This window comes from Podarcis vaucheri (assembly GCF_965113315.1).
Source record: "Podarcis vaucheri genome assembly, chromosome: 10".
Taxonomy (NCBI): Eukaryota; Metazoa; Chordata; class Lepidosauria; order Squamata; family Lacertidae; genus Podarcis; species Podarcis vaucheri.
This window is the reverse complement of record NC_138748.1, coordinates 59103078-59175166: the sequence shown is the minus strand read 5'-3', so window position 1 is coordinate 59175166 and position 72089 is coordinate 59103078. Positions and strand designations below refer to the sequence as shown.

General features: G+C 44.9%; 1 protein-coding gene across 1 annotated transcript; it reads left to right on the top strand.

The window, feature by feature from the left end:
• Nucleotides 1-18526: 18526 nt before the first annotated feature.
• Nucleotides 18527-70794, top strand: SLC15A5 (solute carrier family 15 member 5). Its single transcript, XM_082239014.1, has 10 exons — nt 18527-18553; nt 21362-21810; nt 23590-23812; nt 36955-37124; nt 41221-41441; nt 42569-42755; nt 48777-48965; nt 51748-51879; nt 68034-68142; nt 70153-70794. Exons 2-10 carry the CDS (start codon nt 21438-21440, stop codon nt 70298-70300), a joined length of 1752 nt encoding a protein of 583 aa, XP_082095140.1. The 5' UTR covers nt 18527-18553; nt 21362-21437; the 3' UTR covers nt 70301-70794.
• The last annotated feature ends 1295 nt before the right edge of the window (nt 70795-72089 follow it).

Sequence of the window (72089 nt, the reverse complement as noted above, 5' to 3'; positions counted from 1 at the left end):
GGGACCAGCCTTGGTGGAGATGGCCTGAGCATTACTCAGGATTAACAGCTGCTCTACCTGGGATGCATTTGGCCCAAGGTCAATATAAACATTTCAGGGGCGGTGGTGGGGATGATGGATTGCTAATTACTTCGAATTAGACCTTCTTCCATGCTTGCTGCCTTGCCGGGTCAATGTTCTACTTATTACTATATTTAGGTGGGAGGGGGAGGGGAGGAGGCAGCCGATTAATTCTTCCATAGCTTACTTGTGTTTTTAACAAGTGTGTTGACTGACAGTTCCAAGTGTTGCATCTTTTACAACAAACATGACAAGCAGTTCACGGGGAGTGGGCGTGGGCGGGATGGAAACCCTGTTGAACTGTCCGCCCCTGAAAAGTGATGCAATTCTATCTTCGTTGGGACCAAATGGCTATTTGGATGGTTCAACTGGGGCTGAGATAATGGGGGGGGGGGTAACAGGATGAACAGTCAAATAAGTCAGGATTGAATGGGAAATGAATTGGAAAGAATGTCACATCATAACTGTACAAAAATGGCGGCTTTTTTTTTTACTAGTTTTCATTCGCTGTATCCAGTGCCTGATTTACGTATAAGCAAACAAACTATAGCTTAGGGCCCCACTCTCTTGGGCCCCCCCAAAAATATCACTATTTCTATACTTCTTCTTAATTGTCTTTCAGTTCAACAATTACGTTGATAAAATACATATATGCAAATGACTTTAGATACCTATTAGGTCCATAAATTACCGTATTTTTCGCCCTATAGGACGCACTTTTTCCCCTCCAAAAATGAAGGGGAAATGTGTGTGCGTCCTATGGGGCGAATGCAGGCTTCAGGAAGCTCTCCGCAAGCCTTGGGAACTCCGCGGGAGTTCCCGGCGGGCTCCCAAGGCTTGCGGATAGCAGCCTGCATCCTGAAGCCTGGGGCGCACTGCACAGTGCACCCTGGGCTTCAGGCAAATATCAGGCAGCCCCACAAGCTCGGGGGATAGCTGGGAGGCGCAGCGCCGCCATTCCGCTGTTCCCCGACCTGGTTTGGAGGCTGGCGCTGGGGAGAAACCATCGTTATAAAACAGGACAGAAGCACTAGCCTTACAGTGGTACCTCGGGTTAAGAACTTAATTCATTCTGGAGGTCCGTTCTTAACCTGAAACTGTTCTTAACCTGAAGCACCACTTTAGCTAATGGGGCCTCCTGCTGCCGCCGCACTGCCAGAACCCGATTTTTGTTCTTATCCTGAAGCAAAGTTCTTAACCTGAAGCACTATTTCTGGGTTAGCGGAGTGTGTAACCTGAAGCATATGTAACCGGAAGCGTATGTAACCCGAGGTACCACTGTACGCCATTCCATGTGCTGTGTTTATTTCAAAAAATTATATGCCACCCTTCAGCACAACTTCCAGGTCAAAATAAAAATGATCGCTGTGTTGCCAATCTCTCCTTTGTCCTTCTCATGCCTCTTCTTGTTCTGGGAGACCATGGATGAGGGGAGCTTTTTGCAGCAGTTGGACTCATCTCTGCCTCTCGGCCTCCCTCTTCTCACTCTCTTGCTTCAGCTTCTGATTCTGGACCTCTCTGTCACGAATTCTTCGCGGCGCTTTAGCAGAAATGCTCAGAGTTCCAGGCTCTTCAGTGCAGTATATTTATTGTGAGCAAATATCTACAGGCTATAATACATGAGCAGTTCATACAGTACCTGGCTGCACCTTAAGGCAAATAGGAAGATCTCTAACTCTCTCTCCCTCTCTGACCACACTCTTCTACACCACCTACTTACTGCTGGACAGGTTTCTCTTTTAAACCAATGACAGCCAGTCAACTGACAGCACATTACTGCTGAATCATTCTGACCCAGCACTTCCACAGAAAGCATCGCAGGCTGATTGCATCAGCCAGTTGCATCACCTAGCAAACTCAAGCCTGCAGACTTACTATCTCACTCAGCATTCTGTGAGTTCCAACACTCTCTCTGCCAGAGACTCTTCCAGCTCATTAAGCCCTGTTACCTCTTCAGCTTCCGACACCTCCTCTTCCCAGTCTTCTCCCTCTTCTCCCTCTGACCACTCACCATTGCCCCACTACCAATCCCCTGGCTCTGAACTTTCTTCCCATGATGGTTTCCCAACTGGTTCCTCTCACCGTTCCTCTGCATCGAACCAGTGCATGACCGTAGGACTTGATAATACATCCTGGTTTGGAATTATTATCTGCTATGTGGCGCTGTGGGTTAAACCACAGAGTCTAGGACTTACTGATCAGAAGGTCGGAGGTTCGAATCCCCGCCACAGGGTGAGCTCCCGTTGCTCGGTCCCTGCTCCTGCCAACTTAGCAGTTCGAAAGCATGTCAAAGTGCAAGTAAATAAATAGGTACCACTCCGGCGGGAAGGTAAACGGCGTTTCCATGCGCTGGTCTGGTTCGCCAGAAGCAGCTTAGTCATGCTGGCCACATGACCCAGAAGTTGTCTGCCGACAAACAACAGCTCCCTCAGCTAGTAAAGCGAGATGAGCGCCACAACCCCAGAGTTGTCTGCAACTGAACCTAATGGTCAGGGGTCCCTTTACCTTTACCTTTTATCTTCATGCTGGTTTTAAGGGTATCTGAAGAAGTGTGCATGCACACGAAAGCTCATACCAAGAACTAACTTAGTTGGTCTTTAAGGTGCTACTGGAAGGATTTTTTTTATTCTGGTTTTAAGTGTTGGGGTTTTTGTGGAGTAGTGCATGCCTACTCACTAGTAAGTTGCACTGTGTACAACAGCAGCTTTCTCCCATGGAAGCATTAATAGGATTGCAGCCTTATTCAATTTTATGGATCACTTGGTTAGACTCTTGAGATCTTTCTAACTACTGTTAATAAATTATGGTATTTTATTGAAAACTGGATTGTAGTTCTGTTTTATTTTTTTTAATCTCGCCCTTCTTGGGGGCGAGGGCTTTTTGCCTGGAAATCTTTAAAATAAAAAAACTTTCTTCAATCCAGCCTAGTCCAAAGTCCTCTCCTTGTGAAATTCTATAGATTTTGCCTAACGTTATGTAAAGAAGCTGGTTTTTTTCCCAGGGATGAAGTTGTGCAACGTTTGCAGCGATCTGAGAACAAGAGACATTAAATGGATGTCAGATCATTATCAGGAAGATTGCTATCATTACCTATCTCTGGGTTGTCAGCAGAGTGCCTGATGAGCCCCTCTTATTCCTCTGTGTTTAGGAGTAGCAGGGAGACTCGACAGCAGGTGGAAGCATCATGCAACACAATCCTACTCAGAAGTAATTATGCTTTCTCCGAGGTAGGGATGGGTGGATCTGTCAATTTCAGTTCTCTTGGTTAACATAAGAGCAGCTTGCTGAATCAGACCAAAGGCCAATCTAGTCCAGCATCCTATGGCTAGCCAGTTGCATGTGGAGGCAGTCAATAGCAATCATGGCTAGTACCCATTGATCCATTGACACACGTGGCGTTGTGGTCTAAACCACTGAGCCTCTTGGGCTTGCCAATTGGAAGGTCGGCGGTTCAAATCCCCGCGATAGAGTGACCTACCGTTGCTCTGCCCCAACCTCTGCCAACCTAGCAGCTCAAAAGCACACCAGTGCAAGTAGATAAATAGGTACCACTGCAGCGGGAAGGTAAACTGCGCTTCCGTGCGCTCTGGTTTCTGTCACGGTGTTCCGTTGCTCCAGAAGCAATTTAGTCATGCTGGCCACATGACCTGGAAAGCCGTCTGTGGACAAATGCCGGCTCCCTCAACCTGAAAGCGAGATGAGCGCCACAAGCCCATAGTCGCCTTTGACTGGACTTAACCGTCCAGGCATCCTTTACCTTTACCTTTACCCATTGATAGCACTCTCCTGGATGAATTTGTCTAATTCTCTTTTAAAGCCATCTAACTTGGTGGCCATCACTGCTTCCTGTGGCAGTGAGTTCCACAGTTTTAACTATGTACTGTGTGAATAAGTACTTTTAAAAAATCTGTCCTGAATCTTCCAACCTGAAGCTTCATTGGAAGTCCACAAATTCTGGTGTTATGAAAGATGAGGAAGAAACCCTCTCTCCATCCACTTTCTCCATGCCACACATAATTTTATAAAAGGCTATCATTTTACCTCTTACTCTCCTTTTCTCTAAACTAAAAAGCCCCCAATGCTTCAACTGTTCTTCATAGGGAAGTCACACCATCCCATCAATCATTTGGGTGGCCTTTTTCTGAATCTTTACCAACTCAATAATATCCTTTTTGAGGTGAGGGGAGGTTTCTCACTTTTCCAATCTTAAATTCATTATTCCACAGCTCTGCAGGAATTTGTGGGGTATAAAGTAAAGGTAAAGGGACAGCTGACCATTAGCATTAGGTCCAGTCGTGGCCGACTCTGGGGTTGTGGCGCTCATTTCGCTTTATTGGCTGATGGAGCCAGCGTACAGCTTCCGGCTCATGTGGCCAGCATGACTAAGTCGCTTCTGGCGAACCAGAGCAGCGTACGGAAACGCTGTTTACCTTCCCGCTGGAGCAGTACCTATTTATCTACTTGCACTTTGATGTGCTTTTGAACTGCTAGGTTGGCTGGAGCGGGGACTGAGCAACTGGAGCTCACCCTGTTGTGGGGATTCGAACCACTGACCTTCCGATCGGCAAGTCCTAGGCTCTGTGGTTTAACCCACAGCGCCACCCGCGTCCCACATTACGGGGTGTGTGGGTGTGGGTGTATATACTGTCATGTAAATTCATCAGCATTTTAGTGCAAATTTCTTCCTAATAACAACTTTTTGTATGCACTTCTAGCATACTTTTGCAAGCTGTTTTTCTCCAGTTTCTCCAGAGCTTCTCCAGTTCACAAGTGTGCTTACAAACTCAGAGAAGTCAGCGATCCCTGGGATAGACTTTGCTGAGCTAGTTGGGCCAATGGTATAACCTCATTTATAGCAGCCTCTCGGGCTTCTGAGGGTCACCATGAAGTTAAAGAGATGAGCAAGGGAACCTGGGCTGAGGCAGATGCCACCAAACTCTCTCAAACAACAGCAACAGCAGCAAAAGTTTACAGGGAGGTTGAAAAGAACAGCAAGGGGCTGTCAGCTCTTCTGCTGACATGACAGATGAAAAGAAATTCAAGATACCATCCTGGGGAGAAAATTAGAAACTTTGGAATGGAAATGGCAAATGATTTTTATTGAAATGTACATCCTGCTGTCAAATGGAAAGATCAAGCCTTAGGTACTGATGCTTAAAAATAATGGTTTTTAAGTAAAAGCGTGCGCGCGCACGACCACTAACCTTTAAAATAGAGAGGTGGCCGTGTGGTGCATTCATTGTCTGTATTTAAAAAGAGAAGAAGAAAAAATTGGGCTGTAATCCTACACAGGTTTACCAGTAAGCAAGCCCTCTTGAACTCAATAGGACTTATTTCCAAATGGAGACCCATCTGTTGTGAACAGCAGAGAGATGCAAGGAGATTCTCTGTCAAATAAAACTGATTGGGGGGGGGGGCATGCCATTATTTGTTCCTGACTCTTTTTCTGCTCCTTTCCCTGTGGCAACCATTTTGTGTTATGCCACAGCCCTTGCAGCAGCCATTTTGTTACGGGTTCCCGCAGCACTTTCTCAAAATTTGAATGCACCCACTGGCCCCAAAAGGCTGATAATGCCTTCTTAAGTAGCATCCAAAGACCTGGGAAAGTCTGCTGAGATAGTTGACCCTCCCCTTCTCCCTTCTCCTTTCTTTCTTTCTTTCTTTCTCTCTCTCTCTCTCTCTCTCTCTCTCTCTCTCTTCATAAAGGGCAACGAGTTACTATTTGCTGAGTTGTTCTGACGCTTAGCGTCTCTGCTTGTCATTTATAGAGGTGTATGAGGGGATGTTTTGTTTCTCAATTAATTTTCATTATTAATGAGGGCTTGCACAACCCATTTGGAGGACATAGGTGGATGATCTGGTGTGAAAGGAACATAAAGTTGCAGCGTGTTCCCTACTTAAAATGAATCCTTCAGTGGTGCTCCCCTGCATCACCAAAAAGTAACACCAACATTCCTAAACCTTGCTTTTCAACATAAACAGATAAGTGCTATTTTAACACTGGAAACTGCAATTCAGGGACATAGGAAGCTGTCAAGAGCATTTGTCCATGTAGCTCAGTATTGCCTACACTTGTGAGCGGTGAATCTGGAGGCTGAATTAGGCCCACCGTGCCTCCCCATTCGGCCTGCAAGGTCATTTTGGCCAAGCCACACTCATCACCCCTATTCCTGATGTCGCGGTTGTCATTAGTTTTGAGGCAGGTAAAAAATCTTGCTCAGCAGAAAGGAAGTTTGCAGGCACTGCTGATCAGCAGACCTAAAAACAACAACAACAAAAGAAAGCTTCTGCAAAGAGCTGCGCAAAATGGCTTTTTGAAAGGAGCTTCTCAAGAGGGTCTGGCACAGAACTTTGCAAATCACTGTGAGTGGGGTGGAACTTGCAGGATTTCTTTGAGTAACCTGGGCCACACAAAGCAATTACTAACACATGTCCTGGCTCAACCTCCTGATGCACTTACCCTTCCTTGCATAAGCCAGATTTTATTGTTACGTTTCCAGTGCAAGGTTATAGTTTGGAATCTACTAGGAAAACATTTTTCAACATAGCTGCTGGCCCTAGAGCAACATGTGGAAACTGCTAGCAGTATCCATGTAATATTTTTGTTTTTGTTCATTTGTTTATTTATATGGAGATATTCACACTTAAATCACACAATAGCCAATTAGAATACCTCCACCCCACATCACAACAACCCTGCGAGTTACATTAAGCTGAGAGATAACGTGTGAATAAAGGTCAGCAAGGGAGCTTCTTGGCTAACTGGAGATTTGAACCTGGCTCCCTTTAGCCCTGTTTTTTTTTAATTTTATTGTTAAAATAGTTCATCATTAATACACATATATTACAGATATACAAGCATGCAAACATGCATTTCATACAATCCTTAAAAGTGTTCAAACATACTTACACTCAATCCCACAAATAATTCCTTTTCCCATCACCATCCACCACCCCTCACCCCACCTTTGTGTTAGACTTCCAATCTACTCAATTGCAATTTCTTTCCACTTCTATTACTTTCTTTCACACACCTTTAGCCTAATTTCATACTTCTTTTTCTATTACACATTGTTATCCATCTTTTTTCAGTATTTCAGTGTTTGAAACGGAACTTGTTTATTCTAATAGGAGTTCTGATTTTTCGATATGGTTTTGCAAGTATCTTTTAAACACCTTCCAGTCCCTATCTATCTTCTCTTTTGAGATCCTTCCAATTTCTCCCATTGTTTTGGATACATTGCAGTACTCCAATAATTTGGCAAGCCACTCTATTTTTGTCAGTACAATACCACTTTTCCAATTTTTTGCAATCAATAGCCTTGCGGCTACTGTTGCGTATAAATATAAGGTCTTGTCTTCTTCCTTTAGGCTTCCTGGTACTATTCCCAATAGAAAACCTTCTGGTGTTTTCCTAAATGAATATCTGAACATTTTTTTCATTTTGTTATAAATTATTTCCCAAAATTGTTTGATGTTTAAACAATTCCACCAAATATGTATCATAGTCCCTTTTCCAGTGTTGCATCACCAGCAGACATCGCTACAATTTTTATTCATTTTTGACTTTAGCCCTGTTTTGATACTAAATGCAGCACCACACTAAACCCTGAGAGAAACTTGAAGGACAGGAAGGGATAAGGCAGGACAGGGCAGGAGTGGGAAATGTTTTTTTTTTTTTCCTGTTGAACTCTGCATTCCTTTTGACACAGGCCAACAGTGGGTGGGGCAAATTCCCCTTGGTACAGAGGCTCACACCAAATTCCTAATCAGACCAAATTCCAAGTCAGGATTTGTTTAGTAACGCATTACAGTCGTACCTTGGAAGTCAAACAGAATTCATTCTGGAAGTCCAAAATGTTTGGAAACCAAAGCTCAGCTTCTGATTGGCTGCAGGAGCTTCCTGCAGCCAATCAGAAACTGTGGAAGCCACACCGGACGTTTGGCTTCCAAAAATCGTTTGAGAACTGGAACACTCACTTCTGGAGAACTGGAACACTTTTGATCATTCAGGAGCCAATTTGTCTGGGAGACAAGGCATTTGAGATCCAAGGTATGACTGTACAGGACAGACTTCAAAGGGTGTGCAAGAGCATTTCCATTAGGACACACATAATAATAATAATAATAATAATAATAATAATAATAATAATAATAAATTTTATTTATATCCCGCCCTCCCCAGCCGAAGCCGGGCTCAGGGCGGCTAACAACAATCAAAATAGTCCAACATTCTAAAACATTCATTATAAAATTAATTAAATCAAATTAAAATCAAATTAATGGCAACCATCAAGCAAAATTTTGTGCAGATTGCCAGAGGAGGGGGTCAGGCTGCGCCCTGACAAAAGGCCTGGTGGAACAGCTCTGTCTTGCAGGCCCTGCAGAAGGATGTCAGGTCCTGCAGGGCCCTAGTCTCTTGTGACAGAGCGTTCTACCAGATTGGAGCCACGGCCGAGAAAGCCCTGGCTCTAGTTGAGGCCAACCTAACCTCTCTGTGGCCTGGGATCTTTGGGGTGTTTTTATTTGCAGACCGTAAATTTCTCTGTGGGACATACCAGGAGAGACAACATATGCATAATCTTAGCTGGGAAGGTTCAAGTGGGTCATCACAAAAGTGTCCTGTGCCCTGAAATCAGACTCCTCCCAGGAACTCCCCCTGTCACTCCTATCAGTAAGGAGCTTCTTCCAGAGGAGGAGCCTGAAAGTAAGTTGGATTTTGAGCTGGGACCCCCATCACCAAGGACACAGAGTGCCAGAACGAACAAACCTCACAGGACCAGCCTGCTCAGAGCGTGCCCATTTGCTTGCCAAGACCAGAGAGGCCTATAGTTTGCCACACTAAGGCTTGTGACCACCCTTCTCATCCGTTCATGCCTAGCCATGCAATTCATCTGCTGTGCCTTTGTCTTGCAGTGCCTATGTCTCATTCATTAAAGAATTTGGCAGAAACAGACACCTGAGTTTGAGTTTTGCTTCAGTCAGCAAGGTCATGGGCTTCCTAAGGTGGCAGACCTATGCGTGGGTTGAGAGGAAGTCCTATTCAAAGCAATAGGGCTTACTTCTGAGTAAACAAGCATTTCCCCAGCTGCAAAATGTTGTGGGAGACTTGGTAAATATAGATCTATCTATTTCAATCCATCGCAGAGCTGCCAAGCGCAGAACTAATTATAAACCATTTCGTACTAAAAGCAATAAATTGCTCTTGTGTTTTATCCAAGCTTAAATTACCTATTGCTGAGAGAGGGAGATCAAACATGTACATCTCCGACAAAAACAAACAATTTATTTTTTTATTTTGGAAATCATATGCATCAAAATTAAAAAAAGGAAGCTTTGGGAAACATGGCTTGATTTTCAGAAACTGACAGGTATTCTAGTTACATTAAGCCACCGAGATTTAGCTGGGTTCAAAAGGGGAGGAGGCCAGTTCATTGAGAATAAGGGGAGCATCTAGCCATGATGGCTAGATGCTACCTCCAGGTTTCAGAAGACAGATGCCTCTTAAGTACCATATTTTTTGCACCATAACACTCACTTTTTTCCTCCTAAAAAGTAAGGAGAAATGTCTGTGCATGTTATGGAGGGAATGCCTACGGGTGGCATGCCTACGGATTTTCCTCCTCTAAAACTATGTTCGTGTTATGGTCGAGTGCGTGTTATAGAGCAAAAAATACGGTACATGTTAATGAGAAGCAACCCTGGGAGAGGTCTCCTCCCCCTCTTGTTCTGGTCATGGTTTCCCAGAGAGAAATTCAAAGGACTAGACAGACCTTTGATCCAACAAAGCTCTTCTGTCAGGGACTGGCTGGATGATGAGGAAGAGTGGTGGGAGCCACCTGCCCAAGAGCTCAGAAGATGATGACTTAGATCCTGGATCCTGGTTGTGGGACACTGAAAAACAGTCTGCAGAAGTGATGAGCTGGGAGGTACTAGAACATAGCTGTTAACGTTTCCCTTTTTTTTAAGGGAAATTCCCTTATTCCGAATAGGATCCCTCACAAAAAAAGGGAGAAGTTGACAGCTATGTACTAGAAGTAGGGGATGTGAGCGATCAAAGGTCAGGAGAAGGAGGGCCTTCTAGGACAGAGTTAGAGGCTGAGAGTTACAGTGTGAGTGCAGACCGCCACAGTCCTGCGGACTATCCTCCCCCTCTGACGCTCCGTTCGAGGAGAGTCCTGCACGTTGCTGAGCAAAGAGCCAGACAGTCCCCGAGGAGGAGCGCACCCTCTGCTTGGGAGGCATCCAGAGTGAGAGGCTAGAGTGTGGTTACCAGATTTTTTTCAATGAATCCGGGGACACTGTTGTTTTTTAAGCTGAGTAGCAACAGGGAGTCAGTAGTGGGGATGGTGAGGGGAAAGACCCTGGGCCCAAGCACACATGCATATTGTATAAAAGTGCAAAGCCCTTCTTTTGCACCCTGTGAAACATAAATGTGCAGAATTTTTTAAAAAACTGGGCAATGGCGCGCCACCCGCCCATGACTCCCGAGCCTTCCCCAATCTCCTTCCCCCTTCCCCCTTTGTTTGGCAGATCAGGGGAGGCTTGGGAGTCATGGGTGGGTGGCCGTTGCTCAGGAGGGGCCAGCCTGGTAGTGCAGTTGGCGTCAGCTGGTTTCAGGAGCTGCTCGCTGCTGTGGCGCAGGAAAAATGGTGGGTGCCATGGCAGCGAGCAGCTCCTGAAGCCAGCCAGAGCCAACTGCGCTAACAGGCTGGCTCTGGGCTGCTGCTGCCACGTTTCCCGGGGACAGATTTGCTAATCTGGGGACTGTCCCTGGGAACCGGGGACGTCTGGTTACCCTAGGCTAGAGGGGAAGGGTACAGCTAGTGGTCAGTTTCAGCAACTTCTCAGTTGGATTTATACGAACCAGAGGACTCTGCAGTGATGGCATCTCTCTCGCCCTGACCTAGCCACTGTGATCCATGCGACGGTCACCTCCAGACTGGATTATTGTAACTCGCTCTACGTGGGGCTGCCCTTGAGACTGACCCAGAAACTCCAGCGGGTGCAGAATGCCGCAGCGAGACTCCTTACGGGGTCTTCGCTGCGAGATCATATCCATCCGGTGCTGTACCAGCTGCACTGGCTCCCGGTGGAGTACAGGATCAGGTTTAAGGTGCTGGTTTTAACCTTTAAAGCCCTATACGGCCTAGGACCCTCGTACCTACGGGACCGCCTCTCCTGGTATGTCCCACAGAGAAATTTACGGTCTGCAAATAAAAACACCCTAAAGATCCCAGGCCTCAGAGAGGTTAGGCTGGCCTCAACTAGAGCCAGGGCCTTCTCGGCCGCGGCTCCAATCTGGTGGAACGCTCTGTCACAAGAGACTAGAGCCCTGCAGGACCTGGCATCCTTCCGCAGGGCCTGCAAGACAGAGCTGTTCCACCAGGCCTTTTGTCAGGGCGCAGCCTGACCCCCTCCTCTGGCAATCTGCACAAAAATTTGCTTGATGGTTGCCATTAATTTGATTTTAATTTGATTTAATTAATGTTATAATGAATGTTTTAGAATGTTGAACTATTTTTATTGTTGTTAGCCGCCCTGAGCCCGGCTTCGGCTGGGGAGGGCGGGATATAAATAAAATTTATTATTATTATTATTATTATTTTCTGTTAATAAAGAACTCATTGCATTCTGTGCTGCCTGTATGTGTGCCTGCCCTGTGGTTGACCTGGCTCACTGACAGCTCCTTGACATCTTCTTATGCTTCCAAATGGTGTGTTGTGTGCGGGGAAGTGTGACCCTTTGCAAGTTTACAGTCATACCTCATGTTACGTTTGCTTCAGGTTGAGCGTTTTCAGGTTGTGTGCCGCGGTAACCCAGAAGTACCAGAAAGGGTTACTTCCGGGTTTCGCCGCTCACGCATGCACAGACATGCAAAATGATGTTACCCGCAAGTGCAGAAGCAGCGAATCACAACCTGTGCACACACAGACACGCGGACACGGCTTGTGTTCTGCTCATGTTGCGAACAGGCCTCCAGAACAGATTCCGTTTGCAACCAGAGGTACCACTGTATACAGAAATGAATCCCACTAACTTTCATGAGATTGATTCCCTAGTACTCGTTCTTAGGCTTACAGTCCAAGTCTGCACCAAATCAACTCACAACTGAGCTACACATCCAAGTGAGGACTTGAACCAAGTCATCCATGGCCTTGTTTGACACTCTAACCACTACACCACACTGCCTCTCATAAGAACTGGACCAGCCCAGCATCTTGTGGCCAATCAGATGCCTATCAGAAGCCCACAAGCAAGAGAGGAGCACAACAGTCCTTGACCAATTACGATTCCAATTACGATTCTCTAGAATTGGTGCCTACTTGACGTAAACCTAATTAAAGTAACATAGCTGGCAATGGAAGGAGATTTTCCTTCCCAGTTCTATACATGAGACCAACCTGTGAATGGACACTATCCATCATTATCAGATGACAAGTGGAACCAGATGCACATATCGTATTATTTTACTTGTAGGCACTACTTGATCACATAATTACATATCCCTCCCCCTTTTTGGGCAGATGCGGGGGGGGGGGGGATCTTGAGTGCTTTCTCCAATCTATAGTTTGTCATGGGATTTTTAAAAAGCCATCTTTCTATATGATAGAACTAGGTCTAATTTACCCATTAGAGAAAACAACATCGTAAAGAATATCTGCCAACTCCACGATATAAAACTTCACCATGCATCATGAAAAATAATTGCAATGCAATTACCTCTGAATTATAAAACCGTCAAATAGGTGCAATAAGACAAGAGCCTGTGAACATATGAAAAACTGCCTAGCACAGATATAATTATATATGTTTGGGTTGAGGCTGAATGAGAAAGGGAGCAAAGACGTAAAATAATAAAGCAGGTGCCATTTGAGAGGAAAGCACAATGGTGCCAAAAATCATGGAACGGTGGAATGGACTTCAACCTTTGCTGAATATGGATATATGCCAAAACATAAGTGCCTGTGTTTATAGCCCCAGAAAGTGCTTTCAGCCAGCTTAGAGTAGTGCACCAGATGCGCTCATTTGTGGTGAGGTCAGATGTAGCCATGGTTTTGCATGCTTCAGTTACGTTTTTGGACTACTGCACCGCACTCTGTGTGGGGCTGCCCTTGAACACTACTCAGAAACTTCCGTTGGCTCAGAATGATGCTGCCAAAAACTTGACCGAAGCCAGCTGTTTGGGATCATGTGACCCTTTATTGTATTGGCGGTTGGTACAATGGAAAGCGGTGGCCAAGATATCTAGAGCATGTTTCCCACAGCTTGGGTCTCCAGTTGTTTTGGACTACAACTCCCATCAGCCCTAACTTGCAGGACCAGTGGTCAGGGATGATGGGAATTGTAGTCCACAAAGAGCTGGAAACCCAAGTTTGGGAAACCCTGTTCTAGAGCCTTTAATGGCTTAAGGTCAAATTGCCTGAGTGACTTTTTCCGCCTTTGTGTATCTGTTTGTCCTTTAAGACAGAACTGCCTGTTCATATTTTGAGGAGTGTTTAGTGGCAAGAGATGAGAGACCTTTTCTTATGGCAGTGTCCTGTACGTGGAACTCCCTGCCTCATAAGCAGCTGTGGAAACCTGTGGTCTTCTAGATGTTGCTGGACTTAAAAAAACCCATCACCTGCCCCCCATCAGCAATGTCATGGTTGATGAGAGGTGTGGTGTGACAACATCTGGGGGGCTGAAGATTCTCCATGCCTGATTTAATTCCTCTTCCTCTTTACTTCTATCCCACTGCCATTGGAAGGCTGTTCTTTTGCAGTTGGCCTTAAACTTTGTCACTGTTTGAGTTACTGTCACTGCAGTTTCCACCTCACAGAGCTGTGATTCCCAGCACCCTTAACAAACTACAGTTCCCAATGTTCCTTGTGGGAGGCCATAACTATGTACTGTGAAGCTGACCTAAGGTAAACATGGGAGGGGAATCTACACCCCACCCATGAAATTTTCAGTGAAATTACAATGCTGTCAGGTATGCCTGCCATTTGCTTGGCCTGAGGTATAGTTGAATATTTGAAGAGAAAAGTAGACAGGACGTCCAGTGCATCTTTGCATTTAACATGCATGTTTTTAAAAATGCAAATTGCATCAGCTGTTGGGGAGGGAGGAATAATCAGTAAGGTTATCAGAGCAGGCATGTGGGGGAAGTGCTTAACCCCTTCTTCCCCTGCTGCAAACCTCAGGAAAATCACTCCTCCTGAGGCGGTATTTTGCGTCCTGAGAATCCTTCAGTGACTGTGGATTTATGACCTGTGACCAAATATCATTTCTGACTAAATTACATCATTAAAAAAGCTTAATTATTATGTGTTGTCCCTACAGCCATAAATAAGACGAACCTCCTATAGCTATAAAAAGAGAACCTCCAAGTTTTTATTTCTTTGTGTCTTATATTAACATTTTATCTCTCCCTGCAACCTGCTCAGAGTGCACTCTTATGTTAGGAAGTCCTTCTCATTTCAATAGAACTTATATCCATTTCTGCTAAGTCTGCCTGGGACCATCGTCTTTGTTCTTTCTGCCATAGCAGTCCAGCTACGTAGATGGCTGGACCAAAAAGACCAGGGTCACATCCACAACCGACATTTAAATTATATGGCTTCTGCAAAAAAAGAAAAGAAATATATATATATTGGGAACTGTAGTTTTTGAGGGTGCTGGGAATCGTAGCTCTGTGAAGGCATGAACTATAATTCCCAGGGTTCTTTGGGAGAAATCGTGCACTTCAAATGCATGGTGTGAATTTCCCATATCCAAATAAGTGGCGCAATAGGTCAGTGCAACCTTCTGTTAGCCAGAAGGTTGGTGGTTCGAGCTCACCCAGGGACGGCTGTAGGCAGGGTTCCTGCATTGACCTCAGGGTCCCTTCCAACTCTGCAGTTCTAGGATTCTAGGTAAAGACAGAGCATTTGCTGAAAAGCCTTGCTCATTATTTTTATGAACTAGGACCTTGATTTCGCCTAATAGACAAACTTTCCAGGTCCAGTGGTACCTCGGGTTACATACGCTTCAGGTTACACACTCCGCTAACCCAGAAATAGTGCTTCAGGTTAAGAACTTTGCTTCAGGATAAGAACAGAAATCATGCTCCGGCGGCGCGGCGGCAGCAGGAGGCCCCATTAGCTAAAGTGGTGCTTCAGGTTAAGAACAGTTTCAGGTTAAGTACGGACCTCCGGAATGAATTAAGTACTTAACCCGAGGTACCACTGTACTCCAAAAACCTTCCAGTTTTCCCATATCTCACTTCTGCCAGGTTTTGTGAATTCTTACCAAAATACACAGCAAGTCAATACACAACCAAAATGTGAGCAAGCACTTGAGTTCCAGCCAACCTGATGAAGAGTTCTGAACGATCTGAAAGCTTGCCCACTATTTTCCTACCATAGATTAGGTTAGATTAGCTCCTATGGACCCAATACAGCCACTTTCAATTAGTGTGCGTGCCTTTAACAGCTACCTGACATGGAGAAATCTTCCACCAGCTGCATGCACAGGAGCCTTATCACAACAAAATACTTGGCATCTCTGTGTCTGCAACTGATTGACAGACGGGATATCCTACCTCTATGATTTTGATTGCTAGACAAGCTTTGCTGCGGAAAGTCTGCAGATGGGGAAACGCAAGATGCTTGCATAGTGGTATACTACAGACACTTACTTGAGAGTAAGCCCCACCAGACTCAGTTTGTAAACATGTTTCGAGCCAGTCTGAAAAAGGTATTTCTCCTGCTTGGGTCTGCCTGCTCTTTCTGCCACAACAGCTTGTGCACAGACCAGGGTCTGGAGCCTGAGTTTTCTGCCTCCAGAGCTGCATTGTGTGAAGATAAGCAGGGCAAATTGGTCTCTGAGGCAATGCAGCCCACTGACTAGGAAGTAAGTATCTTTCTTCAAACTTAGTAGCATTTGTTTCTCAGTAACTGTGAGCAAAGATCTGCCTACAAGCATTGTGTGCATAGCTGTCAGCTTTTCCCTTTTCTTGTGAGGAATTCTATTCAGGATAAGGGAATTTCCCTTTAAAAAGGGGGAAAGTTGACAGCTATGATTGTGTGTGTGTGTTGGAAGGGGGTTTTGTTCCCTGTTAGCAATGGGGACAAAGTCTGGACTGGGAAACTCCCTGGTGCCTCATGCCCGGTGTGAGGCAAACCCAGACAGTTCCAAAGCAGAGCCTGGGCTCCTATCTGGATTTGACCACCATCACCACTGCTAGCCAGCCTTCCAACCTCCTTCTCCCAAGTTCATCAGACAGCCAGGGCTCCTCCTATCCCTCTGGTTTTTTGGTGATTCTCCCATTTGAGAAGGCTCAGGAAAGGCTAGAGGGCCAAAAAAAATCAGTGGAAGCCAATGGGAGTTTGCCCATCACCACATCTACAGACCCTCCAAGTGTCCCTATTTTCCATGGACAGTCCTGGATTTACAGAAGCCATCCTGATTTCTGATTTGATACTGGAATATCCCACTTTTCCTTGGGACGTACCTATTTTCATTGGAGAAATGTTGGAGGGTATGGAGTTATGCAATCCCTGAGCAAAGTAACTATACAGTCATACCTCGGGTTGAAGTAGTTTCAAGATGAATATTTTCGGGTTGTGCTCCACTGCGACCTGGAAGTAACGGAGCGCGTTACTTCCGGGTTTTGTCGCTCGTGCATGCACATGCGCAGACACTCAAAATGATATCATGCGCATGCGCGGCAGCGCCGAATCGCGACCTACGGATGTGGGTTGCGTTCACTTCTGGATGTGAACAGGGCTCCGGAATGGATTCTGTTTGCATCCAGAGGTACCACTGTACAACTTTTAGAATACACCTGAAGGCAGCCCTGTCTAGGGAAGTTGTTTCACGTTGTTTTATGTTTTTATATATGTTGGAAGCCGCCCAGAATGGCTGGGACAACCCAGTCAGATGGGTAGGGTTTATTATTATTGTGAGTGGTTGTTGTTGTTGTTGTTGTGGTTGTTGGAATAGGATGTCCCTATTTTAATCGGAGAAATGTTGGAGGGTATGTGTCTGGTGTTAATCGGGCATCATTAGATCCAGTCTTTTTCTGTAAGAGTTTCTAGACCTTATGGCGCCAAATAATAACTCAAGACACACACAGGCTGTCCTCTAAATGAAATCTCAGTAACCAAATTGAACAGGGCTCCTAGAAATCAAAGAGGAAGGATTTAGCACATATCTCTTGTTTATGGCAATTACCGCCCATCCCTCTGTACCTAATTTCCCCCCTCCCTGTTTGATTCAAACAGACTTCCAAGAACATTGCGAAATAGCTTAAAACTTTCTTCTTGCAAATATACACAGAGTTGTCCACCGATGTTTTCTTTTCAGATTTGGAACTAAATTGTGGAGGGGAGGGGAACCCCAAAGCAGTTTACAAAGAGGACGGAACAACGAAATTATTAAGAGAAAAGTTAAAACCGATGATTTGAAATGTTTAAATTTGATAGGCTGCTTCCGAGCAAATGTGGATGTATTATAGCCCTTGGCTGCAATCCCATGCACGCTAGTTGCGAGTCTGGATGGAGGTGAATTTTGTTTCTATTTGAATTTAAAGTCAAACCCACCTAATTCACACTTTGCGAAACAATATGTGAACCCTAACCTCTCAAAATTCGTATGTTGTCAAATTTTGCAATCGAGTACCATGTACATATAAATGTGCATATACTCGAGTAAATGTCGTATAGAAATGAATGTACAGTGGTACCTCAGGTTACATATGCTTCAGGTTACATACGCTTCAGGTTACAAACTCCGCTAACCCAGAAATATTACCTCGGGTTAAGAACTTTGCTTCAGGATGAGAACAGAAATCATGCAGCAGCAGTGGGAGGCCCCTTTAGCTAAAGTGGTGCTTCAGGTTAAGAACAGTTTCAGGTTAAGAACAGACCTCCAGAACAAATTAAGTTCTTAACCCGAGGTACCACTGTATTACTAAAAAAATAGCAGAGATATATTAGGGGAAATGCGTATGTTGGACAAAGTGGCATACAAAAATGAGCATATTACATGAAATTTCAGTCAGGTGCTAATGAATTAATTTGCAAACTAATGTGGGAATGTGAGAGTGGAAAAGAGAGAAACTGAGAGAAACCAAAATGGACATATTCAGTGCACCTTCCCTACTTGGGAGCAAGTCTCATTCAGTTCCATGAGATTTGCTTTGGAGTAAGCCTGCTATGTGGTATCAGGGGCTATAAATGTGGAATGCAAATCCTGAGGGTGGTTTGACCCGGCTTGCTGACTCTCTCGGGTCTCATGCTGCAAGTTTGGTAAGAGTGCTCTGACCTTTGCATGTTTACTGGAAGGAAGTCCCACTGGGGTTCACTCCCAAGTCAGTCTTAAATCTTCCCCTAGTGAGGCTTAAATCAATGCAGGATTAGGCCTTTGGGGGGGGGGGGAAAGTGTCTTGGAACTGAAGGCTCCGACTGTCAGAAGCTGAAACTGGCAGCAAGAAGGGAAGCCAGACCACAACTGCTGCTTGTATCAGGTACTGGAAAACTTCTAGAGGCAGGATTAGACCCCTGTTTGTTCTACCAAAGATCTCTCCCTGACCCAATTTTCCAGAAAAACACTCAGGGATTCTTATTGTCTTCTTTCTTTTATTAATTAGTCCTGGCCTGACATGGTTGTTCATTAGGACTGGTGGTTCTTCAGGGAGAATTGTATCTATTTTAAAATGCGTAGAAGTATATGTCTGAGATTAAAAGTTGATTAAAGGTGCCTAAATTGTGGGGGAAGAAGGGGACCCCCTTAGATTTTGTGACAAGTCCCTTTAGCTCCGTGTGTGTGTGTGTGTATGGGGAATTTATGATTTGACTGAAATGGAAGGGAACTGGAGAGTGGGCCTTTTAGATTTCCTTGTCAGCCTCCTACTTCCCCACCCCTACAAAAAAGCAATTTAATTTTGTTATTTGGTTGTCAAGGTTTTTAGACTGCTTCCTCAGCCAAAGCCTCTAAGCAGTTTGCAAAACAAACAAAAACAAACCACCAATAGGCAGTATTTATTTAAAACACATGTAAATCAAACATTGAAGATAAATTGATGTGAAACGTATCGAAAATATAAACAAAAGCGGTGGTTTTAAAACAAGTATGTGCAATAAAATTGCATGTTTGAAATACATGTTTTTAAAAAACTATATGCTTGCCCAGTGGTGAGTGATGGGGCTGTGTCTTGAATGTCTGTGAATGGTTTTTTCACTCTGCAAAGATGCTGCGCATTCACTTCTTGCCTCCGCAAATCCCTTGCCTCCCATGTTGCTTTCCTTGTACCTTCCCAGCAGTTCGCTGACTCTTGGAGACCAAGCAGCCTAACATCACATTCACACCATGCATTTAAAGCACTCTTATGCCACTTTAACAGCCATGGAGAACCACGGGAACTGTAGATTGTTAGAGGTGCTGGGAATTGTAGCTCTATAAGATGAACACTCCTTACACCTGAAGGAGCATCTCCACCCCCATCATTCAGCCCAGACACTGAGGTCCAGTTCTGAGGGCTTTCTGGCAGTTCCCTCCCTGCGAGATGTGAAGCTACAGAGAACCAGGCAGAGGGCCTTCTCGGTAGTGGCACCTGCCCCGTGGAACGCCCTGCCATCAGATGCCAAGGAGCTAAGCAACTATCTGACTTTTAGAAGACATCTGAAGGCAGCCCTGTTTAGGGAAGTTTTTAATGTTTGATGTTTTATTGTGTTTTTAATATTCTGTTGGGAGCCGTTCAGAGTAGCTGGGGAGGCCCAGCCAGATGGGCAGGGTATAAGTAATAAATTATTACTATTATTATTATTATTATAGCACTTGTAACAAACTACAGTTCGTAGGATTCTCCATGGCTATTAAACTGGTATTGTAGTGCTTCATATGTGTGCTGTGTATGTGACTATGGTATCTTTATGATATATTAGGGCTGCCATATTACAAAAAGGAAAAACCAAGATACCACGAAAGTCGTTGAGCCCCCAAAAAACTGTGATTTTTTTTTCAGTTTACAGTCGTACCTCGGGTTAAGAACTTAATTTGTTCTGGAGGTCCATTATTAACCTGAAACTGTTCTTAACCTGAGGTACCACTTTAGCTAATGGGGCCTCCTGCGGCCGCCATGTGATTTCTGTTCTCATTCTGAAGCAAAGTTCTTAACCCGAGGTACCATTTCTGGGTTAGTGGAGTCTGTAACCTGAAGCTTCTGTAACCCGAGGTACCACTGTACTTGCCAAAGATCCAGGACAAACCGCTGTCTTCCAGAAATTCCCCCCAGACATCACTTCCACCTTTGAAATCCCACACATATGTCAGCCCTATGATATATACTTTTATTTGCACATCTGCACAACACTGATGGATGGGTGGACAGCATTCACAGTCCAGGAGGAGCCAGCTTTTGCAACAAGTGCAGCAGCAGCCTTTCTCAACATGGGATTCAGGCAGCATTGCCTGAACCTCGGGTTCAGAACAGGAGTCAGTTTGGTTCAGAGCCTCTGTGTAACAGCCTGCCCCAGTCAGCTCACGATGACTGCTGCCCTTCTGCATGGAATTCACTTCTTAATTTTAGTTTTAATTTTTGTCTGCTTGCCACTGACCATTGCTTCCCTCCAAAAAAAAGGCACTTTCTCCCTTCTGAATAGCAGCAAACAGTTGCGACCAGAACACAGTCAAAACAGATAAATTTTGCACTGAGATTTTCCTTACGATACCCACCCCCACCCTGTTTTCATTAGTCCATTGCAATTATTTGGCAGGAGGGATGCTGACGGAGATACGACTTACTGCACTTAAATGTAGTGGCGTATACTTCCCCCCCCTCCTAATTAACTTTCTTATCTCAATTTAACTCGAATAATAACAAGAAATGTTATAACGATAAGCTATTGCTCATTTGCTTATGTGCATCCTTCCTGTCTTTATCGCTTTGCTCCCAGTTTCATCCGCAGTTGCTTAATTAAAAGCGTTGGAATATTAGCCCTGCATTATTTTTTCCTTGATCCCAATACTTGAATTTTGCTGAGGTGCTTTAGCCTTCCTCGGTATTTAAACCTTTATCTGCAGCGGGCAGATAAAGTTTGCTGCACTTTCTATTGGATTCACATAATTTTAATAGGCAATTGTTGCTTTGCGGTCGCGGGGGGGGGAGGTCATGTTTGCCACATAACGAGCTAATTAAACCGATTGGTTTCTGAAAAACCTGTGTGCTCAAGTAAGTTAGTTAGACGGCTTGGATCTGTAAAAGATGAGGATCTGAGAATTGTTGTGGCGAGATGTGGAATTTAACGCAACGGTCTCACTTGTGTGCCGGTTACAGAAGCGGGTGACTGAAGTGCGCTCACACAAAAAGGATTGCCTTGCCCCGAGCTACTATCCTCCAGCAACAGCAAGTGATGCCTCTTGTAGATATGAAACTCATGCCAGATGGGCAACTGCTAAGCACTGTACCCACGAAGGAGGGTGGAAAACCCACAGCCAGCCAAGACAGCGATGGCATCTCCAGCTCTAAGCCAAGGAAGGAAATCCAAGGAACAATCTGGCTACTGCTCGTGGAGCTGTGCGAAAAGTTCACTTTCTTTGGCATCGTCTGCAACATGATCCTTTTCTGCACTATCAAGCTTGGCTATCCCAACCACCAGGCAGCCACGATCAATCTCTGCTTTGTAGGCGCCTGCATGGTGGCTCCGCTTCTGATGGGCTGGCTTGCCCAGTGCCTGGTGGGACGGAGCAAACTGGCGTATATCTGTGCGTTTCTGCATTTCGTAGGTAGGTATCTGGTAGCGCCACTTCCCAGGGGTGGGGATGAAATCAGACACAGTTAGCATTCCAAGGCGAACCTACCCAATTCGGGCTTTCTGCAAACAGTACGCAAACCGAAACAAGGCCATTTCTCTAAATTTGCACATCTCCGAATTTTGCAATTTCGCAAGGCAGTTCTGCAGCTAATGTCTGCTAAATGCATGTGCTTGGGTACATTGTGTTTAAAAGATGTAAGTGGAAATAACATGCAACAATGCATTGTATAGGGAGTGTATACCTTGCTTTGCAAAGGTATGTAAGGGGGAATTGCATACAGTTGTGTGCATTAGAAGACTTCAACTGAAATGCTGATGAATTGTCATGAGGACATTTTTTTTTTAAAGAAAGAAAATCACTATTGTGATTTCCACTATTGTAGAAATGTGGACAACTGAACTTAAGGATAGAAAATATTCTCCAATCCCTGCGACTTGATTGGGGTACTTTATTTGCTTTCTTTGATTGTCATTTATGTAGATGATGGATTCCCAAACTATTTTGGGTGGTTCTGGACAAAAACGGTGGTGCAGCAATAGAGCACCTTCTGCCATGGATGTAGCATGCGCTGCAAGTGTGGCTGTGTGCACAGTATACATTTAAAACACATCTGAAGCACATTTTCTTCCTCAAAGAATTCTGGGAATTGTAACTCTGTGGTGGGTGGGTGGGTGGGTGTGAATGTGTGTGAACTACATTGCCCAGAATCCTTTGAGGGAAAGAATGTACATCTTATTGTTGGCATCCTTCTGTCTTGGGAGGCAATGGAGGAGTGTGCCTTTGGCTGTAGAGACCGATATGGGAGAGACATGTTTTGTTGCAGCAGAGACAGATGAAGGCATCCGGTTGTGCTACTGCAGATGCACAATGGCATTTCTTCTCTCTGCACTGCACCCAGCGGTCATTCCTCCTCTGGCCACTGCTGTGGATACACGACCTGACTGCCTGTCTCCAGGCACTGCAGTCATCTGCAAGGGATTCCCACACGGCGGGGTTGATGTCACATTTGTAGATACCTTTGTAATGCAGAGTTGATCTGCCAATAGGGCTGGTGACTGAAGCCAGCTCCTTGTAGAGCACATCCTTGGGGATCCCTCCATCTTCCATTCTGTGGGCAAGACGAAGCCAGCATAGATGTCGCTGAGACAGGAGTGTGAACTTGCTGGAAATGTGGGCTTGGAAGAGCACATATGCTTTGAAGGTATAATAAGGTGTGCACGGCCTGATAGTCCTTTTGATGAGCATCTCCACCCCCATCGTTCTACCCGGACACTGAGGTCCAGCACCGAGGGCCTTCTGGCAGTTCCCCCACTGCAAGACGCCAAGTTACAGGGAACCAGGCAGAGGGCCTTCTCGGTAGTGGCGCCTTCCCTGTGGAACGCCCTCCCACCAGATGTCAAAGATAAGAACAACTACCAGACTTTTAGAAGACATCTGAAGGCAGCCCTGTTTAGGGAAGCTTTTAATGTTTGGCGTATTACAGTATTTTAATATTTTTTTGGAAGCCGCCCAGAGTGGCTGGGGAAGTCCAGCCAGATGGGTGGGGTATAAATAATAAATGATGGTGATGATGACTATGCTGGTGGGGGCAGACAGAGAATTGTCAAATCATTTGGGGCGTTTAACACGGTCTGGTTACACAACTGTCCCCCTATTTTTTTATTTAAAAAAATGTCATAAGGAATACTTTCATTTCTTAGTTACCCTTTCATCCTGCCCTTCTCACACACACTGCCTTTCATGTTGCAGGTACAGCCCTGTTACCTGTCGTCGCCTTCCCCTTTGAAGATTTCTTCATAGATAAGCACTACGTCCTCCACACCTTGGCTAGAAGAGAGCAACAGGTCCTCTTTTACGTGGGGCTGTCAGCCACCTGCCTTGGCTCAGGAGGAATAAGAGCCATCGTGTGTCCCTTGAGCGTTTACGACCTTGATGCTTACAGAGAAAAGGAGCTTCTGTCGTTCTTCAACTGGTCAGTGCTTGCCGCTGTTGCAATTGGGAGAATAGTGGTGGGGAAGGGGTGTTGCTTTGAAAGATCTCGGTAGCTGATGAAATATCCTGACTCCAATGTTGCTGGACTCCAACTCCCATCAGCCTCAGTCAGCATGATCAGGGACCAGGGATGATGGGAGCTGTAGTCCAACCACTTCTGCAGGGACACAGCCCATGCGTTTTAAATCCTTGTTCCCTCCATTGTGCTCCTGTGTGAGACTGCCCCACTGGAAGGCCGCCAGTTTTAAAATCTCCACTGAACAATTGTTGACAAGGATATTGGGTTGGCTGTTGAGCACTGGGGGTTTTTAGTGTGTTTAGCTTTGCATCAAGGTTGGCCCTTAAATGCAACATCCCTGCTCAGAGGGTGCATACTTCTCAGTTACCAGATGCTAATGGCAAATGACTGGGGATGACCATCCTTTTCATATCCTTCTTGTAAGTTCCCAGAGGTACATGGCCATCTTGGCTCCACTGTGTACCCAGCATGCACCTGGTGCATTCTTGCATTCCTAGTACAGTGGTACCTCGTTTTACGAACTTAATCCATTCTGGAAGTCCATTCTTAAACCAAAACCGTTCTTAAACCGAGGTGCGCTTTCCCTAATGAGGCCTCCTGCTGCTGGTGCGCTTCCACCATTCGGATTCCGTTCTTAGACCGAGGTAAAGTTCTCAAACTAGGACACTATTTCTGCTTTTCCGGAGTTTGTAAACCGAATTGTTCTTAAACAGGACTGTTCTTTTTTTTTTTTTAATAAGATATTTATTAAGATTTTCAAAGTATTACAAAGTGAAAATAAAAAAATAAGAAAATACAAAATAAAAATACAAAATAAAAATGGTTAAAAACAACTCATTCTTTCCATTACTTATTTTTCATTAGCTTATTTCCCGGACCTCCTCACGCCTCCCTTTTTTGTATTCCAGTTCAGTTTGTTGGTTCAGCAAATCCTTACCCTCTTTGTTTATCCTAATCTTTAATCTTAAAATATTGTAACGTTAAATTTTTACCTATTAATAATCCATTTTTCATATTCCCTTATAGTATTACAGCTGAAAACCACTTAATTTCTATCCAACATCATTCTAACATTCATTAATTTTACAATATTTCTATAGATAGTCTTTAAATTTCTTCCAATCTTCTTCCACCGACTCTTCTCCCTGGTCTCGGATTCTGCCAGTCATTTCCGCCAGTTCCATAGAGTCCATCACCTTCATCTGCCATTCTTCCAGGGTGGGTAGATCTTGTGTCTTCCAATACTTTGCAATGAGTATTCTTGCTGCTGTTGTGGCATACATAAAAAAAGTTCTGTCTTTCTTTGGCACCAATTGGCCGACTATGCCTAGAAGAAAGGCCTCTGGTTTCTTCATAGGCTTTCCACAGAGCGGCATTCCTTATCTCGGGGCAGTCCATTCCCAGGTTTTAGGCAGTGGATTTTAGCTTCCTTTCCCCCTTTTTTTGCAGATAAATACAGTTCAAACCTTTCCCCCCTCCTCTCCTGCAATCCGGAGGGGAGATCGCTTTCCTGATGTTGAGATTTAAGTCTTTTTTCAAGCGTCTTTCAGAGTTTCCGCTTACAGTCTCTTTGCTTTGATCTATTTACAAGAAAGGAAGGCAGACTTCCTGTTTATACCTTCCTGCTTCGGTGCCGAATTTACTTGTTTTTCCCTTTAAATCCAATTTAATCCTACTCACGGGTAGTTGCTTTCAAAGTCAAATTGTCCCAGGAAGAAGTCAGCGCTCTCCGATAACGGCTATGCGGCTTCACTCCGTGGAAGAAGCAGTCGACTCTCAGCACAGCGCCGTTCACCCCGTCTCGCTCCGGAGCCCTTAAAAGGGTTCCTTTCGCAATTTGGGGGGGTGCAAAAGGTGCCCGCCGAGTCCCCACGTTCACAGGCTTCACCCACCTGTGATTTTTAAAGGGCCCCCGCTTCGCCGCAGCGGTCAGACCCGATCCCCCGAACCCGGAAGTCTAAACAGGACTGTTCTTAAACCAAGGTACTACTGTATCTTCCCTTCAGCAAACATTCTGGAAAATCGAGGGAATACATAGTGGCTTACTAGCTTCTCCTAGGTCTCGTCTTGATCCCAGGGTAGTGCGAGGAGTCCAGAAACATCTGAAATGCCACAGTTTCCCCACAAAACAACAACAAACAAACCTATGGTCACGTAAAGCAGTTTCCACAGCTACTACTATCCCATAAGAACCACTGTCTTGTAATATCACATATGTGCTTTAACTACTGAAGAAGCCCAGGATGGTGAAACAAGGCCAATATTCCGGAAATCCTTGTCTAGACTCTGTGAAAGGATTTTCTGGAACTGTAACAACCTCTCATGTGAATTGTTTGGACTTTATGAACAGACAAGTGGAATAGACACCATTACATGGATGGACCTTATGCATGAATTGACTAAAGAATGATCCTATCCACCGGGTCTTCTGCTTTGTTCGTTTGTTGAACTTTATGAGTTACTTCTGTTGAAATTTACAATTTGATACAATGAACAGCATACCTTGTTTATCTAAGAACACAGCCAGTTACGTCTCGTGTGTTTATTGAGGACAGTTTCCCCACAAGCAACTCACTTTGCTTTCTCAGAGCTGCCTTCTACCAGTGCAACATCAGAGAACATGGCAACAGCAGCTAATAATTCCACAGTTCTTGCAGGCCAAATTAATAATCATTTAAACAAGCAGATGTTACTGAAAAGGGATAACAACAGAGATGTGTTGGCATAGAAAGATGTGGAAGAGCTGGCATGGTTAGAGTGGTTAGAGTGAGGACAGGGGTGGCGCTGTGGTCTCCTAACCTGTCAGGGAACTGACATCGGAGCCTGAGGCGGAGGGAAGGCTCTCAAATGATGCTGGAGAAGGGCCAAGCAGGGAGAGAGGCAGTTCAGCAGAGGGGGAAGCAAATCAACGTTACACCAGGGATAAAGGGGGGCAGATGGGGGAATCGGCGAGAGGGCTCCATGACTCTTCACTGGACACCAGTGGGGAGAGCACGGGTCCTCCGCTACCTGCGCCCTCCCTGCGCAGAAGGCTTCCACGCAGAGAGAGTAGGAGGAGACTGGGAGTCAAACAACTTTTATGTTGGAAGAGGTTTAAGAAACGCCCACTGACGGATTCTGCTAGCGACTGAGGCAGCCACGAAGTGAAGGGCTGTCCAAACAGAAAGGTTTAACAAGGCAACATAGCCAGGAGAGGCGGCAACTTACGCACAAGCAACCCCACACACATTACATAACCCTACCGGGAGATGCCGGGAATTGAACTTGGGACCTTCTGCTTTCAAGGCAGATGCTCTTCCACTGAGCTATAGACCTTCCCCAAGAGAAGGAAGAATCACCTTTGTTCTGGTGCAACTCTGGGAAGGCGTGCATGAGGCAAGGCTACCATTGTTGTGTTAAGCAAGGATAGGGATGCGGGTGGCACTGTGGTCTAAACCACTGAACCTCTTCAGCTTCCCGATCAGAATGTTGGCGGTTCGAATCCCGGCAACGGGGTGAGCTCCTGTTGCTCTGTCCCAGCCCCTACCAACCTAGCAGTTCGAAAGCACGCCAGTGCAAGTAGATAAATAGGTACCACTGCGGAAGGAAGGTAAACAGTGTTTCTGTGCGCTCTGGTTTCCGTCATGGTGTCCCGTTGTGCCAGTAGCGGTTTAGTCATGCTGGCCACATGACCCAGAAAGCTGTCTGTGGACAAACGCCGGCTCTTTCAGCCTGAAAGTGAGATGAGCGCTGCAACCCCATAGTCGCCTTTGACTGGACTTAACCGTCCGGGGGTCCTTTACCTTCACCTTTCTTTTTACTAAGAGCTGGACTAAGAGTAGTTTCAAATCTTCCTTCATCCACTAAGCTCGGTCATAGCTTCCCATCTAACCTACCTTGTGGGGCTGTTGTGAGGGTAAAGGGAGATGGGAGGTGGAAAACTACATACATAATCTTCCGCTCCTTAGAGAAAAGCTGGGACATAAATGTAAAAAATAATTTCATAGATATGAATGATCGCATTGTCGAACACTAGCCAACCTCTTTCTGGGTTAATAAATAGTACAGGGAGCCTAGCCGCAATGACTTACAAACTTTGAATAGCTCCATATAGATTTCCTGCAGAGGTCATAATAAATGCCTATTCCTCTGCATGGCTCTCATCTGCATTGATATGAAACACATACATTTTAGTTACCTCTGATTAAAATACTTTCCCAAAGGCGTTACCGTCTGCATACCATTTTTTACAAACAACAGCAGAGAGCCTTGTGGCACCACGAAGGCTCACAAATTTATTATAACAAAGAGACCAAGTCACAGGAACCCAATTACAAAGGATATTATTTTTGTAACTGGGTCCCCGAGACTTGGGCTTTCTGTTATTTTCATTTGGGGACCCCCTCTTCTGTTTTCTTGTAACAAATTTATCCTGACATAAGTTTCACAGCAGTTTCACAGCTGAGTTCATCAACACATACGCACACAGCTGGGAGGAAGGAATTGTAAGCAGTGGAGTCAGAGCGAAATAAAATTCAGAAAAGTACATATACTGATAATTGCATGATTGAACTATGGCCATTCACAAAACAGTTGTTGGCCACACAAGTGTCCTGGCATTGGCAAGTCAATAGATATCTATTGAGTAATGAAAATTGCTTATCTCTATTCACTAATACCACTGAACTTTTTAATATTGATAATTAAATTATCAGTAGAAATATATTTGCTTTCTTCCATTGTGGGACAGTTTTCTAAGGATATTTTCAGTGCTTCCATAACCACCCCCTCCTCCCCAATTATATTTATATCTCCGTCTTTGGATTAAATCCAAACATTCTTAAATATTGCAGCTTTGCAGAAGGTAGCAAGATGGTTTGGTTCCTCTGAGCAAATTCCTTCTCCTTGACCTACCCGAAGGAGAGAATAAGGAAGGGGGGAAACATCTTCCCTTTTGAAATAATAAATAAAATTCCAGGTTTTAATCCTTAATTAGCAACATCATTTTGATTAAATAAGACTCTGGAGAATTAAGTCTGAAGACCAATCTGAGCGATAGCTCAAGAGAATTTATTGTACTGCAGTCCTAGTAATTCAGAGGAGCCTTTTTTCCTCTCCTTTTTTCTTTTTTTTGTTTAATCAAAGTGACACTTTCTGGTGTTGATTACAAAGGGAAAGATTAATGCATATAAAATGTACCCTTGGGGTAAACCGAGTGGGGTGGCGCTTGGGGCTTTTGCTAGGCAAAGGAAGGCAGGTAATAAAAAGCTAATTTCTCCGGCACTGTGTGGTTTGAAGAAAGGACACATGGCTCCGATCTTAAATCTAGCATAATGAAGTTTAGTCTTTGGCCTCTTCATTGCAAGTGCACGTAATTATAGCTCAGGCCTTTTTTTACTTGATAGCCGGTCATAAGGATGTGTCTAATTTAGCTATATGCTTTGAGAAGATAATTCACTGGCAATGCAGGCCTTTACGTTGACCATCAATTCTGCATCCAGAGTGTTGTCTGCCTTTACGATCACCAAGTCAAGGAGAAAGGAGGCGATGAGGTATTGGCTGGTCCCCCCACGTGCAGGCCTGCAGCCCAGACATAGGCTGCATCCACACCAGAGTTTGTTCCATTTTCCCAACGCCTCTCTAACTGTTAATTTCTGCATTGTATTTGAGCCAAATGCTACTTTCAGAAAACTATGGGGGTGTAAATGCGCATTTAGAGCTCATTTCTGTGTTATCTGATTCCAGAAAAATCCATTGGCTTCTCTCTTAACCCAGAAAACTGCAGGGGTAAAGTGATGAAATTTCGGGTGGTAGATTGGCATGCAGTTCTTTCCTTCTGTTTTCATGGGGTAGTAGTAGCATTACCCAATGATGTTCGCTGTTGTGCCACACCGTGCTTACTGATGCGATTGAAATGGAGCACAACATGCTGGTATAGGAAACTCCCCATTTACGCAGGGGTTATATTCTGAGGCACCATGCATTTATGTGAAATTGCATCTACAGTGGTACCTCGGGTTACACACGCTTCAGGTTACATACGCTTCAGGTTACCCACTTCAGGTTCCGCTAACCCAGAAATAGTACCCTGGGTTAAGAACTTTACCTCAGGATTAGAACAGAAATTGCACAGCAGCAGCGGGAGGCCCCATTAGCTAAAGTGGTGCTTCAGGTCAAGAACAGTTTCCGGTTAAGAACGGACATCCAGAACGAATTAAGTACTTTACCCGAGGTACCACTATCTTTGAAACACCATTGGAAAAGCCTGAAACACTCTAAACCTCTGGAAACCTTGGAATCCCCTTTTAAAAACCAGCAGCACTTCCCAAATACCAAATTCCATCATAATTGCTCCCTCCAAATCTCCTTGCTCAAACTCCAACTCTCCACAGGCCTCAATGGTCGGTGCAAGGAATCCTGAGATTGCACTTGCAAAGGCTCATGCAATTACTAGGTGCTGTTTTCATGCTTTTTTGCCCTTTCCGGACTCTTTTGGGGCCATTTTTGCCATTTTTAAAGTTACTTCTGGGTTTGGTGCGATGCACAGGTGTGCGGTCACGCACCAATTGGTCAGTGCCTGTATATCAGTCAAAACCCCACAGTTCCATAGCACAAAATGTGCTGCAATGTGAAACTAACGTTATAAAACAGGACAGAAGCACTAGCCTTACAGTGGTACCTCGGGTTAAGAACTTAATTTGTTCTGGAGGTCCGTTCTTAACCTGAAACTGTTCTTAACCTGAAGCACCACTTTAGCTAATGGGGCCTCTCACTGCCGCCGCGCCCCCAGAGCACGATTTCTGTTCCCATCCTGAAGCAAAGTTCTTAACCCGAGGTACTATTTCTGAGTTAGTGGAGTCTGTAACCTAAAGAGTCTGTAACCTGAGGTACCACTGTATAATCAGGAAAACACTATGCAATATTCTCTATGTCTGAATGCACCCAGAGGCTATGTGTACTTTAGAAGCTTAAAACGCAGTGAGATTGTATTTGTCAAGAAAGAAGATTCCACCTAAACATTAGGAAGAACTTCCTGACAGTAAGAGCTGTTCGACAGTGGAATTTGCTGCCAAGGAGTGTGGTGGAGTCTCCTTTTTTGGAGGTCTTTAAGCAGAGGCTTGACAACCATATGTCAGGAGTGCTCTGATGGTGTTTCCTGCTTGGCAGGGGGTTGGACTCGATGGCCCTTGTGGTCTCTTCCAACTCTATGATTCTATGATTCGGCCACCTGTCACATTGCATTTGCGGAGAGCAGCCAGGGATGTCTTCACCTGATGTACATTATCTTTTCGGTTTCCCTGCACCTGCAACCCCCTTCAAACACCTGTTCGTGAAGTTGTTGTTTTCTGAGCATGTGTAATGGCTTTCTCAAATGACACACCTCAGTTTGGCTAAAAAGCGAAAACTGTAATAGTAAAATAAAAAAAAATCAATATTTTGAATTGGCAAGCACATTGCTAAATTAATGCTTATGGAAACTGAAGATGCTAAGCATCATCTTAAAGGGGGGGTGTTCTCCCTTCTCCCTCTCTGAAAAAGAAAGCATGCTTCTGGCTGTGTTTCCCACCCCCCTTTTAAAAAAAGAGCTGAGTCATTGTTGCTGGATCAAGGATTCCAACCACTCTGAGAAAACCTTGGGCTTTGAATCCTATATCATTGTCTTCAGGTTAATTTTTAGCTGATGGAAGTCTTGCTTAGCAATGCCATACTTATATATTGTTGGAAAAGTTTCTAACCCACCCTTCAACTGAGAAATCTCCTGCTCTGGCTTTTGAATGGCCAATAAAAACAAGTCAGTCCCTGCTCTCAGGCTAGCAATCTTAAAGACGCAATGAAAGACCTAAGCAGCATTATAAGTAAATGGTCCAATACAGCACTCCTTGTTCTTCTCCCTGTTCAGTAGTAAGAAACTACGCGGCTGCCACACTCCTTGACAGCAGTCTCGGCAGATATATGGAATGCGTGAAAATGGTGTGATTTTTGTGGAGTTCTGTTGATTATTATTTTTAATGCCTCCCTGTTTTCCCTTCTTTTTAGCTCATGTCCTATGTTCGTACTCCTTGTGTGAACTATGATACATTAGTGATCTATATTATTTATATTTACTTTCCATCAAAATGTGACTCACCCGGTTATGTTTTATTGTTTGCTAAACTATGGGGGAAATTAATAGAGAGTATTTAAAAAACAAAACAGTAAGGGTGAAACTAGATACAGTGGTACCTCGGGTTAAGAACTTAATTCGTTCTAGAGGTCCGTTCTTAACCTGAAACTGTTCTTAACCTGAGGTACCACTTTAGCTAATGGGGCCTCCTGCCGTCGCCGCGCAATTTCCGTTCTCATCTTGAAGCAGTTTTTAACCCGAGGTACTATTTCTGGGTTAGCGGAGTCTGTAACCTGAAGCATCTGTAACCTGAAGCGTATGTAACCCGAGGTGCCACTGTATTCTGAAAAACTTCTGTAATTGAAGGCAGTAGCCCTCTGCCCAATGCTGCCTTCTCTCACCTGTAACATGGGGTATTGATATTGATATAGGATGGAAGTCATTCTTGCTGTTCCAGTCATTATTTCTATGCAATCATTCTAGACAGAACAATTCCCCCCTTTGCTCCCTCTGCATGCTGTCCTGGGGATTCCCCTTACCCCTTTACCCAATGTTTGGGGGTGCAGTAGGCACATGAGTGAAGGAGAGGGAGGAACGCCCTCTTTCAGGGCTTCTGCTGATAGAACCGGTTGGGTCAATCTCACCCACAGGGTGGCATTCAAGTAAGTCCTGCTCAGAGTAGGCCCCTTGGAATTAATGACTCTAAGTTAGTCATGCCCATCATCTTCAGTGGGTTTGCTCTGAGAAGGACTAATGTTGAATACTACCCATCACGACAAATTGGATGAATGAAAGAAAGTACCCTCAGAACCATTTATTCTTTTCATTGAAGCATAGAAGTACAAGTGCAATTGGAAGAGATTTGAATCAGGTAACTAAAGTACTTTCGACCATTAGGAAAACCAATTTTCACGTTGTGCAGCGGAGAGGGAATCCTATGTATTGGTTGCATCTATGATAAAATCTCACCAAACAGCATGAAATTTTTCAGGATCCTCCAAGCCTATGGCAACATGTAATTTATGAGTTGCTTTTTCAGCTAGCGCTGAACTCCGTATATTTTATACCACAATGAGAGTCACAAGTCCCGTAAGGTTTTCTATTTTTCCATAATTTTAACGTATGTAATTCATTGTCCCAAGTTCTGGTGATGGCCACCATCATAGTTCATTTTGAACTGGGTGGGTGTGAAGAGATTTTTCATCTAAAGGGCCACATTTCCTCGTAGAGAACTTTATGGGGGCCGTGTTCCAGAGATGGAGAAGGCCAGAGGCAAGAGTGGACAGGGATGTGACTCAGTTTTTGCACAGTTGGTTAAAGGTAAAGGTAAAGGTACCCCTGCCCGAACGGGCCAGTCTTGACAGACTCTGGGGTTTGTGCGCCCATCTCACATCTATTGGCCGGGGGCCAGCGCTGTCCGGGGACACTTCCGGGTCACGTGGCCAGCGTGACAACGCTGCTCTGGTGAGCCAGAGCCGCACACGGAACGCCGTTTACCTTCCCGCTGGTAAGCGGTACCTATTTATCTACTTGCCCCCGGGGGTGCTTTCGAACTGCTAGGTGGGCAGGCGCTGGGACCGAGCAGCGGGAGCGCACCCCGCCGCGGGGATTCGAACCGCCGACCTTTCGATCGGCAAGCCCTAGGCGTTGAGGCTTTAGCCCACAGCGCCACCCGCGTCCCAGTTGGTTACGTTACATCAAATCAAAACTAATAGGTTTCTACACTTTCAGGGTGATGTTAAACTACATTTTTTCTCAGAGTAGTCCATTGAAATGAATGGATATGACTTAGACTGTGTTCACACCCCTGTCTACTGTGCACTCACGTTACCAAAACACATTCGTATCCTGCGCTTTGTTACAGAATACTGCTGTTTGCTGCGTTGTTCCTCAAACCAGTTTCCTGACAGTTGGAGTCCATAAGCCATTCCTAGTTCATTTCTAGTCAAGGTGTGGTGTTCCCCCACACCACAGAAACAAATAAAGCCAGCCTGGTGTGAACAGCTAGGTGTGGGAAGAGCTGTGAAATGCACCAGAAAAACAACTTCGTTGCACTCTGAGGGGGGGGACGCACCCTGAGTCATGTTCATTAATTTCAGTCAGTCTATTCTGCATAAACTGCAGTTGACTACCACCCACCCACATCCGGGCAAGTGGGAGGCATGATCAGAACATGCCTTCTATTATTTCACATTTGTGGAGAGGGGAAGATGGGCAGAAAAGAGGGTGCCTCTTTTTTGACATTATGTGCGGGTAGGTGTAATGTCTTGTAGTTGTCGTTTATAGTCGTTTAGTCGTGTCCGACTCTTCATGACCACATGGAGCAGAGCATGCCAGGCACTCCTGTCTTCCACTGCCTCCTGCAGTTTGGTCAAACTCATGCTGGTAGCTTCGAGAACACTGTCCAACCATCTCATCTTCTGCCATCCCCTTCTCCTTGTGCCCTCCATCTTTCCCAACATCAAGAACTTTTCCAGGGAGTCTTCTCTTCTCATGGGGTGGCCAAAGTATTGGAGCCTCAGCTTCAGGATCTGTCCTTCCAGTGAGCACTCAGGGCTGATTTCCTTCAGAATGGATAGGTTTGATCTTCTTGCAGTCCATGGGACTCTCAAGAGTCTCCTCCAGCACCATAATTCAAAAGCATCAATTCTTTGGTGATCAGCCTTCTTTATGGTCCAGCTCTCACTTCCATACATCAAAACTGGGAAAACCATAGCTTTAACTATACGGACCTTTGTTGGCAAGGTGATGTCGCTGCTTTTTAAGATGCTGTCTAGGTTTGTCATTGCTTTTCTCCCAAGAAGCAGGCATCTTTTAATTTCGTGACTGCTGTCACCATCTGCAGTGATCATGGAGCCCAAGAAAGTAAAATTTCTCACTGCCTCCATTTCTTTCCCTTCTATTTGCCAGGAGGTGATGGGACCATGGTCTTATATTACCCCCTGATGACAATGTATTTATTTATTGGGTTTATATCCCCTCCTTTTTCTCCAAGGGTCTCAAAGTGCCATGTACGACTCCCACCCATCTCATTTAGCCCCCACAACAACCCTGTGAGGTAAATTAGGCTGAGAGGGTGTAACTGGCCCCAGGTCACCCAATGCGCTTCACAGCCAAATGGGGATTTGAACCCGACCCCCCACCACGTCCTAGTACAACACTCTAACCGCAGCACCACAATGGCTCTAAATTGAGTGTGCAAGATTCTCTTCATTTCTGTGAGCGAAGTCAGAACTGTTACTCATCCTTGTTCCTTGTGGCAAACCTGAGCCATCTTCAAGCCAAGCGAGATAAGCTCACAAGGCTTATTTTCAATACAAATGTGTGCCTCTGCGTACGTGTGTTTAATGGGAGCCGAAATGGTCCTAAGTAAATAAACAGCGTTGACATTTTCAGAGCTTTCAATGGTGACCTTGGGGAAACTCCGTTTCCTGGTGCTCCCGACATTTTGATACCACCCTGACAGCCGCCAAAGGGTTCTCGGTACTGTTAAATTTACTCAAATTGGGTCTGTCATTGTTTTCTCCCCCTTTGGCTGCCTGCTGTCTGTATTCCGCCAGGCTCTCTTTGCGGATGTTCTGCTCTGCTCTGACTCATCCGCTGTCATTCTTTGCTCTAACAAGATGAAAGATGATTTTGCTCAAAGTTAAAGCCAACCTGGGGATTCTTATGGTCTCTCTGGGCTTCTGACTTGTAAAGGTTCTGCCCTGACCTTTGGAGTCCTTAAATAACTCTTGATCTCAAATTACTGAGTGGGGGAAAAAAGCTTCAGAATTATGGCTGTCAGTATGATTAAAGAAATCTTAGTTGATTAATTGTATGAATTTTAATTGACTGATTATTGGACGAAAGCAACATGAACTTCCATAGGAACAAAAAGATTGTTTTGGAGGAAGGAAAGCTTATTTTCTTTGTAGCTTGACGTCTATGTCAGAGATGTTAAGAGGCATTCTCTTCTATGTGGGAGAAAGGGGTTGCCTCTTCTTCAGATGGCAATTGTCACTTGCAATTCTTGTATTTAAACACTTATTTAAAAAAGCACCAGTGCCTGATTTTTTAAACTGGGGCACCTTTTTAACTGGTTGATTGACTAAACAGTGCAGCAGATCAGCAGATTTTTCCTCTAATAGCAAACTCTGGTGGTTGGGTGTCTGGCTATTTGGATGGGAAAACAACCTCCACAAATTGTAGAAGTTTCTGTTGAGAGATTCACGAGATACATAGAAATAAATCAATCTATCATCTATCTATCTGTAAATATTGAAAAATACATTTCTTTGGTAGGTTCTTCCTTTTCCATTGCATATGCATCCCATATCACCTGCATGATTTTGAACAATGAAGGCGGATGAAGAATGTCAGAGAGTAGGGGACGGTTGGCTCTGTTTTTAAAGTGTTGAGATGAATTCTAAATTAGTAGGATCATCTTATAGGTAGCGGGTGTTGCAGTTAGTGTTATCATATCATTACTGTAAAATGAATTGGATGCCGCAGTGGATTAGAAGCTGCAGCAGATTATGCTATTAGTTGGGGGGGGGTTATTGTGTGATTTGGTGATGCCAATAAATATTTGACTTCAATGCACTTGGAATTATTTTCTTCAACACTTCTGTGACTGTTTGGCCAAACCATTCAGTTTCTTGGTTATAAACAGAGAGGATATATGAAAACAGCCAACCAGGGAAGAGAACACAGAGGCACTTCTTAATGCCCATGCAATAATGGAGTACACTTATAAGATCTTGAAATAACAAAATTCCATCTGAGCTTCTAGGATGGTCTTTGTTGATTAACGGGAGTATTTTGGTGTAGCTTGGGAGTTGTTGCCTTAAATTTGGAAAAGAAGGCACAGGATATTACCAACAATGGACCTGTTTCCCCCAAAACTATAGTCCATAAAGAATGTAATTTCAAAACAAACTGATATCTTCTAATGAATAATGGTTCTTCTTCCCATCCCTCCAAAAATGACTCTTGTGGACATTTCTTTTCTTTTCTTTTCTTTTCTTTTCTCCTGTAGGTTTTATTGGCTGGAAAATTTAAGTTCTGCCATTGTCTTGGTCATCATTTCATACATCCAGCAGTCGGTGGCCAAAAACCTTGGCTTTCTTATCCCCTTTGTGTCTGTCCTGATGGCGCTGATCACCATCCATATGGCACGCAGTGAAATGATTTACCAGCCCCCAAAAGGTAACCCAGTAAATTACGTGAAGAATCCTTGGTGGTGGTGGTTAAATTTGGGGCGCAGGAGAGAAAGAAAATCTTCGAAGTTCTAAAAATTGCAGGTTTAAATCTATTTAATTTGTACTCAGGGGGGTCCGAAAGCATATATTCCAGTGTGATATATTATTGCCGGGGTACATATTGCAGCCTGGCATATCAAGGCCACCTGGGAAAGTCCTGGAGGCCCTGAGTATTGCCATTATGTCATGGAACTGCCATCGGAGCCAGAGGGAGAGAGAGGGCTCCAGAGGGGTTTCGGAGAGCGTCCCGGAAGGGAGAGAAGCAGCACATCTTCTGGGGAAGGAAATCAGCGTAGCACCAGTGGAGAAGGGGGGGCAGATGGGGGAATCGGCGAGGAGGCTCCATGACTCTTCACCGGTGACCAGCGGGGAGAGCACAGGTCCTCCGCTGCCCACACCCTCCCTGCGCAGAAGGCTTCCACGCAGGGAGACTAGGCAGAGACTAGGCGTCAAAGAACTTCTTTGCTGGAAGAAGTTCAAGAAACGCCCACTGACGGATTCTGCCAGCGATTGAGACAGCCAGGGGCGAGTGGCTGTCCAGACAGAAAAGGTTCACTCAGGCAACCCAGCCAGATGTGGCGACCATTTACACACGAGCAACCCCTAGAACCATTACACATTAGCTTAAGATGGTCATGTATCTACATTACAGTCCTGTGTTTGAAGGACAGTCTGTCAGTTTGCATTTACTTGGTGCTGAAAGTATTGATCTGGTGTGTAGAGATCTTTCCTATTCTAATTACAGTGGTACCTCGCAAGACGAATGCCTCGCAAGACGAAAAACTCGCAAGACGAAAGAGTTTTTGGTTTTTTGAGTTGCTTCGCAAGACAAATTTCCCAATGGGCTTGCTTCGCAAGACGAAAACGTCTTGCAAGTTTGTTTCCTTTTTCTTAAAACCGTTAATACCGTGCTTCGCAAGACAAAAAATTTGCAAGACGAAAAAACTCGCAGAACGAATTAATTTCATCTTGCGAGGCACCACTGTAATTCAAGAGGGTTCTGGAAGCTTCTCTGTGTGAAAGAAACGAGCAGAAGGTTCATGATGTTTGGGTTATTCCTTCAGAGAAGCTGAGTACAGCTGGCTTAAACTGGTTCTGTTAACTCTTCTGTCAAGGTCTTGCTGACTATAAAAGTAAGACCAGAAGGAGCCTCAGTTTCACTTTCTCTTTCTATCTCTTTTCCTTCTGGTGTGGTGTTCTGTACAAAGTATGCTTAGTGTTAATGTTTAGACTTATTATAAGTTATTGTAAGTTTAAGTTAAGTCTGCTGCAAGTGGATTTCTGATGGACAGTGCCAATCCTGAATGTATTGGATTTGTGACCATTATGCTCATTTGCCTTCAGTAGCAGTAAAGCTCTGCTGGATGAAATATTAACTGCCTCTGGTCTATTTTGGGGGAATCTTGCAATGTGTTTAAGTTTTTACTGTGCTAACTATGCATTGGAATTTTGCTCTGGCTCAATATTGAATAGACTTTCATAACACAGTCTGGCCCAAGTCCAGTTCAAAGATAAAGAAACCTAACAATGGAGGGAGGACATGGACAATTGACTAAGTAGGGCCGCAGGCCACCTAGTCACAGTGTGACAATGCATGCTGGGCTTCCAACCAGCCACTCTGGTGGTGTCATCAGTGGAAACAGGGCTGGCTCAAGATGTTTTGCTGCCCGAGGTGAAGGACAAGATGGCACCCTTCCATAAGGCATGTACAGAAGCCAAGTTGAATTGTAGTTGAACCTTACTCTGATACTGGTGAAAGGAGAGTATCTTCCACTGTACTTCTGGGCAGTAGGGTAGGGGTATTTCTGTCCCTTCCCTGCACCTCAGCATCTGCCACCTGAGGCAGCCTCAGTCTGCCTCATTGTTGGGCCGGCCTTAAGTGGAAGTGGTGCTGGACTGACCGGGTTTATTACCAGCCTGCTTCCAATCCATTGAATATCATTATATCTGCCTTTACCTTTTGGCTGCCTTTGCTGTTTGCATTCTGGGATGACAGAGAAGGCAGTAAGAACTTCTATGGCAGAACAGGCCCTTAAGTCTGTGTATTGTGTTGTTTTGACTGCCGGCAAGTATGCTAATGTCTTGGCGTTCTTCCCCATAATTGCTTAAAAATAAATCTTGTTAATTTCTGTTAATTTTTCAAGACAGCAAATAGAGTATATCTTGGCCACTAAGAACAGGACAAGACTTTCTTGAGAAAACACCACTCGTTTCTTCCCACCCCCTTGGTTACCTTCAATCTGGTATTTTGTTATATATAGCAGACGAAATGAGCAGTTTCGATTCTGCTACTAACAAAGGTGCCTATATTCCTTCCAGCCAGAATGGGGCATATAGGAAAGAGATACTGGAGGTTTATTGTAGCAAACAAACAGCACTGTGCCAAAAAATTAAAATTAAAATGAATCTTGCACATTTTATTTCAACCATTCTTCATAAACTTATGAGAACAGAAATTGCATTGGAAAAATTATGAAAGAGGGGAACAAATTTTGGTGCAACTTTCATAGGCGAGTATGGCTGCCTTCACCCTTAGAAACACTCCCATTGGACGGGTGGGAGTGACATGTGCAGTTGTTTACCACAATGCCTATGGCCAAACCTCACATTTGTAGCCAATAAAGTTGTGGCCTTATTTGATCCCAAACCAATATGCCATGTGTTGTCTAGTTATTTGCACCTTAGGGAAGAGGGTGGTCACGGGGCTTCGATACGCAAATGGTAATAGTGTAGTTCATCTTTAAAAATGAGTTGTTTAAGATCAGCCTGCGGATTTGTAGCGGCACTGGGATTTAAGTTTCCTAGGTTTGCATTCAGCGCTACTTCCTCTAGAATTGCACAAGTCTTCATTTTTGCTGCAGTTTGGTTTGCACTTTTTTTTTTGTTGCTGGCGTTCTTCTCCTGCTTCACTGTTTCCCTTTTAGGAGGCAGCTTGAGTGCTGCCTGGTTAGCTCCTTTCCCCTCTCTTCTTAATAGCTGAGTTTATAACCTTATTTTGGCTTCTTCCAATCAGATGAGTCGTCTGGAATTCTTCCCCCAAGTCAATAATTCAAGTCCATAGGTGACCTTAAAGAAATGATTGCATTTTATTTTAAGGTAGCTTTTCTCTCCCTTTCCAAATGTGGGCCATGCATATGTCAAGCAGGGATTTCATTTGCATTTCTTCACCTAGCTGTAATTTTGACAATTGGCAGTTGACCAAAGATTGGGAGAAGGGGAGGGGAATCATCTAGAGAGCCATGTAGACTTTTTAAGAACCGTAATTAAGTAATATAGATTAGTTCAAGGTCAGAGGAATAGAATACTGGAGCCAAGATTTTTCAGGAGAAAGAGCGAGAAGGGTGGACTATCTCTTGCAAAACATTTTAATCTGCTCCTGTAATGTAGCCACCAAAGTCCAACAACTGTGTGTATATTTGGGTATGTATGTATTAAACATATGTACTTGCTACTCCAGAGCCAACTCCAATTTATATATGGAGCTGTAAAGGTAAAGGACCCCTGGATGGGTAAGTTCAGTCAAAGGCGACTATGGGGTTGCGATGCTCATCTTGCTTTCAGGCTAAGGGACATGGCGTTTGTCCACAGACAGCTTTTCGGGTCATGGGGCCAGCATGACTAAACCACTTCGGTGCAACAGGACACCATGACGGAAACCAGAGCGCACGGAAATGCCATTTACATTCCCGCCACAGTGGTACCTATTTATCTACTTGCACTGGTATGCTTTCAGACTGCTAGGTTGTCAGGAGCTGGGACAGAGCAATGGGAGCTCAACCCATCACACAGATTCGAACCGCCAATCTTCCAATCAGCAAGCTCAAGAGACTCAGTGGTTTAGACCACAGCGCCACTATTCGTACAGCTCTTTGCAAGGGTTTGTTAAGGGTCCTTGGTGTTGTCAGGAGACCTCAGCTCCTTCCCAGAGTTGCAATCTCAGAAAATGTTGTGATAATTTTCCCAGGGGGTTGGGCTTCCAACTCTACAATTTGATGATTCAATGACTCTGTTGTGGTTCATTGCCTTCTCTCACTTTTCCATAGGTAATGGCCTGTTGACAGTCTGTGGCGTCGTTGCTAATGCACTGAGAGTATGCTGTGTAAAATGCCGCTACTTCAGTGGGGATGTCACAAACTGGCTAGACCATGCCAAGGAGAACTACGGCGGCCAGTACAGCGAAACTCAAGTGGAAAGCACAAAATTGCTTGTCCGTCTCTTCCCTTTCATTGCCTTCCAAATCCTCTATAGGATATGTGTTGTACAGGTAAGGGTGTGACTCCTCGTAGTTCTAAATCCATTTTTTGAATTGCAATCCCAGAGGAGGCAGATTTATAATATAATGCATACCCTCCAAGATGCTGCAACGAAAAATGGGAATGCCATCTTCCAGGGCCTCACTTCTGTGTGAGTCACATGACCCACGTGAGATCGCAACCCCAGAAAAACATTTTTTCAGGCATGGCACCCAAAAACTTGTGTTTTGAGGTGCCGCACGAGATTGCAGCCTGGAAAAGGCTTTTTTTTCTGAGGTGAGATCATGACATGGTATTGTGATGCCCCCAATGGCCGCCATGCTCTTATGGGAAAACACTAGATTTCCCTGTTTTTCCAGGGCAATTGAAGGGCATAACGGCCACTATAGGACACTGTACCACGAGATCCAGTCATACTTCAATGCTATGTCTGATTCAATCTAAAACTACTGTTTCGCTCATGATCTCGTAAATTTGAAAGGTGACCACTCACAGCCTTGTAATTTTGAAAGCGGGCAATGGCTGTGGTTCTACCAGGAACTGTCCTTGCAGGCTCTTTGGAGATGCGGCAGCAGATTCTGAAGTACTTGGAAGTATCTTGGAACTGAATTTTTAAGTGCCCTCTGCAGGGCAATATGGTTATAGGAAAAAAAGAGGGAATGAAATAATCAAGAGGTTGGAGCATATCTTTCTGGTGAGGAAAGGCAAAAACGCTTGCAACTTTTTAGTACAGAAAACCAAAAGCAAATAGTGAGATGATTTTTGGTTTGTAGGATTATGGCTGGCAATAGATAAAGGATCCTCCATCCCTAATTCTAGAATTTGGGGTCCTACACTGAGGCAGCCTGGCAATGACTTCCGAACTGCGAAAAGGATGTTCTTCACACAATGCATAATCTGAATTTATAGAATTCACTTTCATGGAAGGAGGAGACAGCCCCTTGCGTTGACAATCCTTACAAATAAATAAATTGTGCCTGCTCCAACCATAGCCTTCTCATTTCTCCTATACTGACCTAGAATAAAGCACTCACCTTTAAAATGGGCATGGAAAAAACTGGGAGAACTGTTCCCCCTATAAACAGAAGCCGATTATGCCAACAAGCAAATGTTATGGTCTTTCCCCCTTTTGACGTAGATACCATCAGGATATTATCTGCAGGCAATGAATTCAAATTTGAATCTGAATGGGTTTCTCTTGCCAGTAGCAGCCATGAATGTGATAAGCATCCTGCCATTCTTAATTCTGGTTCCTGTGCTGGAGTGCCTCAACACTTGTCTCTTTAGTCCTGAAACAAGTGGACGATTCTCTGCAGTCTGTATTGGTGAGTACTAATATACGCTAATTTTCATGTGCAAGAGCTATTGGTTTTTGTGTTTCTTGGCAGCCAAACAGTATTTGTAAATTTAATGAATTGTTTTGAGGTGATGCGGAGGATCTGTTAACTAAAACGCTTGGGTATAATTGATCGTGGCTTCATTGATTCTTACCTTTCCTTGACAGTATATCTGTAAGGTGGTGCCTTCATTATTAAGCACGTCTTCAATACCTGAGCAATGTGTGGTTTTACGCTGGGAAAACATTACAATTATTTTGTTCATTGCATTTTGCAGCTTTCCTTTCCTCCCAAAGAGATCTTAAACACCTTGTACCTTCACAACAATCCTTGCATGGTAGACTAGGCTGAGAGATAATGGTATGCCCCAAGTCATCCAGCAAACTCATGGCTGTGCAGAGATCTGACATTTTCTGCAAGCTACATGGAGAATTTTGTTGCTGGGCCGCCAATATCAGTACTGTAAATAAATAAAACTAAATATGGGTTTTCCCCATCTAAGCCCAGTGTTTTGCCACCAGCTTCGTTAAACACCACCTTGCACTGAATGAAGAAGTACGGGGGTGGGGGGAACATCCTCTGAAAAGGTATCTATTAACACCTTTCAGGGAAGCAGAATTGGCACCAGAGGTCAGACCTTCATAGAATACATTGGCAACCCTATCTTCCATCCTATCAGTCCCAATGGGCACCAGTCAACAATGCCGTTCAAGTGTAGTGTAGACGAAATGGGGGAGGATGTGATTGCCACTCCATACCTCCCCATCATTTCTGACAAGAGCTGCCCAATAGTGAAATGGGCTCCCTTTGAAGATGGTAGACTCTCCTTCATGGAAGGTTTGTAAACAGAGGTTGGGTCGCCATCTGTCTGGGATTCTTTGACTGCGATTCCTGCATTGTGTGGCGAGTTCCCGCCTCCCCCCAGCAAAAATAAAGACACAAGACAACATAATTAAGGTTAATGGGCTAAAATTGGCCACAACTTTATTTGTTACAGGTGATGAGCGATATTGGCCTTAGGCATTGGCATTGGTCCTAACGACTATCTGGCTTCAGTCCATCAGCCTGAAGGCCGGGAAGGGTTAACACCAGCAGGGGTCACCTGGCCTCCATAGGCTTCGGACATGGCCACGCCCCCTGGAGTCCTTTACCGGACTACCCTTCATTATCCGGGGGAGGTGATGGCGCTCCTCCCCCCCATTCATCTACATAACAATACCCCTACCAATGCCTAACCGCCACTCGAGCAAAGCTCGCCGCCAATACCCTCAGACCTGCAACCAATCCCTAATCCCAGCAGATATGTCAGCCAGCCAAACATTGTTTCCCTCATTGGAAAGATGTACGCCATCCTCGCGGTAGAGGGCCACCTTGCTGTATTGGATGTTGGGATGGTCAATGACTCGTCCCCCCAGCTCTGCCAATCTACGAGCCACCGAGCGTTCCAGAATCTTTCTGGATTTGTTTATAGCAATAGGGCATCAGCAATCCCGCCAAATGTGCCTTTCCAATAGTGATGACCAAATTATGACCAGCTTAGGAAAAGAAATCCTCAATTCATCAAAATCATTGTAAATGTTCCACATTATGTCCACGCCCTTCGTATAAGCCAAATCATTTTCTCCCAATTGGATAACTAAAGCATCCAGTGGGCCTTCTTTGGCAGCTCTAGCTTTTACTGCCAACACATTCTACGGCGGGTGATCCAGGAGATCTCCAAGATTGGCAGCAAAGAGGACACTCCTCTGCCATGCTTACCTTAAATGCAGCAAGCCACACCCCCTGAGCCAGCCTATTGGATGGCCAGGGAAATGATGTGGCAGAGGATCCCCTGTTCGTGCGGGGCTGCGAGCCAGCCTCCGCACAAGTGTTGGGGGCATGAAGCCCGCAACACCACCTCCTCCCAAGGTCGGAAGTGGCTTTGCAGAGGGTTGGACTAGATGACTTTGTGATTCTATGAATTTGATGATTCACCAAACCATTCATTTCGCTCTTCTCGCAGCTGGCTGCTCCACCAGGCGGCAAATGTATTTTTTGTATTGGAAACTATGGATGTTGGGGGGGGGGGTGTTCTCAAAATAATATGCTTGTATTGCCTTCCCAGCACTACCGTGTCATCCACTGAAAGACATTTGATCCTACTCCAAAGGGCGTGACAGTCTTTTGCATGTTATTTTCACATTTAAAGTAAAGGTAAAGGTACCCCTGCCCGAACGGGCCAGTCTTGCCAGACTCTGGGGTTTGTGCGCCCATCTCACATCTATTGGCCGGGGGCCAGCGCTGTCCGGAGACACTTCCGGGTCACGTGGCCAGCGTGACAACGCTGCTCTGGCGAGCCAGAGCCGCACACGGAACGCCGTTTACCTTCCCGCTGGTAAGCGGTACCTATTTATCTACTTGCCCCCGGGGGTGCTTTCGAACTGCTAGGTTGGCAGGCGCTGGGACCGAGCAGCGGGAGCGCACCCCGCCGCGGGGATTCGAACCGCCGACCTTTCGATCGGCAAGCCCTAGGCGCTGAGGCTTTAGCCCACAGCGCCACCCGCGTCCCCAAATTTTCACATTTAGACCTTGCCTAAAGCACCGAATATATTTGCTCCAATTTGGAACCTTCTGAATATTTAGGCGCAGCTGTGTGTTTTGGGAGTGAGAATAGGATTCTATTTGTGGCCTGCTTCCTGGTCTTCAACTGCGCTGTTGACCAAGGTTGTTACACGAAAGAATCCTCATCCCATTCTGTTGAGTTATGAAGGAGAAGTATGGAGGGGAAAGCGATAATCCGGCAAACTTCAATCCAAGCAATGGTCTGGTTAACTGGAAGTGGGGGAAATGTCTCCAATACAGATGCAATCAAACACCTATGCATAGTATAGGGTAGTGGCAAAGGCACCAAAGTCCCTGGTTCAAATCCTGCTCCTGCTTCATGATCACAAGGTGGCCTTGGGACAAAGACTCAGTTTCAGCTTCCACCAGCACTGTCTGCAATTTGAAGATAACCTTGACCTGACTTACAGGTAGGGATGGGGGATAGATTCACTTTGAATTTTAATAGGAACTTATCTAACTCTGACTTCTGAAAACATTGTCCACACTTCTACTCATCCCACTGCTTTCTCCCAGGGAAAATCCGCTCTTTACTGCTGACTCGGAACAATAACAACAGCAATACAGTAATTTATTAATTGTATCCAACCCTGTTCATTTGACTGTGTTGTCCCAGCCACTCTGAGCAACCCTGATGAGCGGACATCAATCATTTTTTTCCATGGGTTGACATTTGCTCCAATCCAGCGGTAAAGAGTAAGGGAAGTGGCAGGGCAAACAGGAAGATGCTTGGACCCATACCTGGAAAGCACTGAACAAGCGGAAAACCTCAAGGACCCATGCTTTCTATGTGTAGATGAGCCCTTAGGCTAGAATCAAGGTGCTGATTCTAGTGTATAAATCCCTAGACAGCCTGGAGCCTCCATACCTGAAAGATCATCTCACCCCTTATATACCCAGCTGATTACTGCATTCTGCAGGTGAGACCCTCCTGCAATGCTGTGCACAGTGTAGGAATTGGGCTTACAGTGGAATTCCCTCCTCTTGAATATTAGATAGGCACCACCTCTGTTGACTTTTCAACCACCTACTGTGAAGATCTTCCTCTTCCAGCAAGTTTTTAAGTAGAGATCTTCACCAGTCTGCATCTGTGCTGCAATTGTTTTTAAGATGCCTCATCATTTGTGTTTGTCACCCTGGTCTCCTTTGGAAGGAAGCGTGGGACAGAAATTTAAGAAATAGAACCATACGTATCAAATAAGATGAGCCTTCCAAGCATTGGTTTGGACCATGAACTTGCATCCTTGCATTGTCTGACTTATCTCAATAATAATAATAATAATATATTTTTTATTTATACCCCGCCCTTCCCGGTTCAAAAACCGGGCTCAGGGTGGCTAACAACAAATTTAAAACACATTGAAACACTTAATTATAAAAGCAGCATAAAATACAGTATAAAAACATGAATGACAATAAAAATAAAAAATTAATTAGATAATCCCCAGGGCTAGCTGGCTGAATTGGTCCTGCTTGGGCCAGCGAGGAGGCCAGGGGAGAATTAGATGTGGGGTCTCAGAGCAGGTGATCTTCATAAAAGGGGAGGGGGAGGGAAGAGAAGAGAAATAAAAGATCAGGCTGAATTCAAATTAAAGGCCAGGCGGAATAGCTCTGTCTTACAGGCCTGACAGAAGGAGATTAAATCCTGAAATCCTGTCTCATGGGACAGAGCATTCCACCAGGTCGGAGCCATCACTGAGAAGGCCCTGGCCCTGGTGGAGGATAGTTTGCCTTCCTTAGGGCCCGGGACCTCTAAACTATGGTTATTCATGGACCTTAGGTTCCTCTGCCGGGCATACCAGGAGAGGTGGTCCCGTAGATACGAGGGCCCTAAGCCCTCGTTGAGGTTTCCAACACAGGGATTCCTTTTGGCCCCTTCAGACCCCAGTGTTAAGATTCAGTGAACATAGGGAAGAGATGCGAATTTCCTCATTTCTGCATGAATTTAACAACTGAGCTGCTCTTCCCATCCTGCCTCGCAGTTTAAAACAGACGTGCACACTTAGGAATTGATGTTTCCTGTTCTCCTAGTATTTAATTCAGGACCTCAATTGCATGTGGTGCAGCCAGTGCCAAAAGACAGGAAGTATTAATCTGACTAGAATTAGCCTCATTAAGTTTGTTGTAAAGCTTTGTGCAAAGTAGAAGCGCATGGAACAGAAGGTGGCAATTACTTGGGATTTTGAAATAAAACAGTTTCTCCACTGAACCGTAGGAAAGAACGTTCAGATAGCAATAATGGTGGTTCTCCAAGTTGCGGCTTGGAAGTTCTGAAGTCTAATGATGCTGCAAAAGTTTGAGAGGTTAAACATTTCAAAAGGTATCTGGTGTGGCACTGCGAAAGCTTTTTAGAAAAGAATGTCTGAGAGGTTATAGTTAATGGGCATAAGAAGAGAAGCTAAACCTGGAATGCTTTCTTTGGTAAGTAAGTGGAAGAATCCTGGGCAGGTTGTGGACCTTCGAGAGAAGATGTGATGCTCTGTCAAGTTGTCATGGCTCAGATGGAAGGAATCTGGTCCTACCACCCTATCTGGGTTATCTTACTGCAGGAACCTTTTTCCCTTTAAGGGCCACAGTCCTTATTGGGGAGCCCCATACTTGTGGTGGGTGGAGCCAGAGGAGAATGTGGGTGGGGCAATGGATGTCTACAATAACCAAGTATGTGTGTACACATACTTGCACACACCTCTGTCTCTACCTTCCAGTCAGGCAAAAGCCCCCCAAAAGAGGGTCAGGGGCTGGATCTACTATGAAACCAATGAATCTTAAGCTTCCAGACCCTCCAAGTGTCCCTATTTTCCAGGGACAGTCCCAAATTTACAGAAGCCGTCCTGGTTTCTGATTTGAGCCTAGAATGTCCCACTTTTCCTTACGCTGGCCCTATTTTCATCAGAGAAATGTTGGAGGGTATGGAAGTGACCCCTGGGCCAAGGAAATATGTAACTGTGCCACCTTTAGAAGACATCTAAAGGCAGCCCTATATGAGGAGGTGCCGTGCCACCATTCCACAATGCTACAGAGGTGCCGTGATGCATCAAAGTGGTGCCAGAACTCAGTTCCGGTGAGTTCTAGGTGGAAAAAAAGTCATAGATAGGTAGGTAGGTAGCCAGGTGAAGGTCAGAGGGTGTTTATCTGTGGAGATGTGATGTTTGGGAACAAAGCCAGAAGTGAGGCCCCACTCCTGCTAGCCATGGGTGGCCTACATGCAAGTAGACATGTGACTAGAGCTGCCCTGTTTGATGAGAAATGAAAATCTAGGATTGCAGACATTCAGTTCTGAGTTTCTAATATTTATCAGAGTACAAATGGAGTGTGTTCATTGTCTTCCAGTATATCAGGTGCAATTCCAAAAGCAAGGTATGGTTTTATAAATGATTCTGTGCCTGCTTTGTGCCTTTTTGTACCCAGTTGTAGGTTACGCATCTGCCACCCTCTCTGTGATGGTTGCTGGGTTTTTAGAGGTACACAGGAAGCATTTCCCTTTGGTGGAACAGACTCTTTCAGGCAAAGTCCTCCTCGTCTCCTCCATGCCGTGCATCCATCTGGCCCCACAATACATCTTCCTCGGCTTGGCAGAAGCTCTGGCGACTCCCACCTGTAAGGGGACTCTATTGTTTCGTTTCCTAGCCTAAAAAGCAACCGGCTTCAGCGCAGGATGACATCTGTTTGAGCAGGGACAGCCAAAGCACCTTCCGTCGCAATCTTCGCCCCTGGCGCTGTTCCACAGCCTCTCTGAGCAGTCTCATTCATCACTGGCATGGAAAGAGTTTAATTTGTCATTCTTGTGGTTGCCGCTCGCCGAACAAGTGTTCTTTGCGGTCATGAGAAAATCCTTCATTTACTACCCCCAGTGGGACTTTCCATCCATTTAGAGAAAGGCAGTACCTCCCATGCTAGAGTGAAAAGCAAGTTCAGAGATGCCACCCCATGGGGCTCAGCAGCCAAGAAGATGTCCTTCCCTGTAGTAGTAGTAGTAGAGAAGCTGTGTGGTGTAGTGGTTAAGTGCGGTGGACTCATAATCTGGTGAACTGGGTTCGCTTCCCCACTACTCCTCCACATGCAGCTGCTGGGTGACCTTGGGCTAGTCCCACTTCTCTGAAGTCTCTCAGCCCCACTCACCTCACAGAGTGTTTGTTGTAGGGGAGGAAGGGAAAGGAGAATGTTAGCCACTTTGAGACTCCTTAGGGTAGTGATAAAGTGGGATATCAAATCCAAACTCTTCTTCTTCTAGTAGTAGTAATAGTAGTAGTAGTAGTAGATCTGACTGGGTTACCCCAGCCACTCTGGGTGGCTTCCAACAAGTTAAAACGCAGTAAGACATCAAACATTAAAAAGCTTCCCTATACAGGGCTGCCTTCAGACGCTTTCTAAAAGTCAGATGTTTATTTCCTTGACATCTGATGGGAAGGTGCTCCACAGGGTGGGTGCCACTACCAAGAAGGCCCTCTGCCTGGTTCCCTGTAACTTCACTTCTCACAGTGAAGGAACTGCCAGAAGGCCCTCAAATCTGGATCTCAGTGTCAGGGCTGAACGATGGGAGCGGAGATGCTCCTTCAGGTATACAGGGCCAAGGCCATTTAGGGCTTTAATGATCAGCACCAAAACTTTGAATTGTGCTCAGAAACATACTAGGAGTCAATGAAGATCCTTTAGGAGTGGTGTGATAAGGTCCCAGCAGCCACTCCCAGTCACCAGTCTAGCTGCCACATTCTGGATTTGCTGTAGTTTCTGAGTCATCTTCAGAGGTAGACCCACGTAGAGTGTAATAGTTCAGTGTCAATTTAAGGCTTGACCTGGAGGCTTTTCCTATGGGTCAGTCTCACACAGCGGCACCCATATTGAATGCTATGGATTTAACGCAGGATTAGGGGAACCTGTAGCTCTCCTGGTGCTGTTGGACTACAGCTTCTCTATCCCTGACAACTGGCCATGCTGAATGAGGTTGATGGGAGTTGGAGTCCAACAGCATGCAAAGGGCTGCAGGCTCCTCATTCCTGATCTTTCTAAGGGCAAATGGTGGGACAGGTTCCAAGTTAAGAGCTGTCAGGGACTGGCTGGATCACGAGAAGTGGTGGGAGGCACCAGAACCCCCAAGGGGAACCCCAGAGGACAAAGGTAGGGTTGCCATATTTCAGAATGTGAAAATCCAGACAGAAAAGTTGTTGAGCTGCTTCTGCAAAAACATTTTTTAAGGTTTTAGAGCTATTTCCCCCCAGAAAACCACTTCCAATCTGGGTTGGCATATGTCTGGATTTATGTCCAGATTTTCCCAGACATTTCAGGGATGTACTCCCGGACGCAGTTCCCAACAGCCAAATCCCGCGTATGTCTGGGAAATTCTGGACGTATGGCAACCCTAAGAAAGGCTCAGAGCCCAGGAATTGATGGTGGGACACTAGGGAGAAGTAAGAGGGAGAAGAATGGGAGTAGTTGTTGGATTCTGAAGGGGCAACAGGATTTAGTGAGCAGGGAGAGTCTGTGACAGGGAGCAGTTCTGACTCAGAGGCTGAAGCAGAGGAGGAGACAAGAGGCTGCTGAAGAGTACGGGGAGCCTGCCTCTCTTACTGAGACAAGCTCCCCTCCACCCCTTGTCTCCAGAGATTTGAAGAGTGATGCGTAGGATGGAACAGAGATTGGAGATGCCCAGACGCAGTTTGAGACTGCTTGGGAAACATCTGGCAGAGGAGGAGCCTTAAAGGGGGTAGAAGGCAGGGACCGCCAGTCCTGGCAACTGCTCCACAGGGCAAGACCTATTGAGACTGTTGCTGAGTGTATGGTTGTTGCCTTAAATTGCCTTTTTCGGCTGACCTGCATCTGACTCCAGCTGACTGACAAGAGCAAACAAAGGGCCCCCACCCAGAACGATCCCTGCATTGCAGTTTTGCCTCTGTCCCCTCCTGAGTACATGGAGCTTAATTTACCTTAAGCAGTATTTGGGCATTGGATATTTGTTTTGAAATTGGGGATTTGTTTGCTGCCCCGGGCCCCTTCCGGAGGAAGGGCAGGATATAAATCCAATACAGTGGACGCTCGGGTTGTGAACGTGATCCGTGTGGGATGCATATTCGCAACCCACAGCGTTTGCAACCTGCAGCAGCACGTCTGCACACACGCGGGTTGCGATTCGGCGCTTCTGCACATGCGCAATGTGCAATTTAGCGCTTCTACGCATGTGCGACCACCGAAACCCGGAAGTAACCCGTTCCGGTACTTCCGGGCTTCGGCGGTCCGTAACCTGAAAAAACACAACCTGAAGCGTCTGTAACCCGAGGTATGACTGTACATAAAATATCGCTCCCAGCAGGCAGTTGTGATAATGCCCCATTGCACCCCAACCAGAGATTCATTCCTACCTATTTCTTTTCATTCTTCTTCAAAGGTTCCTTCATTACATACAAGTTTGTGCCGGGCAGAATTCGTGGAGTTGCCTTGCAAGCCTTGACTTTCTTCAATGGAGCTGGCTGCATCCTGGAGGCTTTACTTGTTCAAGCAGCTTACACCGCCTCACAAGGTAAAACAGCCTTTAAGCCGAGTGAAGATGGGTGCCTTTCTCCCTCCCTCTCTCTCACCCCACCCAGCACTGCTCTCTCAGTAGGGATTTTTACCCTCTTCCTATTGGCTATTGACTTCCATTAGACGCACGTAACAAAATCTAGCTGCCAGCAGTGTATTGATCTCTTTTTCGTGATTAAGGTAGGTCACTAAGTTGCAGTCGGATTCATCAAAATGTAATGAATCATTCCTATTTTGATAGGTGGAATAATTAGTGTGGGTGGCATTTATTTATATATTATACAGGACTTCCTTCTATTCCACTTGGAAAATGAGCTAGGGATTCTCAGGTTACACTAGAATACCAGAGCAGGTTTTTCCCCCTCACATATGTATACAAATGATATTTATTTGCCAAATAATTGTTTAAACGAGAGTTGAGCTAAGGATGAGCAAAATACCAGAAATCACATTCTTTTCTCAGAGCTTCTTATGAAACCTAAAACTACCCTGAAGGTGTATTCAGTCTGGAGAGGTGCATTAATTTTACTACTCTTACATTATTTTGGATTCATTTATTATAGACAATTCTGATTTAATTCATTTCAGTTGCATTTCTGTGACCAGGGATGCTAAAGTTGAGAAACTAAGCCACTCTTCCTGAGCCTGGTGTCTTCCACATTGGTAGAGGACGTAGTCCAAAATAGTATTAGTAGTCCTAGACTAAAAACTAGAAAGGATCTTTGCAAATTCCTAAGTGGAAAGGTTTTGATCTACACCTCTTGGGCACAGTATCTTCCAGATGTTCACCATCCCTGAATGCTGACTGGGGTTTATGGGGGGTGAAGTCCAACAAAGTTCCAACATTTGGAGAGCACCACAGTGGGTACCCCTGTCTTCCTGTGCATATGGGATCTTTGCTGCCGAGCAAATTTTGCACATTTCTGAATATTGCAGCACAATTCTTAGTACTTTGGGTGTATCAAAATGCACATTTAAATATGTATTTTGAGAGGTGGGCTTTTTAACAACAAGAAAATGCAGCTTAATGTAGAAACACAAGCTCTAAAAGTGGAGTGGAGATCTTTACTAACAAATATGAGCATTAAGCATCGCCATGGTATAGGAGGACGGGTGGTGTTAAGAACCTGAGAAGAGCTTGCTGGATCACTCTTTCAACTTGGTTTATGTTAAAGTCACTAATAATATGAAGTTGGCAAGGGGTGAGGTCAGTTTGGAGGATACCCTGAGGGTGCAAAGTGGGGGCTGACCTTCTGAAGAGAGTCCTGGCGTCTGCATAGAGAAGCCTGGAGTTCGTACATTTCAAGAAATGTAATTATATTTAAAGTAGTAATATCTATCATGTAGGAGAGATTTCCACCAATCATCTGCCAACTTTGACCCTTCCCTTTAACAAGAAGTGTCCATCGCATTGCGGCTTAGCAACTTGAGCGTACCCTTGCACATCTCTTTCAGTTTCACTCTTGGTTTATAGCAAGGACGTCCAATTCCCAGCGTAGACAGACGTCTACTCCCAGGAAAAAAACCTGCCAGTGATCTACCCATGGGGGGGGTTGTTGAGCTTTCTTTAGGGGAGCAGGTCAAAGTTGTTGAGATTTGGGGACTCACCAACAACACAACTGCTAACAGACGAACACAGCGCTACAGCAGACAACAAAGGAACTCACACTAGACCAGACCTCCTCAACCTTGGCCCTCCAGATGTTTTGAGACTACAATTCCCATCATCCCTGACCACTGGTCCTGCTAGCTAGGGATCATGGGAGTTGTAGGCCAAAAACATCAGGAGGGCCGAGGTTGAGGAAGCCTTCATTAGACGCAGGGAAAGGCCAAGGGGGGAGAAGCCATGATTCTAAACAATGCAAGTGATAAGTATCAACCACGATCATCCGGGGATCCACCTGTCGATTGCGGTCGTCCGGTTGGACAGCCCTGGTTTATAGAAATTTTGAAAAAGCCACTAACAGCTTTTTAAAGTTGCATAGCTTTTAGAGGAGCACTGTCTCTTAAACTCTCTGGATCATCTTGAGATGCCAGAGTGGTTCCAGGGAGTTGGGTTGCACTAACAAAGGAGGCAACCCAGAGTTTACCTATTTTTCACACTGTGGAATGTTAGAGGAGGCGATGCTCTGAGAGTACCAGGTACTGTTTGTATCAAATATCTGTTGACACGCTGTTATTTGTTAAATGTGAAGCAATTTTTGTGAAACCGCTGCCAGCATTTGCCTCTTGAATCACCCATTTGACCTGCTTCTCTAGCCTACCCTGCAACCTGGCCGTCCACAAATTTAGGAGGAAAACTGTTAAACTTTTTTTTTTCTCTCTCTCAAGGCAACATACTTATGGTTCTCCCGTTTTATCTTACCAACCCCCAGTGAGGTAGGAACAGAGGAATCTGCCTTATACTGAATCCACACCATGGGCCCATCAGGTCAGAACTGTCAACACTGGCAGGGACTCTTCGAGATTTCCAGGCCCTACGAGGATACACCAGGGATTGAACCTGGGACCTTCAGTTTGCAAAGTGTATGTGCTTCCCTTGAGCAATGACCTTTCCTCAGCCTAGGGTAGGGTAGGCTGAGAGAGAAAAGGAGGAGGACAGGGAGCCTGGCACTGTCACCCAGTGTGCTTTGCATCTCTGAGTAAGAATTTGAACCTGGGTCTTCCTCATTCTAGTGCATACCGCTCAACTGTCCCAATTTAAATGGGGCACTCCAAAATTAACTCCAGCTTCTGATTCTCCCCCCCCCCATTTGTTTATTTGATTTTACATACTCAAATTTACAATCATACCACAACACCTTCCATAAGTATAAGATTCCCACGAATCTCTGGAATTCCCTCCTCCCCATCTGTGGGTCCCATTGTCAAACCTTTTCTACTGCATCTTTGATAATAATCCAAAATTTTTAATATCTCCATTGTATCCATAGTTCTTGTTACATTATAAGTGTTATTGCGATCCCGCTGGCAATTTTAACTGTTTACAGTGGTCTCCAAGGTAACTTGTAAATTTCCCCTGTTCCTTATTAAAATTTTTGTCTTCCTGGTTTTTCCGGTCATTTTTGCCATTTCAGCATAGTCCAACAATTTGATCTGCCATTCTTCTCTGATAGGGACTTGTCTTCTTTCCACCTCTGGGCTAGCAGCATCCTAGTTTTAAATTTTGATAGGTTTGGGATCTTAAGGCTGCTCTTAGTTTTGCCAACTCTATGTATTCACTTAGCTTACAAATCCATTCTTCTTTAGAGGGTATAGCCTCACTTTCCCATTTGCTGGCTAAAACTATTCTAGCTACTGCTGTGGCATAGAAAAAAAATCTTTTCTTATTCTGCTGGATATCACTCCCTATTATGCCCAGTGGATATGCCTCTGGTTTCCCAGAATGCTTTTATTACCTTGCACTTCCACCGCATATGATAGAAGGTGCCTTCCTTTTCTTTACATTTCCAACAGATCTTTGTACACTCCTGCTTCTGATTCTTTCCCAGGATGTCCCATTTTGGCTACTGCACTCTGACACAAGTCAGCTGGCTCCTGCCAGAGCTTGGGACCAAAAGAAGGGGTGGGCCTCTGTTAATAATAATAATAATAATAATAATAATAATAATAATAAATTTTATTTATACCCCGCCCTCCCCAGCCAAGACCAGGCTAACACCATATATAAAACAATTGATTGAAATACAACTTAAAAAACAAGATTATAATACAGCATTAAAATGCAGCCTCATTTCAGCAGAAACTCTAAAACTTTTTTTGGGGTGAAAACGTCAAGTCTTCACCAGACTGGTCCTCCGTGGGCCAGAAAAAGCCAGGGAAGTCCCCAAGTAGGAGTTCCGTCACAGAAGGAAAAAAGGAAAAAAGAAAGGGGGGGGAGATCAAGTTAATTCCGAGCCAAAAGCCAGGCGGAACAACTCCGTCTTACAGGCTCTGCGGAAAGAAATCAGATCCTGTAGGGCCCTGGTCTCATGAGACAGAGCGTTCCACCAGGCCAGAGCCACTGTTGAAAAGGCCCTGGCTCTGGTTGAGGCTAATCTGACTTCCTCAGACCCCGGGACCACTAGGGTGTTGCTATTTATGGACCTTAAGGTCCTCCGTGGGGCATACCAGGAGAGGCAGTCCCGTAGGTTGAGCTGTGCAGTGGGCAGGTGGAGTCACTGAGGGGAGTGGATGTAACTTAGGAGGAAGCAGAGAGGTGTTGGCGGGGGGGTCATTTAAAGAGTGTTGAGCGGCCCAGCCATGCTCCGATTTTCATCAGCAGGATGTTGGAGAGTATGCTAGTGAGACAGTGTAGCTGACCACTGAGGAACACTGTCCCTGGTGTAAGAGTTGTGCCAGGGAAGTGTCCAAATCAGACCAGGTTAGCAGCTAGTTGTCCTAAGAGCTGCTTCTGCACCGTCCATTTAAAGCACTGTGATACGTTAAACCAGTGATGGCCAAACTTGGCCCTCCAGCTGTTTTGAGACTACAACTCCCATCATCCCTAGCTAAAAGGACCAGCGGTCAGGGATGATGGGAATTGTAGTCCCAAAACAGCTGGAGGGCCAAGTTTGGCCATCACTGTGTTAAACAGTCATGGCTTCCTCCAGAGAATTCTGGGAACTGTAGTTTGTTAAGCCCCTATTCCTCTTCAAGAGCTACAATTCCAGAGTTCCTGGGAACTTCTGCATGCAGAGCAAATGCTCTCCCACTGAGCTATGGCTCTCCCCAAGCAGGGGAAATGTGTTTGGGGCAAGAAGGATCAGTAACTGCGGGGAAGTGTTGTCTTTGAATCTGCTTTATGGCAGGCTTTTTAAATATCTGAGAATTTATGTCCAACTCCCCGCTCACTTTTCACCTTCTTTTCTTTCCAATACCTGATCGCTCCCAACTGTTTTCACCCCTCTTCTCCCCCCCCCCCACCTTTAAATTAATTTATCATTTTTACTGCTCTCCTCTTTGCTAAATGTTAAGGTCAAAAATCTCCCCAAGGTGCCAAGAAATTGTAATGCATCCTCTGCCAGCTGAGGTGGGCGTAGCGAGAGCGGGCGTGTGTTGCAAATGTTACATGCTAAGTAATGTTAATGCGGTGCCATTTTGCTGCTCTGCAAATGTGTCGAGTCACAAGATCTTTTTCATTCATTCTTTCTTTCTTTCTTTCTTTGATGCAATTAAGGATTCTTAACACCTATAGTTACTTCAGAGGGGAAATAAATTTGAGACAGAGGAGCCGTTTGTGCTTTCAGGTATTGCAGTACGTGCACCCATGCCGTTACAGTGCAATTGTTCAAATGTTGGGCATGGACCCAGAAGAACTGGGTTCAAATCCTCACTCGGCCATGAAGCTCATGAAGTGTTCAGGGGCCAGTCACCATCTCTTAGGTTAACCTACCTCCCTTTGTTATTGGAAGAATAACATTGCAACCTTCCTAGAGTGTTTTTCTTCCAGCTTGAATGATTTACATGCATTGCTCTGCCCACTTTTGCCTTTGTCGTCACCCACCACCTGCATGCGGAACCTGGAAGGTCACCCAGAAAGGAATGCAGCCCTCTTTCTTACTTCACGCCTTGTATAGGTCAACGAGACATTCAACCAAACATACAGAGGGAAAACTCTCACAGAACTACATAACCAGTCAGGGTATATATTACATCTGTGAAGTTTATTTCACTGCTGGTTTCTTACCCACACTTCCATCTGCCTGCCTCCTACCTCGTTGACTTTAACACAAAAAGAATTAACCCTTGAGCTGCACTTATTATTGAGCTGTTGAACTTCTAACACCAATTATCTAGTGGAACGGTAGGCTCTCCCTCACTGGATGTTTTCAGGCAGAGGCAGGAGACCCATCTGCTGGGGAATGCACTGGCTTATCCTGCCTAGAGCAAAGAGTCCTGTTAATTTAAGTGGATCATCAGTGCGACTAACTTTGTTTATATCGGAACCATTGTTGTTGTTATTGTTGTTCAGTCGTTTAGTCGTGTCCGACTCTTTGTGACCCCATGGACCAGAGCACGCCAGGCACTCCTGTCTTCCACTGCCTCCCGCAGTTTGGTCAGACTCATGTTCGTAGCCTCGAGAACACTGTCCCACCATCTCGTCCTCTGCCGTCCCCTTCTCCTTGTGCCCTCCATCTTTCCCAACATCAGGGTCTTTTCCAGGGAGTCTTCTCTTCTCATGTGGTGGCCAAAGTACTGGAGCCTCAGCTTCAAGATCTGTCCTTCCACTCAGGGCTGATTTCCTTAAGAATGGATAGGTTTGATCTTCTTGCAGTCCATGGGACTCTCAAGAGTCTCCTCCAGCACCAATACCTGAACCATAGTAAACATAAATACATTACTCATGTTGTTGGTGGGAAGGGACAGGGCTGAGTGATAAACCAAAGGCCAATTGAGACCGACCTTTTGGAGCACCACCAACTTTCAACCACCCTCCACTTGCCTGCCTTCTTGCAACCAGTCCAGAGGGTAGCACTGCTTATAAGCTTCCTCCTCCTTAGTCTCCCTTTTGATCTTGTAGAATTCAGCAGGGGAAAGGATGAGTGGGAAACTAGAATTACAATGGCATTGGCTCTGGCGCCACCTACTGTTCATCTCCCTACCTTCCACCCCGCCAGTACAAATGGTCCCCAGCCACCAGTGCCAAAGATTAATTCATGCATCTGTGCATTACAGTAAGGCTTACAGTTAACTCTATGTTGGTTGTCCTGCTACGGAAGGGATGCTAGCATATTGTCAAGTCTCCAAGTCCATCCAACGGGTCTAGCACTCTGGTTTGGGGATTGGAACCCAAATTTCCCAGCTCCACATTGGCGCAGAATTTCGAATAACTTTCAGACAAGAATATTTCAGCCTCATTTGCATCCCGTAGCATCTTGTTAGTCTAGAGTTGCATTTTTGCTGGCAAAGTGGGTAAGATAGTCACCCGGTGCCTTAAGTGGCGTTAATCATTTTATAAAAATGTATCTATGAAGGATGGTGTGAATATGATAAAATAAGACTTCTTGGGAATTTGATGAGTGCAAACAGATGACGGGTGACAGTGATATTTCAGTACAAGCTGGGGAAGTGGATTTCTTAAGGCTCTTTCTACCTCCTTTGACATTTTAATGAGACACATGACAAAACCTATCCCCCTGTGCTACTTGTTATGGAGAGAAGTTTTTTTCTAAAAAAATTGCAGTTCAAATATGTACATTCGGGTTTGGGTTGGAGGTTAAGAGTGAAGGAGACTGCCCTGAACCGGTTCCTTTCGACTCCATCTCGCCTCAATTATAAGAGCCCGATTATATCCATACTAGGCTGTTGGCATGCACTGTACAAGGGGCAGCCTTTAAAGACTGCTCTGAAACTTACACTGGTACCAACTGCAACTGCTTGGGTGCTTGTAGGAGCCAGATGGCATACCAGGTACATTTAGGGTTGCCATATTTCTGAAAGTTTTTATTTTATGGCAGAAAGTGAGGAGGAATTAAAGAACCTTTTTTTTTTTTATAATCATATTTATTAAAATTTCCAATAATAACAAAATAGAAAAGATAAAAAAGATAAAGAAAAGAAAGAAAAAGAGAGACTAGTTTAGACCCTTCTTTTCATAGCCTTCTTTCTGGGACTTCCTCCTTCCCCTCCCGACTGTATTCCCCTTTCCCTAAGTTGGTTCCACAAGTTCTCATCCCCAAATTTAAGCCTAATATATTTTACTCATAAACCAATTTAAACTTACACAATCTTAACATCACTCCTCGTCTTATAATAAAACAAAATTTCCCCCCCAAGATCAGCTCTCATTCCTTCCACGAGTTCCCCCTTTCTAAAAAAGGAAAAAACGAAAACATATAGGATCAAAGTTATAAAAAATATAAGATAGAATATATAGAAAAGTTCAAAAAATTGGTTACAAAGCCTTTGGATTCTAGGATTCCCCCTCCCTTCCCCGGTTTTGATTCCCCATGTCCATTTGTCTGTATGTTGTCGGCCTGGAGATCTTAAGTCCACAGCCAAATTTTTCTCAGTCCATCTTGCCGGTTTCTTCAGATTTGGTTGTTTTAATAATATTTAACTTCATAAATCCAGTCTAATAGAGGCCTTTAATTTTCCTAAATCTTTTGTTGCTCCTCCCGTTGTTCTTTCCGTGTCGTATTTAGTCATTTACTCTTTTATTTCTTGGTTTCTCAGGTTTCTGTCTTGTTCAGCTGTCAAAACATTCTTGTTTCAAAACTTAGTGTCTCTACAGAGGTTTGTTATTCAGGGACAAAGACTTACGTCCAGTTCCTTTCTTGCTTCAATAGAAGATTCTATTGTATTATGGTCACCTCTGTAGACAAAATAATATTTCAGTTCTGCAGCTTTCCCAGGAGATAAGACCTATGCACATCCCAGAGTAGTTTTCCACATACGACACTTGTAATGTCCCGAAACCCCTCTAGGGGGATTGCAATAACTTTGTATCCTCTAGTCCAAAAGTCAATTTGTTGTTTCTTTTTCCCCGACAGTTTATATCCATATTTATATCAAATTGTAACAAAGTTAACCAGCAAAAAACTTGTAGCAAAGTCCTCTTTATATTTTCCAGCTTTGACAGCTCCTTTGACAGCTGTCAAATTCTCCATCTCTCTTCGCCAGGTTCTCCGAATCGCCCCGGTTCCCAGGGGGGGGTTGCCTTTTTCCTCTCACCCTCGACTCTTCTCCTCCAGCACAGTTCTTATAATTCACATCGTGGAGTTAGTAATTTTTGTCATCAATAAACTTCTAAATCGATCTTGGTTTCTCAGTCCTTGTTTTAGCATGTTTACAATCAGGGAGGGGACTGACTTCCTTTTTGGATCCCCTCCCGCTCGTGCCAAATCCGGAAAAAAATTTCTTTTTTCCTCCTTTTATACCCGGTTGCCCAATTACTCACGGGTTGTTGTTAATTGTCCGAATTTCCTTTGGAAGAAGCCAGCGCTCTCCGCCGGATGGCATGCGGCTGCGCCCGGCAGGGGAAGCGGAGGACTCAAAGCACCACGCCACTCCCCGGCGCCCGATCCGTAGCCTTTAAAAAGGCTCCTTCACAAGCCGGGAGGGCGATAACGGTGCCAGCCGAGTCACCATGTCCACGGGATCCGTTCCCGTGGTTTTTAAGGGTCCCCGCGTCGCCGGCGCGGTAGGACCCGACCCCTGCCGAGCCGACTCCCTCCGGAGCTCGGAGGGAGTCCGCCATTCGGCGATGGCGCTAACCCGGAAGTCCCCTAAAGAACCTTTTAATGAGGGTGAAAGAGGAGAGCGCAAAATATGGTCTGAAGCTCAACATCCAAAAAATGAAGATCATGGCCACAGGGCCCATCACCTCCTGGCAAATAGAAGGGGAAGAAATGGAGGCAGTGAGAGATTTTACTTTCTTGGGCTCCATAATCACCGCAGATGGTGACAGCAGTCACGAAATTAAAAGACGCCTGCTTCTTGGGAGAAAGGCAATGGCAAACCTACACAGCATCTTAAAAAGCAGAAACATCACCTTGCCAACAAAGGTCCGTATAGTTAAAGCTATGGTTTTCCCGGGAGTGATGTATAGAAGTGAGAGCTGGACCATAAAGAAGGCTGATCGCTGAAGAATTGATGCTTTTGAATTATGGTGCTGGAGGAGATTCTTGAGAGTCCCATGGACTGCAAGAAGATCAAATGCATCCATTCTTAAGGAAATTAGCCCTGAGTGCTCACTGGAAGGACAGATCCTGAAGCTGAGGCTCCAGTACTTTGGCCACCTCCTGAGAAGAGAAGACTCCCTGGAAAAGACCCTGATGTTGGGAAAGATGGAGGGCACAAGGAGAAGGGGACGACAGAGGACGAGATGGTTGGACAGTGTTCTCGAAGCTACAAACATGAGTCTGACCAAACTGCGGAAGGCAGTGGAAGATAGGAGTGCCTGGCGTGCTCCGGTCCATGGAGTCACGAAGAGTAGGACACGACTAAACAACAACATTTCTGAAAGTTGTTGAGATTTTTAGGAAGACCCCAAACGCGTTGTTGTTTTTTGTTTGTTTGACTTGCCTAAGATCCAGGACAGAGCACCGCCTTTCTGAAATTCCCTCCAGACAGAATCTGCCTTGCAAACAGGAGGTTCCAGCTTCAAACTCTACCTTCTCCAGGTGGGACTGGGAATGTCCCCTGTCTGAAATCTGCAGAGCCACTGAGCTAGATGGACCAATTGTCTGAGTCAGTATAAGGCAGCTTACTATGTTCCAGTGCTGCTGGTAACCTTCAATGCCCTAGACAGTTTGGGACCAGGTTATTTGAAGGATCAGCTACACCCATATGAACCTGCCCAGGTAAATTCTGAAATAAAAATATAGCTATGTGTGATCGTGATCCTCTCATTCAGTCTCCGATTGATCCTGGCTACCATCATTTTCCTAAAATGGAATTACATGGTTGCTGAAAAGCCAGATTGGTTAAAAATGAGATCAATATTTTAAAAGATTATTATTATTTTGAAAAGATAACAGAAGGAAAGAGGGGAGAAAGCCAGATTAAAAACATTGCCATCTGACACTAACGGGAGGAATATTCCATCAATCCTAACTTAAAAGCCTAGATTAATATAGGAAGTCGATATGTCCAAACATGTCTAAATCAGATTGGCAATTATAAGCCTTGTATTCAAATGTAGAAAGGGCAGTGAGATCTTCGGACGACTGAGTAGTGAATGGGTGGTTATTTGTCATTCCAGCTTTGCTGTATATGTATCTTTGCCACCATAAGGGCAAACAGAATTTACTTTTGTTGTCCATCTCTTGGTCCCCACATTGTAGGGCTATGATTTAGGAGTATGTGAACATCCACAAATATCAAGGATTCTTCCAGAGTGAAGTTAATATGAACAATAATTGTTGGCCTCTAGTTTGACTTTAAGAAACCCTTCAAAACTTGATTCTGGGGTCTGTTTCAAACTTCCAAAGATATGCATGTCACTTCCGCCTATAGAGCTGCCTATTCCTATAAGCATTTTGAGACTGTTTCAAATACTTTTTGTGAGCTCAAAGTGAGTTTGTAACAAACAGGCTTCACAACTTGGTGTGAAGATTCTACCACTTTGCTCCACACATGCGAAGCCCTTCAACTTGGGATGGTCTGGGCATCTAATTCCATCCTATTTTCGTCTTGTTGGAGCTTAATTTGTTGGGTCTTATTTGTTCCAGTGCATTTGGATCTGTTCATTGTATCTATTTTGTGTGCACTTTTTACATAAGATACCTATGTTTAACATAAAATATACACACTTTTCAAAAAAAAAGGATGCTTCCATGTACATTAATGCAAAATATGTATTTTTGAGCATGACTTTGACGCATGGAAAATGCATTGCAAAATCTGGAGGAACGTGTGATCTGACTGGAAATTGCCTTCTGATTCACTAGTAATTTTGAGAATGTCAAATCCAGTCAGTCCACAGCAAAGAGTGGATCAAACTATTTCCTCCCTGATCCCTAATTCTAGCCATTTTCTGTTGAACTCAACAAAATTAACTGTGTCTAAGGATGGGCAAATCTGTCCATTTCAATTCCTCTCTGCTTCTCATTTTTGCAGTCTTAAATTCAGCTCTCTGCATTTCTGCAGCAATCTTTTTTTTAAAAAAAGAAACACCTTTTGAACATACATCAGTGCAAATTTCTCCTAATGGTCACATTTTTGTATGCAGTATTGCCTAATGCACACACTTTCCCGCAAGCATTTTCCCCAACACAATGCATTTTTGTTTCTTGTTTTCTGAATTATATGCCTTTTGTTGTTGTTGGAGAACTGTGTCGCAAAATTCAGAAGTGTGCGAATTTCAAAAGCTAGCTGTGCTTTGCTTTGCATATTGGTTTGAGAAGTGCAACTTAAGTCGCTTCTCATTAATATGCAAACAAAAATAGATTTTCCCTCCCACCCATAAGCTGTAGCACAGGGACCCATATAAAACCCTTCCTTGCCGTCAGACACACTTATTCTCTCCTCGAGTCCTTGCAGCCGCTGGGATGTGTAAAATGAAAAGCTGCTTGATTATGAATGATGGCTCTAAAAGTTTATAAGCTACTAAAGGGGGAAGTATATAGTTCCTAGGTGCTCAGTCAGCTGACAGTGTTAAATGATATGTTTTAAACCTAGCTCTGGGAGTTCGGCTCAGTCTGTCGCATCTTTGAGGAGTAAGACAAGGGGAGTGGAGGAGGAGGTGCTGCTGTTCTGCTCCCTGACAAATGAAGGCAGTTTTTGTCTGAGGAACTGAGCGAGAGCAAACTCTGCTGGCACCCGGCTGGCAACTGACAGCTTATTCTTGTTGATCCAGTGGAGGAAATTGCTTAACAAAGTTGTGTTTGCGGTTGTCCAAGAGAAGGGCAGAAACATCTCACCCCACAGGCTCAGCTGCTCTTGCAGCTTAACTCCCAGTTCGGCCTTTCAAAAATATTGCTTGCACTGTTATAGAATTGTGGAGTTGTTTGACTGATAGATTTGTGTTCCCTCCAAGCCTTTGGTTTTATTTCTGTAAGATGTGAGTCTGTAGTATAAGGAACTGCCTGGTGGTCAAACTAGTCTTTTTGCTAAGTTCATAGCCCCAGTCCAGCCTCTTAAGCATCCTTTGTACATGTCTAAAGAGTTGGTAAGATACTGGGTGTGTTGCCATAGAAACAACCAGGTAGTGATGCTTCCAGAAGGACAGGGCAAGCTTGCCCCCTTCCCCTTCACTGAATGGAAGACACATCATGGGGATTATCTAGGTCAGGGGTCTGCAACCTTTAAGACAAAAAGAGCCACTTGGACCCGTTTTCGAAGGGAAAAAAAACTGGGAGCCGCAAAACCATTGCGACATTTAAAACAAATATATCTCTGGAGCCGTGATCTGACAGCGGGCGGGAAGGTGACGTCGGGACGGTGCGTGACTAATGCACGCACCGCCCCCATGCAACGTCACAACCAGTACAGCGCCCGCCACAGTGGGGAGTGTCGGGGCGCACAATGCGCCTCCTCCCCTCGCTAGTATCTGCCCCGGAGCCGCGGCAAAGGTGTAAAAGAGCCACATGCAGCTCCGAAGCCACGGGTTGCAGACCCCTGATCTAGGTTCATTTGCAGTTGGGAAGAAACAGAGGTTTGATTTGTGCAGGAACCAAAGCTATGACTTTGGGAACTCACCCAGAAATCAAATGAGGGACCAAGATCTGTTGGAGAGTTTATGATGTGAGCTCTCCTGTCTTATACTTGTGGGCATGGAGTTGAGGGTAAAACACATATCCATAGACAAGCGTGCATTATAACTCCAGCAAAAGATCCTAAACCTCTCAGCAGTGTGTGTATCAACATACATGAGTGCTGGCTGCACACATTTGAATCCATGTACACACTTGTAACATGATGCTCAGCCTGTATACACATATCAATAAAATCATAGATCACAAAAAACTCCCAGTTTGGCCTTCATCACGAACTGGTGTGCAAAACTGGTTTGCACGTATTTTCCAGCAAGAGGGGACCCTCCAAAGTCTCTCCCGGCTCTGAAGTCCCTCCACGCCTCGCGTGACAAGTGGGGTTGTATGTACACAAAAATTGTTCACGTTATAAAAGAGGAAGCAAAGGGCAGCCCCTCCAAACCTACAATGATGTGCTGTGTCTACCACAAGTGGTGGAGTGGAAACTCGGTCATCATTCCTACCTTTACTGTGCTTACCGCTGCAAATGTTCCTGTTTACTGAAGATGCCATTTGATTCTCCAACATGGTGCCCGTGAGGACCATGCTGCCCTTGGGACATGTTCCTTGGCACCTGCTAAGACCTCCCATGCATGCTTAGGAGTGCCAGAGAGAGGGTCTTTTTGAAATAATTTTTATTTGATTTTACAAATGCAAGGTTATAAAAATCCAAATATAAGTCCATATACAGAGATTCCTCCGAATCTCACGACTTCCCCCACACCCCTTCCATGGGGTCCCATTTTAAACATTTACAACTGCATATTCTTCCATACTCTAACTTTAAAATCACTCCATATAGTCCATGGTATTTGTTACGCTACAAGTGAAATGAAAATGTTCCCATCTGCTTACAGTGGTCTCTTAGATAACTTATACAGTGGTACCTCATGTTACGAACTTAATTCATTTTGGAGGTCCGTTCTTAACCTGAAACTGTTCTTAACCTGAAGCACCACTTTAGCTAATGGGGCCTCCTGCTGCTGCTATTCTGCCGGAGCATGATTTCTGTTCTCATCCTGAAGCAAAGTTCTTAACCCAAGGTACTATTTCTGGGTTAGTGGAGTCTGTAACCTGAAGCATCTGTAACCCAAGGTACCACTGTATAAATGTTTCCCATTCATTTGTAAAGTTTTTATCCCCTTGGTTCCTGGGTTTTCCTGTCAGCTTTGCCATTTCAGCAAAGTCCACCAGCTTAGTTTGCCATTCCTCTCTGGTAGGGACCATCTCTGGGCGAGAGAGGTATGTGCATAAAAGCATTTCACAGGAGGCAAATAGCTATTCTTATCAGTGTATTTTTACTGCCAGAGGAGAGGCGCTTGTGGGATTTTCTGCTCCACATACTGGACTTGGGTATTGCATATGCAGACCTGGGGGACACCATTTGCGGCTCCATCTCTGGTAACAAAATATCATAGGTCAGCTCTGGGGGTTTTGTGACTAGGGCTGGGGTTGAACTGCTTGCTCTGCCCCATTTAGGTCTTGCTGCCACTTAGACATGGGTTCGTTCACCTGCCTCCATACTATTCCTGTCCCATTTCATGCTGTTCCTTTGTGTCCCACTGTGCAAATTTTGTGCACACCATTTATGTATATGCACTTTTAACACACTTTCCAACACACTCTCCAATGCAATATGATTTTTTTAATGGACAATCTTTTTGTGTGTGTGTGGAAAATATGTAAATCTGTGCACACATTTGGGGCACCAAAAATGCATTGCTGTATCCGATGAGGTCATAGAGTTGGAAGGGACCTTCAAGGGCATCTGGCCCAACCCCCCCAGAATGCATAATCTTACTGGGAGTTACATTCTGATATGCAAGAAATTTGGGAAGCAGTGGGTCGATGTTATGTACTGAAGTTCTCACCCTGGCCCAGCAGGGGGATACTGTAGATAGTTCAGGTCCACATATGCAAATAAGGGATTGAAAGTGGCGTTCAGTGATTGGATAGTTACAGAAAGTTGTTACAGTTACGTTGTACTGGAGCTCTATATAAGCAGGCTTGCTGAACCCTTCAGTTCAGTTCTGTTCTGGCCTGTGAATAAACAAGAGCTGTTTGAAGAATCGCTGTGTTGTCTGATATGTTCACCCACAACTTAACAGTCGGGTTAATCTACTGTAAGAAGCAGACCACATGATTCCAGCCTCATCACTATTTAACTACCTTCTGCAGGGTCTGTAAGACAGAGCCGTTCCACCTGGCTTTCAATTTGAACTTAGCCTGATCTTTTATTCCCCTTCCTTCCCTTCCCTTCCGTTCCCCTTCCCCTTTTTATGAAGATTACCTGCTCTGGGATCCCATGGCTAATTCTCCCCTGGTCTCCTCGCTGGCCCAAATAGGACTAATTTAGCCAGCTAGCCCTGGTGATCATCTAATGTTTATTGGATGGATTTTCCCCCTAAATTGATTTTTGAATTCTGAATTCATTGTTATTCACGTTTTACACTGTATTTTGTGCTTTTTTTGTTGCATCAATTAAGTGTTTTAAATTTGTTGTTAGCCACCCTGAGCCTAGTTTTCTGAACCGGGAAGGGCGTGGTATAAATAAAGATTTGTTGTTGTTGTTGTTGTTGTTGTTGTTGTTGTTATTTGTGATGAAACACGCATGTCATTTGGCAATCTCGTGCTTTGTGTCAAGGGACCCTTCTGAGGTTTGAGGGTACCACTCTATTCTGCCTTGGTCAGACCACACCTGGACTAATGTGTCCAATTCTGGGCACCACAATTTAAGAGGGATGTCGACAAGCTGGAATGTGTGCAGAGGAGGGCAACCAAGATGATCAAGGGTCTGGAAAGCAAGCCTTATGAGGAGTGCTTGAAGGAGCTGGATATGTTTAGGCTGGAAAAGAGGAGACTGAGAAGAGATATGATAGCCATCTTCGAATATCTTGACACTCTATACTCTGTTTTTCTGATGGGTTTCTTGGAGCTCATCTAAATACAGTTTTTTCTCCTTTCTCCCCAACAGGTGACTGGTTTCCAAATGTTCTAAATGAGGGTAGACTGGAGTGGTTTTACTTCTTTTTGGCCTCACTAATGATGATTAACACTTTAGGCTTCTGGACCATCTCACACAGGTAAGTCCTTGCATATTCTGTTGGGATATGAGTACTACACAGCTGCGAACAAGCAGCTGGATGTTTACATCACATGATGGAGCTGACCATGGGACAGGAAGTTCCAGGGAATTCACAGAGCTTTGTTCTTTGTGTAATATGAGACCTTCCTGTTGCTTGTGTGAAGGAAGTCTTAGTGAGTTGCTCGGAGAAGTCTGAGTGAACGGACATGTTTTTGTACAGTTGTACAGTCAGAAATAAAGTAGAAATGTAACAGACTTTCTGACTATCTTCTTTCTCCTGCTGGTATGCAGGGAAAGGGGGTATGCACCTTTCACACAGGGAGGTGTCGCCTATCAAGATCTACCCTGGACTGCCGGGATGCCAGCCAGGGAAGATCACCGGCAAACAAGCCCTGGGAGCCTGGGAGAGGGGCCAGCCTCTCCCGAGGGGGCTAGTTTTCCAACATATTCAGCACATGAATCTTGACACATGGTCGGACCAGCCTGAACAGAATGAATATTCACATATGATACTGCATTTTCAGACAGGGACTTGATATCTCTCTTGGAGGGCCTTCCCCAAGTTCCCAAGTGAGAAGCCACTAGAAGGAAAGAGGGCCCTTTCAGTGGTGGCCCTTCCTGATGGAATGCCCTCTGCAGAGATGCAGTGAACAGGGATGGGAAACAGAGCCAAATGACCCTGAATACACAGCTGTATCAGATGGGCTTAAACAACGCCTTTCAAAATATGCTTAATACAAACAGAATAGGACCTTTCTTTGCATTCAGGTCCCCGATATCCCCATCTTAGGTAACAGGTGAGCAGCTGTCAGTCACAATCCTGGGGTGGTTAGACCTTTGAATTGACTCTGCATGAGGCAGTTCTACATATTGGAGGCCTTTCTTCGTGTGCCTCTTCCACAAGAGGGCTGGAGGATGGCAAAATGAGAACGGGGCCTTTTCTGCAGTGGCTCCTTGTTTGTGGAATGCTCTCCCCAGGGAAGCTCGCCTGCCGCCTTCATTATACACCTTTAGGTGCCAGACGAAAATGTTTCTCTTCAACCAGGCCTTGGGCTGGTTGACATCCAATGCCCTTTTAAATGTGTTGTGGGAGGGAGGAATGTTGCTTTGTTCCTGTTTTTATTGTGTGTTTTGTGTTTTTATCTTGTCTTTTTATGCTGTGAACCACTCTGAGATCTTTGGATGAAGGGCAGTACGGTGGTGCCTCGCAAGACGAAATTAATCCGTTCCGCGAGTCTCTTCGTCTAGCGGTTTTTTCGTCTTGCGAAGCAACCCTATTGGCGGCTTAGCGGCTTAGTGCTATTAGCGGTTTAGCGGCTATTAAAGGCTTAGCGGCTATTAAAGGATTAGCGGCTAAAAGGCTATTAGTGGCTTAGCGGCTTAGAAAAAGTGGGGGAAAGCGGGAAAAAATCGGAACACTTGCAAGACGTTTTCGTCTTGCAAAGCAAGCACATAGGGTAAATCATCTTGCGAAGCAGCTCAAAAATGGAAAACCCTTTCGTCTAGCGGGTTTTCTGTCTTGCGAGGCATTCGTCTTGCGGGGCACCACTGTATACAACTTTAATACAGTGGTACCTCGGATTAAGAACTTAATTTGTTCTGGAGGTCCGTTCTTAACCTGAAACTGTTCTTAACCTGAGGTACCACTTTAGCTAATGGGGCCTCCTGCTGCCACCGCGCTGCCACCACGCGATTTCTGTTCTCATCCTGAAGCAAAGTTCTTAACCCGAGGTACTATTTCTGGGTTAGCTGAGTCTGTAACCTGAAGTGTCTGTAACCCAAGGTACCACTGTAATAGTAATCATCATCATCACTCTTTCCCTTTTGGACTCTTGAAGGCATTAAACATGGCTGGTATATCCAAACAGTATTACATTGCACTTCAAATGTCTTTATACAATAGAAGCAGCCCAGAGTGGCTGTGGCAACCCAGTCAGATGGGCGGGGTACAAATAAATCATCATCATCATCATCATCAAAGGAGATTTAATTCATTTTTGCTTTGCAGGTACACTAATCTACAGCAGGACTACGACAAAGGATTTAGAGGGAGTCTTCTTCAAGAGCAACTTTTACAGCATGAGAAATCGCTTATATTTTATGACAGCATCCTGGATTGCCCCTCTCCTTTGTCTCCCGTGGAGACTCTCCTGTGAAATCTTGCTCTGAAAATGACTGGTTGGTCACACGGCGCAGTCAGTCACCAGAGTATTGTCTGTCAGATTTTAATGATACATTCCTGTCTGTGTTTACGAACTGACTTAACAATAAATGGATTGTTGTTTCTCCTTTTCATGTCCTCATAAGGTAGATAACATTTGAAATCTCAGCAAGACTTCGGCCCCGATCCTTAGCTTTCCATATGCCTAGCTCCCCTTACAGAGACACCCCAACAGGCAAGAGGAATATTTACAACTTTGTGTTCCGTGTGTGTGCAAGAGTTCACTCTGAAAATGACGTTTGCATGTAATAAAATCTCTTGCATCACAATGCTATGTAAATTTCCTGTTCCACAAGGTTGGGAATCTGTTTCTGTTGAGCAAAAAGCCCAGGCGACTGAGGCAGGGCAGTCAGCAGTAAGGGGTAGGAAGCATGAAGTAGTGGTAATAACACTAATAATATATTTGAGTGGCTGATATGTTTCTCAGCAACCACTCCAACCTGTGTTTGCGGATGGTATGCAAAGCAGCAAGAGAAAGCCAATGTAATTCTGGGCTGCATCAATAGGAGTATAGCATCTAGATCAAGGGAAGTAATAGTGCCACTGTATTCTGCTCTGGTCAGACCTCACCTGGAGTACTGTGTCCAGTTCTGGGCACCACAGTTCAAGAAGGACACTGACAAACTGGAACATGTCCAGAGGAGGGCAACCAAAATGGTCAAAGGCCTGGAAACGATGCCTTATGAGGAACGGCTAAGGGAGCTGGGCATGTTTAGCCTGGAGAAGAGGAGGTTAAGGGGTGATATGATAGCCATCTTCAAATATATAAAAGGATGTCACATAGAGGAGGGAGAAAGGTTGTTTTCTGCTGCTCCAGAGAAGTGGACACGGAGCAATGGATCCAAACTACAAGAAAGAAGATTCCACCTAAACATTAGGAAGAACTTCCTGACAGTAAGAGCTGTTTGACAGTGGAATTTGCTGCCAAGGAGTGTGGTGGGGTCTCCTTCTTTGGAGGTCTTTAAGCAGAGGCTTGGCAACCATATGTCAGGAGTGCTCTGATGGTGTTTCCTGCTTGGCAGGGGGTTGGACTCGATGGCCCTTGTGGTCTCTTCCAACTCTATGATTCTATGATTCTAAGACCTCCACTTGTGCATGAGAAGCAGCAGGAACCTAGCTGGGGCTGATGGGAGATGTGCTTGAAAATACCTCGAGGACACTAGATTGGAGAAGGCTGTAGCCGAGTGTCAGGGACCGTGCTGAGGAGGGTTGCACTGAGGAAAAATGGTTGGAGCCACTCCCTTCTCCTGATCCTGAATCTTCCCAGGAGCAGGAGGACAGTATAGATTTGGAACAGTGGTTTGCAGAGGGGCACACCGTATTTTTCTGTCTATAAGACTAGGTTTTTCCCCAAAAAAATAATGTCAAAAATTAAGGGGGCGTCTTATACACAGATACATCTCCCCCCATTTTCTTAAATCTGAGTCCCCCAAAATAGGGGGTGTCTTATATATGGGGGCATCTTATAGACGGGAAAATACGGTATTTCAGAAGGCAGAAACTGGGAAATCCTGGATGGGGATTATTATTATTATTATTATTATTATTATTATTTAGTTATTTATTTATTATTTGTACCCCACCCATCTGGCTGGGCTTCCCCAGCCACTCTGGGCAGCTTCCAACAAAATATTAAAATACAGTAACGCATCAAACATTAAAAGCTTCCCTAAAGAAGGCTGCCTTCAGATGTCTTCTAAAAGTCTGGTAGTTGTAATTCTCTT

Excerpts from the sequence above, each read along its gene's own strand:
- SLC15A5 (XM_082239014.1), top strand. The coding sequence starts at position 21,438 with ATGCCTCTTGTAGATATGAAACTCATGCCAGATGGGCAACTGCTAAGC. Across the intron at positions 23,813-36,954 it reads CTTCTGTCGTTCTTCAACTG|GTTTTATTGGCTGGAAAATT; the intron begins GTCAGTGCTTGC and ends TTTCTCCTGTAG. Across the intron at positions 42,756-48,776 it reads ATTCTCTGCAGTCTGTATTG|TTGTAGGTTACGCATCTGCC; the intron begins GTGAGTACTAAT and ends TTTTGTACCCAG.